Genomic DNA, 65150 nt, shown 5'->3' with positions numbered 1-65150 from the left:
ATAATGTCATGTAGTATATAATGCGTTACCTTACATTAACATATATCTTTTGGTAATTAAACCATATATGCATCAAACATTCTCGTATGTTCGTTTACTTGAACTACATGAGAAAATTACAGGCAACAATTGTATTGAGATTTTGACCATGATCCAATTAAAAATGTATTGACTAAGTAATATTAGTCACAAAAACTTGGGAATAAACGGATTTCTAATCATTTAGACTATTAACCGAAGCTTTATGCTTCTTTATTTTCTTTTAATACCGCAATGTATTATTGCTATTGTAATATGTAATTTTGAGAAGAAATTCTCATGTTCTTCCATATAATGAGTGTCTTATTTCAAGAACTTCTCATATCTAGCTCTTGTACATTTTGACCATAATGTTTCTTTCTTTCAATGAAATGATGTTGCACCAAAAGAAATTAATCTAGACTAGGTGCATAAACACATCAAAAATGAATAGGTCAAATTTCAGGCCCATGTTGCGGTCAACAAGAATGAAGATTCATTAGTATCAATATCCGATACAACTTCTAAATACTGAATTATAGGTCAAGTCTCAAAGTATGGTAACTCATTTCAATAAACCATGACAAATTTTGTCACAATGGTATAAGTGACAATTTCCGTCACAAACCAATGGTATAAGCGACAATTTCCGTCGCAAACCGATGTTTGTCTTTTTTTTTTTTTCAAACATGTAGCTATAAACAACGACTATGGATGGTAACAACGAAACTCCAAGCTGCTCCTGAAATTCACCACCAGGGGAGTCATATCCATGTATACCACCTGAGAAGCGAAAGAATCGGGTTGAAAATGAAAGAGAGGTTGAGAGTCCCCGATTAAAGACAAAATTCATAAGAATTTAAATTGCATGAAAGCAGCAGTGTTAATTAAAACATACTTGTTTGTTTGCCAAATAAATAGTGTAATAGTTACTCTTGCTTAATTCTTTGGTCATACATGAGTCCACAAATATACGTCGCGAGGTAACTCTCGTCTTTGATTTTATATCGTCGTATAATTAATTTCATGAAAATGAAAAACATATGGTTAGTTTATAAACCATATAGATAAAAACAATAAAAGAAATATACAATTATTGTAGTAAATGAACATTTAACCTGAATGCAAAATTACCATGCCCTTTTTACCAAATTACCCGAGAGGTAAAAATTCCTAAGACCAGTCGGATCATGGCTGCATGGGTCGGGTCCGACAAACTTGTTCGAGTCGACTCCTCTTTCAACAGTAAAGGAAACGGCGACGTGGCGCATGCTTACTGCGTCGAAATCCGGCTTGAGCGTCGACGCTGGGTCTGCCACCGAGTTGGCTCGTCAGTTCCGCATCGGAAAAAGACCATTTTGGGGTGTCCATGATTTTCGGTTCTATTCCGTTGTCGGGTCACATCTGAAATAAAGGGCCGCTGGGTTGGAGAGACGACGCAGATCTTGGCTTCGGGGGCTGCCTCAACAGAAAAAGGCGACGTCGGGTTTGAAGGAGGATGCCAGAGTTCTGAGTTGCCGGCGCCAGGTCGACCTATGGCTGGTCGAAGAAGAATAAGGCGGTGCCCAAATCAAAATTCTAGGTGCCCAGAGGTCAAACCGATTTTTGGTTTTTTTTTCTTTTTATTCGTTTTTTTTTTTTGTAAATTTTTTTCTCAGTTGAAGGATTTCTCATGATTTTTCATCTTTTTTAGCCGAATTATTTTCATGGCAGAAGGAATTTCTTTTCAAGAATTAGAGTTCTAGACCTAGGAACGCATGGGTAGAACTATATATTGATAATGTGTTACAGAACAATGTAATACACATCAGAATAGGGAGAAACATAATATATATTTATTAATAAAGAGACCTTTATATATGCATTACATTGAGTATTTCGTAGATATAGAGATTATATATCATTCCTTATCTATACTAACTTATACTAATTAGAACAAGATACACCGAAAGATTACATAGAGTAATTCCTCTAGAACAAAAAGAGACTATTAAGACTGAATTTGTGATCAATTAAACCAAGTTAAAACGAACACACAATCCAAATAAATAAGCACTCAGTGTACAACTATGTTATATTATGAATTTGTTTGGCAACTACCGGCCAGTAATACTGGTAATGAAATAGAATGAGTAGGTGAAGGTAGATAATGATATTAACAAAATCTACAGATGGTTGTTGCTTGCGTGCGGCTTAGGTACGCAGCAACTGGTAGCAGCTGATTTTTTTTTATTTTTTTTTATTTTGGAGTCAAGACGTCAAGTAATATACAATTGTTACCTTGGAATCAAATTGAAATAATACACTTACATCGTGGTACATAACTTACACAACAAATAAATTTAAGCGTTCCTAAGAGACTTACTATAAAAAATCTAAGAATTACAAAACTCATATTACTAACTCAATTTCTCTATTCTCTTCTGTTGTGAACATGAATACCCCTGATATAGCGTTAATTAAAACGTCTATAATAAACCCTGTAAAACATTATCGTTAGTATAGAATAAGCAGGGATCGTTCAGTCCGGGGAATTGAAGGGAACTATAAACTTTTAGTGTTAACAAATAATGGGGGGTTTGAGATTGATTATTAACTACTAAAATAAAACCTAAATTACTATTTACATGATCGACTTCTCTTTAACAAACTTAAACCAAATTTACCATATTACACCACATACTTACAAGTTCGAACCTATCATGCATTCTAATTTGACCAATTACATACTTTTTAGACACCAATACAATTAGAACCTTAGGGCATCATCTAATTATGCAAGATTTCAATTAACATTTAGATTGACTTAGGGCCTAATCTAAATTTACATGCAATCGAATTCAATAACACTTAGAGTAGAAATCAAACAAGATTACATTTAAGCACCAAATCTTTGTTGGAGACATTTTCATGTGTGGCGTCACCCACCATGGTTTCACATGTAAATTTCCAGAATTTTTACCATTTTTAATCAACACAAACCGAACCTACTTAGGGCATGATTCGATTTGTGTCAATATGGTTGATGAATCTAGCACTCAAACACAATCTTAGGGACTGCATCCAAGCACTAAATTCATATGCTCATATCTGAAAATTATCTAAAAGTATGAGAAAGATGATTAGAACACAACAATAGAAATACAAACTTCAATAATTATAAGAACATAGATTCGACATAGTCTAAAAACATATCAAATACAATCTGAAAATTCTAAAACAAATACAAAACCAATATTTCCACATAAATAACAACTTACAATCTTCATAGACAAAGAATTGTAGATTAACACAAATAGACGAAACCATGGAGATGGGTTGCGAGAATCACACGTTGTAGGAACCTTGGAGGTGTGTCTTCAATGGTGAAACTCGGTAAAGATGATGATATTTTTGGGGTGGACGACTTGGCTAATTTGTGAGGAAAGTTTATGGTGGTGTTTTGGTAGAGTTTTGGCTCTTGAATGCTAATGAGAAGTGATATTATTTGAGAGATGAAACCATGTATTTATAGAGGAAAGAATGAGGGTAGTTGCATCTTTCCTCATATTATAATGCAATGCTTTAATCCCTTAAATCATGCCATGTTTTGTTCCCTAACATGTCATATTTTAATCCCTAAAATATGCCATGTTTTATGCTTTTAATGATCATCTTCTATTTAATTGTTGCATGACTTGGCTCCATCTCTTTTTCTTTAATTATCTCCTCAATCAAATCTGAAAATAAGAAAATAAAATCATAAGTAAGAGATAATTAGTTTCAAAACCTAACAAGGATTCCTAGTCAAACTACGACTCTAGACCAATTATGCGTTTTAACTCATGTAAGCACAAAAATGCATCCAATATCGCCCAAGACTCTTACTACGACTCAATGACTCAATAGTACAACAATAAGGGCTAAGCAAAGTACAAATTGAAGTAAAAACATGTTAAGAACATCGCACAAAGTGCTCCTAACAACCCTCACATGCATATATAAACCCTAGACCATAGATTAGTGCACTGGGTGTAAACAATAAACTTGGTAAGCTTATAAATCTCGTATGAGTAAAGCTGATTCAAGAAACACATGTTTATAATTTTTCAATATAAGAAACATTATTTAACCTTACAAAACACAAACGCATGATAAATATTATTGATTCCTATATAAAAACGTAGTTCAAGAATTCACAAATAAAAGCAAATAAGATGATCATAAGTGTAATTCATGTATATAGTTAGTTCAGAAGACCACACGTATACAAAATGAAAGCACATAAAAAAGAATTTAACAACTTTAAATGAACCCAAGAAAAATATCACAAGTGAATTATCTTTTAAAAATATGCACTCATGAGCAGATAACCCCACTTGGTTACCCCTCATGTCGTGTTATGGCAGACAAACTAGAGCTCTAACTGATCGTAACAATCATTTGTCAAAAGCTTGGATCCTGATTTAATTGTCACTGTCATCACTGCGATCGTCTGAAGATAAAAACATTTTAACATAACATAATATTAAAAACAACACGTACAATACAATCAATCACAAGATATATATATATATATATATATATATATATATATATATATATTGCACCTCAAAATAATTGTCTTTGTCACCACTGTGACCATTCGAAGACAACATCTTAACACAATTTAAATGTCAAAAATGATGGTACAATGTAGTCAATCACTTACATGACGTACATTGTACCTAAACGAGATCCACATCACTCATAAAACATATCCTTCCACATCATATATCAACCAAAACATAATATGACAATTATATTCGAGTAATATCACCCAAAGTCACACTTAAAACATCTCATAATTCCACACAACTCATACATATATATCACGTAATAATATACACACACATGTAGACATGCAAATTCATAAAATTAAAATAAAACTTGTTCTGTAAAATAATTTCACATTTATCAATTCAATAATTATCAAATAACTATGATCAGGATGATCATTGTGGGGATTACTCACCTCAAATCCCGTTGCATTTTCTTTGATATCAATATAAAGAACAATGTCTCCGAGTCAATCATCTAAGTGTCAATATTGCAACTTAGTAACGAATCAAATTAAGAGATGATACAACGTGAACTAAATACTCAACCAATAATCGGAAGAGTTGTCTACACGAGACAATCTTCATCCTAAACCTCCTAAGGTCACCGGAGCATGACAACTCACTTATAACAACTCACACCCATTCAAGGTTACGATTCCCACATAGTAACAATCGGAAACAAGAGGATTTTCACTCTAACCATATGCTTAACCTAGCCTGAAGACTTATCATGCGAGATAACTCTTCCATCTAGACCTCCCAAGGTCTCCTAAGCTCTTGACAATCTAACATGACCACCTATACAACTTAAAGCCTAGACTCCAAGAATAGGCACTTAGGAAATCCAAAGCCCTAACATGCTCAAGCAAAAACTAAATTCAACAAATTAGTTATCAAAATGCTCATATCGACAAACATAAGATACATGAGCCACCTAAAGTTCCAAAATAGGTTGGACTTACTGCTGCAAGTGACCATAAGGCCTAAGGCCTTCCACACACTTCACAAAATTTTGACTTCTCAACAATCCAAGTATCCAACACTAAAAATATGGAAATCAAAGCATGATAACCATCTTAATACCTGGACTTGTGATCAATTCGGTGTAATTGGCCCTAGACTGACATTGTAGGAAAAGCTATAATTCATCAACTCTACAATTCAAACTAGGCTTCAACACTTACAAATCCTCAAACTCAAATAGCGGGGTCATTTGCTCCTTCAACCCCTTCCTCATGCGGATGTCTTGAATCAGCACAGCTGCCTGAGAACCAGCCTCCAGTGGATCAGAAGACATCATCTCCCAATGGTCGCCCCGCAGCCCAAATCGACTACGGACACGCCCTCACGCGCATCACAATGAAGACTCCAGAGAACACCTTTCAGATCTTGTCCCACACCGGAAGATGAGTAAATGATCTACCTCAACTCAACAATAAAATGTCAAACCATTGACCTCATAAAGTAAGTATATTGAGCCCAATACTGTTACTCTGCATAAATTACCATCAACCTAACTTGTGCGTCGGAGAGTTGAAGACCACGTCACCGTGATCTCCACTTTGACGACTTGTGCTACTTGTGACAAGAAATGGACAAGTAGTACGGCCTAGGTTGCACGGACATGCCATTATAGTGGTGTATCGCGTGTCCGACACGGACATGCACACGGATACGCCGGACACGGCCCAATACGCGCCGAACACGCGTGTCCGATTTGGACACGGCCCGGACACGCGAGTGTCCGAATCGGACACGCGGACACGCACCAACTCATAATAAAAGTGAAAGTGCTTATGGTGAGAATCGAACCTTGGTCATCCAAGGCACTCAACAACTCTTCAACCATTCAAACAGATTCAGTTTTTGTTATATTTATGCACACTTTAATATATATATAAGGAGAGAAACTCGTGATAAAAATAAGAATGCTTGTGGTGGGATTCGAACCTTGGTTATACAAGGTACTTATCAAGTCCTTAGCCATTCTAACAAGTTATGTTTTCATCATTTTAATGCACATTTTGACATATATATACATCTAAAATTCTAAATACTTTCAAATTTATAAAATAATTTTTTAATAAATATATATATTAAAAATAATATTTAATTAACGTGTCCACCACGTGTCCGTGTCCAAAAAAATTTCTATATGCCGTGTCTACGTATCGAATCGTGTCCAATACGGACACTCGTGTCCGTGTCCGTTCTACTTAGAGTACGGCATACTGCATCTATAAAGAGTATAGCGTATCACATCAGTATAATTCACTACGTTAACAAGTTGAGAGGGTCAAAAAACATGAGAAATACTTGGGGCTTCCAACTGAGCTTAGTTAATCAGAGGAGGAGGCTTTTGGGTACTTGAGAGAGAAAGTCAGAAACCGTACGAAAGGTTAGTGGGATAAGACGTTGAGTTTGGCTGGTAAGGATGTGCTTATCAAAGCGGTTGCTCAATCTATTATGTCATATGTTATGAGTTGTTTTGAATTGCCGAAATATGTGTGTCATGATTTGCATAGCCTTATGGCGGGTTTTTGGTGGGGTGATGGGGAGGAAAATCGTAAAATTTATTGGTTGGCTTGGGATAAATTATGTTGCCCCAAATCTTAGGGGGGGCTTGGCTTCCGTGACATGCATGTCTTTAACCTTGCACTGTTAGCGAATCAAGGTTGGAGATTAATTCATAATCCAAGTTCCATTTTATCTCGAGGGTTATTTCCCAAAATATTCGTTTTTAGAAGCTGAGGTGAAGAATGGTCAGTCTTACACTTGGAGGATTATTATTGTTCGTAGGGAGGTTCTCAAAACTAGTCTTCGTGTTCAGATTGGGAATGGGCAGGACATCTCAGTATGACACGACCTGTGGCTTCCTTTACCCTCATCATTTCGACCCTACTCGGCAATTATGGAAGGGACTAAGAGATTGATGATTTCTGATTTGGTTGATTATGACAATCATGTGTGGTTGGTGGACTTGCTAGAAGATTTGTTTTCGGCAGGGGAGGTAGAGTTGGTTGCCCAGATTCCCTTGAGTTCTAGAGATACTGAGGATAGATATGTGTGGCATCATGACCGTAATGGCATCTTTTCAGTTAAGAATGGGTACCATGCTTTCTTTCAATAAGTTAATTGTTTTCATAAGGAATCTTCATCAAGTGGGAGCTTTGGTGGCATCTCTAAGGGTCATTGGCAAAGAGTGTGGAGTGCAAATGTCCCACCTAAAGTGAAGATATTTGTTTGGAAATTGATTAGAGCTTGTGTGCCCACTAGGGCTGCCCTCCAGCGTCGACAGGTGGTTTTAAGTTAGGTATGTTGCCTGTTTTGCGGTGGAGATATTGAATATGATGTTCACTTGTTTAAACTTTCCCCAACTCTGTCTTGTTTCTGGCTTTATGGGCCGTTGAAAACTAATGCTAGAGAACATCCATCTTCCACATTGGTTGATTGGGTTATGTGCATGCTTGAGACTCTCTCGGTGGAGCATAGAGATGTTTTTCTCATGAGTTTGTGGGGTATCTAGACCAAACGAAATAATGTTTACTGGAATGGTGCTAGCTGTAGACCCATGAACATGATTCAGTGGGTGGAACATCTAGGGGAGTATCAAAAGTTCCACCCGAAATTGGTACAGAAGAAGAGACCCATGACAAATTGGGAGTGTCCCCTGCGTTGTAGACTAAAAATTAATGTGGATGGAGCTTTCGATAACGAAAGTGGGAATAGAGTTGTAGTTAGAGATGCATCTGGCTTGGGTATCGCCGCATTAGCTAAGCCAATTAGGCATGCACACTCGCTTCTAAATATGGAAACAGAGTCATGCAGGGCATTCGTCAAGGTTGGCCGGATATTAACATTGAGAGCGATTCAGCCATTCTAATTGCTGCTCTTAGCATGGAGACGGTGAACTATTCGGACTTTAAGAGGTAAATCGGGTTATTGATGATTGTAAAAGCTTTCTTCAAGCTTTTCATTCTATTAGGATCAGACATTTACCGTGAAGCAATGTTCAGGTATTATGTCCTCCTATTGCAAAATTTATCTTTTATTTTAATAAAAATAAGCGTGGGATGAGCCTCCGGCTAAGCTGGGTTCCAAACCCCTTTGAAAAAAAAAGTACATATAAGGTAAGATAGTGAAGAAGCTCAAATGAAACATACGCAGTCATGGTAAAAGCTAAAATCAAAATATAATGTACCAACATAACGAAACACAAATTGCAACTATTTCAACAGAATGACTACAACAACAACAACAACAACAGGGTAACTTGAAACATGACGATGAAAAACTGAAACAAAAATAGGCAGTGAGTGCATCGTACTACAGGCAGCAAAGTAACTTTTCTCATCAATGGGAACCAGATAAGAATAAAATGAGTCTCTCAAAGCTTGTCCTCGAAATCGGAAAGCGGGGTCATTTGCTCCTTCAAACCCTTCCTCTTCCGGATGTCTTGAACCAGCACAGCTGCCTGGGAACCACCCTCCAATGGATCAGAAGACATCATCTCCCAATGATCAAACACACACTGCGGGAAAGCCTGTCCTGAAGTGGAAGCCCTCAACTGACCAGAGAACCCAAAAGACTCAACGACAGGCAGGTATGCCTTGATGTTGTACAGTGGGGTACCAGGCCTCTGCATTTCTTCAAATACATGTCCACGCTTCTGATTGAGAACACTGTAGATACCACCGAGAGCACCCTCAGGTGCTTGAATCTCAACAAGATACACCGGTTCAAGGAGCCTTGGCTTGGCTGTCAGCTGGGAAGCATAGATGACCCTCCTGGCGGTTGGAATGACCTGACCACCTCCTCTGTGAATAGCATCAGCATGAAGAACAACATCACAGACTTCAAAGCAGATACCCCTCATGTTTTCTTCAGCCAATGCACCTTCCTTTGAAGCCCACTGGAACCCAGCAACAACAGAATCCTTGATTTCATTGAGGTACTGGACTCCCTTACACATATCAACCACCATGTTAGGACCAGTGGTCTCAGGGCCAAAACACCAGATTTTCTTAGCAAGATCCTTGTCCCAACCAAATTCCTCAGCCAGGATCTTGGATCGAATTTTAGGATCATCTCTTGGACCAATACGACCATCATCAATGGCTTCAGCAAGACCCTCCTCCAATGGGCGTGCTTCCATGTACAGACGGTTGTGCTTGTTGGGAGACTTGCTCATCACGGTACGGCAGGACTTCTCAAGGACTGTCTCACGGAAAGACACAACAGGGTCAGACTTAATAATCTCAGCTCCACCCATGAAATCGTCCTGAAGATCCTTCAAACAGATCTCAAGATGAAGTTCACCAGCACCAGCAATAATGTGCTCTCCGGACTCCTCAATAGAACAGACAACCATAGGATCGGACTTGGCCAGACGTTTAAGCCCTTCAACAAGCTTGGGAAGATCAGAAGCAACCTTGCACTGAACAGCAACACGCACAACAGGTGAGACAGAGAACTTCATGGCACGAATAGGGTGAGCATCGCTTTCCTTCTCATTTGTCAAGGTAGCATTCTTGGTGATGAACTGATCCAAACCGACCAAGGCCACAGTGTTACCACAGGGAACATCCTCAACAGTTTCTTGTTTCTTTCCCATCCAGATAACAGTCCTCTGTACATTCTTGACATACAGATCCTTCTTTTCACCAGGAATATAGTTTGGTCCCATGATTCTAACCTTCAAACCTGTTTGGACCTTCCCAGCAAACACACGGCCAAAGGCAAAGAATCTACCCTTGTCAGATGCGGGAATCATCTTAGATACATAGAGCATAAGAGGACCGTCAGGATCACAGTTTCTGATGGCATTAGCATACTGATCATCCAGGGGACCCTCGTACAAATTCTCCACACGATACCTCTGAGCAGTATGTGGAGAGGGAAGGTGAAAGATCATCATCTCCAATAGGGCACTACTGGCAGGCAGCCAGGTCTGCATAACCCTCTTCATCAATGGTTTTCCCATCAGATCTTTTTCCTCACCCTTCATGGTGATTCCAAGCTTTGTCAACATGGGCCAAAGCTTATCTTTCTGATCATTCATGCAGGTAGCGATAACCTGCTTGATGGGCTCATAACAGAACTGAACGAAACCACGCTTGCAGGTAGGAGAACCAGTGTTCTTGCTGGTCCACTTCTTGGTTGCTGGGTCAAAAAAGTTCTCACCCCAGAGTCTTTCCATCATCTTTGCCTCATCGACCTTAAATTTATCAGCATACATCTTGGCGAAGTTGGTAAGAGTAAAAGCCCAACCGTGCAAACCAGCAGAGAAAGCAACTGTTCCTTTCTCAGGGTAGACCTGGACATCACCAAGAAGAGGGTCTTCGTAGGTAGCCATGATGACATTAGCATTCTCAATAACCCTTTGGAATGTCTGGTAGGCCTCCTCACCATCCACCTGGAGCTCAAGGAAGCACCTGTCCATCTTGTTAACGGTCAAAACGGGCCTGATCCTTTCTCCCAAGGCTTGACGGAGCACGGTCTCAGTTTGGACACAGACGCCCTCAATACAATCCACCACCACAAGTGCACCATCAGTAATACGAAGAGCAGCTGTGACCTCAGATGAAAAGTCAACATGCCCAGGAGAATCAATGAGATTGATAAGGTACTCATTTCCGTTTCTCTCTCCTTTAAACATCTTCAGCGACTCATCGGTCATCTCATAGTAGAGAGAGATTCCAGTAGATTTGATTGTAATACCACGCTCTGCCTCATCTGCACGGGTATCCGTCATACGGACATCACCAGCAACTTCTTGTGCAATGATACCAGCGGCAGCAACAAGGGAGTCGGTAAGGGTTGATTTACCTGAAAAGAACCAAATTCAACATTATTAGCTCACAACAGTCAAGCGAAAAAGAAAAAAAAATCAAAGAAACTCCAATTGTAACACTTGAGATAGGATACTGTTCCCACGCAGAAACAAAATATCAGTCAGCTGCGAAGCTGACTCTAGTCTATACATAATTATAAGAACTACCGCACATTATGACAAAATTATCCGAAAACTTGCAGAAACACCCCATACTTGTTCGTAGATCAACAATTCACGAACGAAATATCTGGCACGCACAAAAAAAAACAGGAACATAACATGTACTTACCATGATCGACATGGGCAATAACGGACATATTACGGATGTTGTGCTTGTAGTCCATAATCCTTCGCAACTCTTCCGCTGTGAACTTCACCTGCTCACACAGAAAAACTCCATCGTTAAAATTACACAAGTCAACACATTACACATATCTCAAAAATCAGAATCCAATTGACTTACCATCTTGACCGACTGTAAATGCCACCTCTCTGTAATTCAAGTTACAACCTGCATAAAACAACCAATACAAAACAGTTAAAAAAACAAACACGTAACCAGTAACAACATCATCCAACTAGTTCAGTAATAATCTTATAATCGCTACAACGAACACCGCCGCAAAGTAAACGAGAGAAAAAAAGTAGGTCAGCAATACATCTTGTTTGATTGAATCTGTGCACAATGGATTCCATAAAAGCAAGCTCAAAAGCTACTACGAAGCTAAATACAAGAATCGACGCATAAACAAATCCAACCCGATCATATCAAAGCAGTAAGAGTAAATCATACTAGTTCAACCATCCAAATCACGGATCTTAAGCAAGAAAAAGCTCAAAGCAAGTACTGGAAATCACAAGAGCAAAGTAAACAAGCAGGTGAAGCAGGAATAGAAAGACTAAGCTCTCTTCAGATCTAGAGAGAGAGAGAGAGACGAACCAGGTGACAAGAGGCAGGAGTGAGGCGGCAGAGTAGAGAGAATGCAGAGTTTGGTGGCTTTTCTATACGAAGCGAGGTGAGGGGCAAGAGGAGAATAAATTAGTGGTATATGCGGCTGTGAAAGTCTTCGTTATCTAGGGTTTTTCCTTTCATTTGGGCCGGGCTTTTCTTTTTTGGTTTTGTTCTAGTTTAAGAAGCTAGCTCGGGTTTATACAAGGGTGGAGTGAGTGAGATCTATAGGTAATTGGTATCAAAGATGATTTCTACAATGTAGGACTTGGATTTAGTAGTTGGGTGAAGTTAGGAGTGTGAACTATTTAAGACTAATTTCCTTGTTTCTGGGCAAATAACTTCAACGAAGCCAGTTCAAGCGAGTTTTGATTCTTGAATGAATTAGTTACAGTCGCATATTAACTTATCTCAAAATTGAAAATATTTTCATTTCGTGCAATATCGATAGTCATTGTGTGTTGTCTTTTAGGTAAAATCTGTTGAATTATTTGCTTCAAAGTGATCCGTATCCAGTGTTCGAGTCCCAACTTTCACCCGTTTGTAGCCAACAAGTTTGTGGTGTCTTTAGATTTGTGCGCTTGTAGCAAGAATTTTGTCCATCTTTGGCTACACTTGGTACAAATGCTCGTCTCTAGATTTGTGCGCCTTAGCAAGTCACTTCTATTACAATAGCAAGCTGTTTTTATATGCCTGCTTTACTTGACCCCAACAAAAGTTTTTATGTATTGGCCATTGGGCAGTTGCCATTGCTGCTTAACCAAGAAAATAAAATAGAAGTGAAAACTTACTGAAAGCAAGTCTTTCTGATAGTCTCGCAACCAAGATTACTACCAAAAGAAAAACAATTCTATGGTATCTCTGAATACAACTGCGATCAGTATCATATAGCAACTGCTTCTTTTTAAGATACATATTAGAAGAAACAAAGGGGGAAACCGCATCCTTTAGCATACATTGACAGAGCCAAGGGCAAAGTGCACAACCATTAACATGGTGCAAGTGTGTAACAGCTCGAGATAACTCTATTTTGTCTTCTTTGCCAACTTCTTTACTTGTTTCGAGGTTACGAACTCAGCATCGTCTCTGATGAAACTCCACCAAATGTAAGTTAGGGGGATGGTGGTGGCATGCCAGACCGCATGAGCATCCAGAAAACCTTCATACGGTGGGAAATCATAGATTTCTAGTAGCATTGCAAGTCCACCTCCAACTACTACCAACCACAATTTCCAACGAGATGGATGGTGACTAACACCAGCCCAAACCGCCCAAATAAGAAGTTGGGCCACAGCCATGACAACACAAACTTTCATGTTCCAACCTGCAGGGTAAAGCAAGTCATCAGAATGGTGACCTGATTATGATGTTGTGTAAACTTCTTCCTTTTTTCAAAGCCAAAATGGATCAAGGAGTATATTTAATCAGTTGCCAAACTGAAACAAATCAGAAATAGTTGAATTTTAGGATTATCACATAGAGGCTAAAACCCAGGAAACATAGGTCAGAGAAAACAATAAGCTTCCATAGAGAGACTTTCCACCATAGAAAGGTAGAAAGGATATATTCATGTTTATGGTCCACTTGTGTGACTTCACAAGCCTACAAGTGAGCACTGTTGAAATAGATATTATTCAGCATTCCCCACAAGCTTACTGCTATGGTTAAAGAAATTAGAAACTACATAAATTAGAAGATCAAAGGGAGAACAATTTATAAATATGTTTGTGTGTGCCAAAGTGCCTGAGTAACCTTTTAGAATATAGCTTCATTGGTTACTGAGAAAAATAAAATAAGAAGGATAGAAAGGGGGAAGATAATATACCATAATCCAGTTTATAGAAGTTGAGATACAATATGTGCGTAGTTACAAAAGCAATCAGTGGAGCAGCAACCATAACTCTGACAGCATCATGCCTTACTTCGAAACTTCTGAGTATGGAAAGAATGAGCGAGTACCCAAGTAATGCCACTGCAGCTGAGTAGTCTAATTTCTCTGTCAAATCCACGTCTCTGTGGTTCAATAAAAAAAAGTGATGATCAGGAGAAGTGTGACTGTGTGAGTGACTCAGCTCCCCCAACAAAAAAAATATATCACTTTCCATTCTTCCTATTCTATTGGTAGACTGTGGTATGGGTGGAAGTGTCAAGGAGGAAGGTATCTGATCCCAGTTGATTAGTATGACTAATACGAGTTTGCTTCATAAATGAATCTTTTTTTCTAGTTAATTTAACTGTTCTGCCACGATGTGTATGAGTCTACTGTGCTCTCAGACTCATTCTAGTCACCAATTTAGCTGTCTCATAAAAGGTGAATATTTGAGTGGTGTGTAACCGAAAATTTTCTGCTATAATAGTAACAACGTTGTAGAACATTAATTTAGTCTAAACTAACTTGTGCCAGCCATGTCAAAGGGTCTTAAAATGTCTATTTCTTTATTTTCATTGATGAATGTAAAAATAATTGATTTTCCAAATATATATATATATATATAGCAACTGTTAGATATGAGTCCTATGACACTTTACTTTTTGTAACTAACTAACTATGCTATCTGAAAGACTATAACTTCATTGTAAATTGAAAGAAACGTTATGGATGAAGGACCAATATTGAATGTATTGAGCTTATACATGAGAACTTATCAAGAATGGAAAACGCATGCATATATTCCGCACATCATGAGCAGCGTGACAACAAAAAGGAGAAGCTTACCTACTATGGAAAACAGCACTCCAGAACCAGCTGTTCAAGGCCAAGAAACCATATATGTGCCACAAACAGGCATAGTCATAGTACGCCTTCTTATCTCGTCTCAATGGTAATTTATAGAATAATACGATGATTAATGATACCCAACCATGAAAATGCAGAGCAAGGTTGAGTGCAGAGAAAGCTACAGAGGCAGGCTCCTAAAGAAATCGGTGACATGTTAGATTCAACGAAATACAAAACCATCATGAGCAAAAGAAAATTTTGCCAAGGCATATATAGCCTGTAAACAAGCAAACCTGGATTCCATAAACACGCTTGAAGGGCCATTTACCATGATATTTGACCGGGCCATAACCAGCTGCTTCTCTTTCCTTTTCTCTGTCAACCATACAATAATAACGGCAATCACCCTGACAGTCCCATTGTTTCCACTGCAAATAAAGAGGTTCTTGCAGGAACCATGGTCCATCAACGGAGGCCCCGCCTGAAGAAAAATTGCAAGGTGGGAAGCATCTCTGCGCTACACATCCAGTTTCTTCACATTGTTGTAAGCAAGCCCTACAGTTCCAAGTCAAATGTCACACTGTCAATTCCAAGCCCTAAACAGTAAATTGATATGACAGCTTACAAGTGTATGCAATATAAGCCAGACTTATTAGTTGTGCAACATGGACGGAATTTTTTTTCCCGTCAAATAAAGTAATAAACAACAAACAAACAAAAATACTCAAGGAACCTTTTACAAGTCAATACTGAACCAATAATTACATATTTAGAGGAAGTAGATATCAAAATCATTTTCAAGTGATTCTAAGAACATTTATAGTTCTTTACAGATAGGAATTGAAAGAAGGCATTACTGAAAAAAAAAAACTAGAAAAAAAAAAGAAGGAACAAGAAACATGGAAGAAGCCTCTGTTATATTAGTCCAAAAAAGCGCTGAAAGTTACTGCTTTTTTGAGTACCAATTATGGCTGAGAGATGAGAGAAATGAAAGAAAGCTTGTTGACACAACAACATTTATTCTTGTAGAATGAGCACTTATCATCTATCCAGCTGACAGGGACACAGATTCTTATCACACAAGTAACAAACAACAATGCTCCATGCCTCCTTGCTATAGTTCTGAATGACCAGATTCAATCTATATTTCCAAACAATAAGCACAGAACCGAACTCATATAAGTTGTAGCCAGATCCAACCAGAGTTAAGCAAGCCCCCATGACCTATTTAGTCTGGTGGTATGCACTTGTTCCTAAGGACACAGTTAACATCCCAAGTTAAAGCCTCAGTCCCTCAACTATTGGAAATAGAAATAGAAGTGCAAGTGCAAGAACGGTAACCAATCCACTAAATTTCGGATCAGTGTATTACCATACGAAATGCAAACCCAAAGATCAATGAAAATACTACTCTTCTCCTTCTAAAGTTCTATCAATACTCCTTCAGCTGAAACCTCCAGTCATTCAGAGATAAATAGCTAATATAATGCTGCGAACGCCTCATTTATCTACATTGTGCTCTAAACATGATCAATTAGGACATCACAATGCACATTCTTTAAAGCTAACTCGATGATCACTTAACACGAAAACCTCAGAACAAATATACATAGCTATGGATATACTGACATTAAAAATTGATGTACCTGTAGTGAGGATCAGCATCACCAGCACTGGCATCTATAGCTTTGAATCTGAAACCCCATAAAACCACCACAAAGAAAGCTACCCAGTTGTGCTTCAACATCTGAAACAATCAAATCACCAAAATCAATACTGCAAGATTTGACTTAATGATTACTTATAGCCTCCTATGAACTAAAATATTCACAAGCCAGAATCAATTTAGGTTCTTTATGAAGCTTCAATCCTAGTGAGTTCAATTAGCTCCATTTTAATCCAAATTGAAACCGATCTTATGGTTTTACAAAAACAAATCAGTAAACGACGTGGCTTAGATCTGAGATGGGAAACTCACCGGAGCACCGGAGTCTCTGTCTCTTCTTTCTTCCTTGGCAACAGTGACAGAATGACCCTTTCAAAAAGCTCAGAAGCTGCTTCTATTTGCTCCAGATTGAATTCGGGTTTGGGCTCGGATGTTTAAACGTCTGGGCCTGAAACTGGTTCAACTGACCCAAAGATCATATTCTAGATACTTTTGACTTTCTATTCTGAAAGGTTTTGGTCAGAAATTTGACTTTTATTCTAGCCTCGTTTCCTTAATTCTTATGCTGATTTTGTCATGTGTTGAAGGGGTAAGATTTCTGAATTTTTGACCAGAGAATGTAGATAGTATTATTAATCCGATCTCAATGTTATGAAGTTAGTAACTCTTAGATCTAAGTATGGTGTTGTAGCACTCATCATAAATTCATATAAAATTAATTGGAGGTGAGAAATTTCAATAACCTTTCAGACAATTAGTGACTTCGAAGAAAATTTGTTAGTTAATATAGCAATACCTTGCTCATCGTCTGATTTTCCTATCATAGTCAGTAGCTTGTGTGAAGGCATAGTCAACAAGCGAAACATGATTGTATGAAATTTCATCTAAGAAATTAGTGTGTGATACCTACATTAAGAGACATGACAACAAGTTTATTGTTATTTTGGTAAAAACAAAAAAAAAGTTGCTTTCTGTTGTGAAATTTAAGTTCTACTAGGCTCACTTAATTACAACACATTTTTTTACAAGTTAAGAACAAAGTAATGGTTGAATTGGTGTCAATATAGTAACTTTCTTCAATTATATGTAAAGGTGTAAAACCTATGTGATTACTTTTTGGTTAAGATCATATCGTAATTTTAGTGGTCGTATACATCCTACTGTCCTACATGATGACCCATTAGGGCGCATTAGATATATATCTCAAAATATATAAGAAAGAGATCGAGTAGTGTTTAATAATTCAATTTCCACTTTTGTAGAGTTCAATCATATATCTAATTAAGTAGTAAACGATCCAACTATAAACTTATATTGAGCAGCCTCTCCCAATTTGTAATTTTGTAGAGTTCAGTCATGCTTCAGGCACGACGACGTCCTTAGATTAATAGAGTATAGTTTTGCTCAAAAGGTTGAACAAAAACAAAAGATTCTTGTAATCGAAAAGTTTGAACCGATTTAATTACTCAAGCGCTTATGATTGAGCCTTGGATTAGTGAGGAAGATAAACAATTACAAACCAGCACTCGTCAGTCTGGTATTACTTGTTTCAAGCAACATGAAAACAACCTGGTCGGCTAGCTAGGTATTCTGATTTGCAGCAGCCCCCTTATGACCCTGACTTTTTCTATCGAGCCATCAGAATTCATTGGATTAATATAGTTTCTAATGGAAATAATATATAGATATGGAAACAGGAATACAAGCTACAATAGCGCAAGTCGCAATCATACAAGTTCTCCTACTTGACTAGTTAGGATAAAGAAAAAACGAATTTCCTTGCCTCTAACTTACTAACTAGCTAAGCTACTATATATATCACTGATTGACTAGTTACAGTGCTATTGCGCATCATTATTGAAATTTCATAAGTACGTATCAGTTTACATAAACGATGGATCAAGAGCAAACTGTATAACTGATCTGAACTCCTCCCAGTTGTCGTTAAAAAAGTCAGGATTCTCAATATCTGCATATGAATTACTCGATGTGAAAGAATCCAAGTTGTATGGATGCGGAACAGTAGTCGTTCCGCAGCTGAACATGTCTGCATTCTGCAGTGTCTGGTCATCATTGCTTCCAATATTGTTATATTTAGTGTGGTTGAGGATAGTGGGTTTCTTCTCTTCGTAGCAAATGGTTGAATCACCAAAATTGATATAAGCTTCTCCATCAATGTTCGTGGACTCTTGATTACGATCTTCATTAGTAATCATATTGCATTTCTTTGAGCTGGATTGTTTGGCAGACAAGTCTCTCCAGTCTGGTGTATACTTTTTATGCGACACATTTCTCTTGAATATGCGACACAATGTCCAAATTTCCTGCATATACAATTCGCCATGTACGAGAGTCAATACGTAATCAGACCTTTACAAATGGAAATTTTGGAAAATTATCAAAATCATGCTTCTGGGTCTAGTTCAATTTGATGCTAGCCGTTTAGGAATTATTTCTGAGTCATGCATGCCTTGTAGTTCAATTTTAAATCTGAATTGATGCCGGGTATTATGTATAGAACAAAATATTGACGACATTGGCAAGTAATTGCTAGCTAGCTAGAATGCATGCCATGCATGGACTAACATGAACTAATTAACTTGAGTGTTGAGTCCTAAATTAAATACAATTAGACATTAATTGCTCCGTGTTCATGTATTATTGTATTTAATTTATCCAGTTTAGTAGTGCTTATATATGTACATACGTATAATTTAGATGCCCCCAATATATACGAATTATTACTTGCATGATAATTACACCAGTTACTTTGTTCCTCTTAGAGTACGACGTACTCGTTTAATTATATATGCTCTCAAACTGACAATTTTAAGTATTTATTGATTATATGAAGTTATGAACATGTCAGTACGTACTTGTTCAAATGTGTGTGTGTGTGTTTGTTGTTCTGTTGTGCAAACGTTCCACACACTTATAACATACCATGTCAAACTAGGTTACGATACTCGCGCATTGCCGCATGTTTTAATTATTTTCTTACAGTAGTTTATTAGTTTAGGGTCTGATTGTAAGTGATTTAGAGTTTTTATAATTGGTTTAAGTAGAGAGAATAACGAAGAAAACGAAATACAGAAATAGAGAGAGCAAACGAATGAGAAGAAGAGGAGAGAATAAGGCAAAAACAATTATATCCAGTGGAAATCAAGTAAATAAGCAAAAAAAACATGATATAAGTTGAGCCGAGCCGCAGATTGTATTATTTCTTGACAATAGTCTATTATTTTAGAGCCTGATTGTAAGCGAATTAGAGTTTTTAAAATTTGTTTAAGCGGAGAAAATAGCTAAGAATTGAAAGTGAGATACAAAGAGAGAGAGAGCTCATCGAATGAGAATAAATGGAAAGAATGAGGCAGAAAAAAATTATACTCGGTAGCAGTCGAGTAAATAAGCAAAAAAATAGAACATGAGCCGAACGAACAATGTTCATAAGTCGTTAAACAACATCACGAATTTTAGAATTTGATTGTAAGCGAATTAGAGTTTTAAAAAATAGTTTAAGTGGAGAAAATAACGAAGAAAACAAGAGAGATAGAGCAATTAAAGGAGAAGATGATGAGAAAATGAGACAGAAAAAAATTTGTACCCGATAACAGTCGAGTAAATAAGCGAAAAAAATACATAAGCCAAGCTGAATTGAGCCAACCGCTGGAGCCGGTGTTCATAAGTCTTGTGATGAACAGTTGATCAACAAATAATATATAGTAAAATATCTAGTGAGTAAATGTTACTGCCCCATAAGACATATATGTACATAAACAAACACAAATTGCAAAGGGATGTGTGACTATATATGTGTGTGAGTTTATATATATATATGTGTGTGTGTGTTTTTCATTACTTACAGCTTCTTGAAGATTAGTAGCACTCTGTGATATAGCGGTGCATGAGGTGTGGTTAGCCTGAACGTTGTTGTTGTCATTGGCGGAGGGACGGCGAAATTCGTGCATCATCCAATCAGTTTTGGTGCCTTTTCCGGCACTCCCCCGGTAGTAAACCAGAGTTTTCTTCAGTCCAATACAGTTGATGTTGGAATCATAAATTGGCTTATCTATCCCAGTTGCTTTCCAAAACCCAGATCCGGTCACTCTATTAGGTCTGATACTATTCTTGTACTTTCTCCCTCTTTTGCAGAAGAAGTACCACTCTTTGTCTCCTGCATTAGTTGTGGCTTCTGCAAAATATTTCACAAACTCGTTAGATACTATAAATTGGAGCTATACTAATTAGCTAGATACAACACCACAGCAGTTTCAGGTTTAATTAGATATGAACTGCTCATGATTATATAAGAGTGTCAGGCCGGGAACCTGTGACTGAGTGGCCGGTGAAGTAAGAACTCATTGAACTATTGAAGAGTTTGTTGCATTAAGAAAAGACTTACGGGTCTCAAGAAAAAAAAAACAGATAAATGGATTACTGCGCGCAATCAACTAATCCACCTTTGATTTGTTGCACTAAAAAAAATTTAGACTGAATTGGGGGAAACTAATGAGTAACCTAGCTAGTTAGAATAGAAATATAAGAGCTAGGCTTGATGCATACTTGGAAGATCCCAGGGATCGTGCTTGTAGATATCAATTGATTTGATGAGCTCTAAGCTGATGGGTTTCTTCTGAATCTTCCGGCGGAGATAAAACCCAACAAGTTCTTCATCTGTTGGGTGAAACCTAAATCCCGGAAGTGGACCATCCTCTTCATCATGATCCAGAACACCATCATGATCATCCTTGCAGCTAGTAATTTTCGCATCCATCTTCAAACAATCGATTGATGACCAATATAGCTTTGATATTTCCTTGAGTTGATTAGTGATTACGTACGTACTTATATATATATATATATATATATATATATATATATATCTGCCCAGGTCAGTGATACTGAAGGAATTTATGAAGATAAACAGTTTGGAAAAATGGAAGTAGCAGAAGCTTCGATGGTTAAGGTGGAGTCATAAGCTGGAATACTAGTAGTATTTATAATGGGAAGAAGTCGTCTAAAGAGCTTAATATATATCAGGTCAGAGTCATGAGATTTGACCCCAGGCTATCTTACACCAATTAACCAATATTTAGTTTTAGAGAGAGGGAACCAATGAAGATTTTTACCCGATCAATTAGTATATCAAATAAGAGAATGTTTTGGTCAATTCGATCTGTAAGCGATTTCAGTTCAATTTGCGGGAAATATAATTCATGGCAATGATGATACTGCCGGCCGGAAGAGATCGAGATCGAGTTGCTAGAAGAGAATTTGTACCAGAGACCAATGTACTAAGACCTGATCAACTCCTTAAATCTTCAAAGGTGGTCATGGTTAAAAAAGGAGAGTAGACCATCCCGGTTTAGGATTTATCAAGTTTTACTTAATAAAATTTAGAGGGGGTGTATTCAATCTAGATTTCAAATGATTTTGTTTGAATTCTTATAATCCGTGTAGTCTTACTGAATTGCATAATCTATGGATTATTTAAACTCTGTATGGATTTGAGAAGAATCTATTGTATTGTATTTGGAAGATTTTAATAGATTTTACGATGGTATGTTGGCAAAATTTAATTTTATATTACTTATCCCTATGTATTATTAAGGATTAATATCTCATTTTTACATAATCCTAAAGTCACATGAGTTTGATTCAATTCTATAAACTTCCATAAGTATCGATAAAACAAAGGTACAAGATCAATATCACAAAGGTGCAACTATCTTGAATGAGGATCAAAGATATAATAACAATTTTATAAACTTTCACCCAATTAACATTCAATAGTATTCCAAAATCTGAATTTTGATTGTTATACAATTGATTTTTTAGCAAAACAACTATTAGTACAATTATAAAAACAGCCATAATTTCTTTTTTGCCTACAACAATTATACCAAATCATAAGAAAAATCCAGAAAATTGATTTGAGCAATTAAAATAAAACACATGATTAAGAACATACAAATTTTTGACGGGAGAGAGAGAGAGAGAGAGTACATCAAAATCTCATGTCTAAATTCTTGATTTCTAACAAGCCTGATATGGTGTAAAAATACTTCAAAATCCAACAAAATCAACTAATAAATGAAATCATTCAAAATCAATCTATTTTTGAATACCACCAGAATTCATAAGAGTTTTTGAAATTTTAATTGAATACCTTGAGATTTTAATGGATTGTTTAAAATCGTAATTGAATACCAGAAGATTTCAGAAGATTCTTAAAATACAAGAAAATCTTATAGAATCCTAATTGAATACACCCGGAGAGGCGGCTCCCCAACCAAGTCCTCCATGAAAACCTCCACCGGCCGGAGGTCTGTGATGAAAGAGACAGCTTCCAATCCAATATCGTAACGTGAGGAGGCTCTCCAACTATAGTTAAGTATCATTTAGACAAGAATGTTAATTATAGTCTCATGACATCATTCACGGGTTACTTTTAGTTTAACTATGAATAGATTACTAAATTGATAAACGTTCGGAGTACCCATGTGTGTTAAGCCGGACACAGCCACAGCTTCCCACCTTGAAGAACCGACTTATATCCATCGATGGTTGTATAAGGATTGTTTAGGCTTGAATTTGGACAGGGATTCCACTCAAACCTAATAGGCTTGCGGATCTTGCCGATCCCCGTTCGGCCCCTCACCAATTTCTAACAAAATGAAGTAGAATACTAACCGGAGGATGGGTCGATCACGGATTAAACTTGAGCAGTGGCGGAGCGCCGGAGCCAGGAAAAGAAGACTCAGGGGGCCAGTCGCAAAAGCCTTAATATAAGTTGTCGTGTATATATTTTCAGTATAAAAGCTACATTATAGATATAAATTTTCTTACGATTTAAGAACAAAAACTTAACTTTGAAACTTCTTTTGATAAAGTCAGTTTAAAAACAAATTAAAAAAGTCACTAAAATACACTTTTTATTGAAATTTGAAAGTATGAGTAGTCATTTAACACCTACGTTATCAAAAATTTCTATTAATTTAGCATGGTTGAAGTGTTTGTACTGTAAATTATGTCAGTTAACACCAGTGGTATGTTATCAAACCAACAAATAGGGCCGGCGCCTAGGGGTGTTATATAGGAAGCACGTTTGCCAATTACCTAAACTTTACCCACCCCATGCTCACATTTAAAATCTATGTCATGTGTTTTCTTATTTGACTTACTTAACTATGGTTAAGATAAAATATATAATATATTGTAATAAAATTTAAATCCTAAAAGAAAAACTTAATTAACACTATTTTTTAGATTAATCAATTCTTTTGATTTTTTTAGAACAAAATCAATTGCTGTGTCTCCAAGACTTTTCAGATTCTCAAAAATTAAACTCTAAAAAGGATGATATTAGCGTCTCTGCAGTTCCACAACATGGTGAGATCACTACAGTACAAAAGAGAAGAAGAGCTTCATCCAAGACCAAAGGTTAGTTCATAATTCTTATATTCGTGTATTGCTCTCCTTATAGGTTTGGCTATTAAATTCGCTCTGATTAATTTCAAACTATAGATAACAACTCAAACAGACATGAGATAGGGCTGATAGGTGGCCCTTCAAATCCACATCCATATATTCAGGTAATTTTTAATCATCATGTAAATATTAATCATTGAAAATAAGAATGATAAGTTATTGATATAAGTTTGTGAATATGGATGTCTAGGAATCATTTGGGGTTGTAAATCAAGTCCAATATAATGTGCCATTCTTGTGTCAAAGATTTCCTACAACATAGCAACTATTGTACGTATGCACGGTGTGATCATAAGATAAATTTGTTAAAGTGAAAATAAAAAGAAATTATAATTTACTGATATAAATTTATATTAATAATTATGGTTAAATACTAGTTAAATAAGATGACACATGATGTAAATTTAGAATGTGAATATGAAGTGGTCAAAATTTGAGTGGTCAATAAATTTGCTTGGCACAGTTTCTTTGTTCTCCATCAAAGTTATATAATTAATACTAGTGGTGGGCAAGGATATGTTGACACATTAGGGGGTGCGATGGCACCTATTTCCCCCAACGTAGCTCCGCCTCCGAACTTGAGCTAGTAACTCATCAACACATGTTAGGATTGGTCATAGTATAGCTAGGACAGTAATTTTCTAATAGAATTCAAAACACTGTCGATAAACCTTGCAACAAGATTTGCATTGTGTTTCTGAACAAGATATAATTTCTAGTTTCCTTCAATTATCAAATGTCAACATGTATAATTGACGGTGATGAAATCATGAAATCCCAGTTGAAGAAGGCAGGCTGAGCCATTTACGCACCCTCAAAAGTTCATAATTAGAGGGGCGGCGCGTAGTTAGGGTACTCTGATTGTCAGATTAATACACATCATCTTATGGAGAACAAAATATCGCAGTTGACAATTTGACATGACAAGGAAGGAGTACATGCATGGCATGTGTATCGCAATCATAGCTCACAATTTTTCCACCTGAAACATCATCCAAAATTTCACACCAGTCGCGCTCAATTTTTCATGATCATGATCATGGTCATCACCACTTCACTTGTTTCCATTTTGGATACTCTCTCTCTCTCTCTCTCTCTCTGTGCATATATAGCCTTACACAAATTTGATGCTCATGGAATTGTTTGAAAACAGAATGAAGTTTTCCAAATAAATTAAAAAATGTTTGCGTATTGAAGAGAGGAGAGGCACTGCGTGGTGACAAGGATGAGAAGAGCATGGAGGTGATTGAATCAGTGCTGCCTTTAAATTTTGGTGTGGAGAGAGAATTCACAAGCTTATTCATAAGCTCATCAGGTCTGGAGTAAAGGTAGGTATTAGTTTCGGTTTGGATAGAGAGAGAGAGGCCTCAAAGCTATAGTCAGACGTTTGTACCAAATAAAAAGCTATAGCCAGACGAATTAGTCCAAGGATAATTTAGTAAAGTCAGTTTTAAGGTGTACAACTTGTAAAAAAGTGTGTTAAAATCAGTTTATTTAAAAAATTACTAAACAAAATAGAATATGTAATGACAAATAAAATTTGTTTTTGTTATCTTTGCACAATAACTCGTGCGATGAATTAACACGTGCATCACATGAATACGAGTCTAGTATTAATTAAAATTAAGATATATATATATATATATATATATACACGGTTAAGACTTAAGACCTCTATAAATTAATAATATTAGGGCTAAGGAAATCTTATTAACTAAAAAGTAGGGTTAGGATCCCGTCATCGCAATTAGAGTTAAATTTGAGATTTGTTCTTCATTCCCCTGGCTGGTTAATGAAGCGTTTTGATGAGATGACCCGTCAGTCCATGCGGATATATATACCATCATTGATTGATTCTATAGCAAAAAAAAAGGATCTTTACCTCCAATTAAGGGTTTATATAATTTAATTCTTCAAAACTTGCCAATTACTATAAGATCCCATAATGCAGATATTTGACCTAAATACCAGAAAACTTGGTACGATCAAGTGATGTTGTACTCTGATGCATGCGTGCTATGCTGCTTTGGTCCACTGATGGTTTGTATTGTACCGAGCCCTTTCCAATGAGGACTAACTTAATAAGGACTTTTAATCTTAACCATTAGATTAAACGAATGGCTCCTAATTTAAAGAGCAAACAAAGCAGAACTCCACCGAATCAGCCCACCCCTCTTTTCCACTCCTCGCCTTTCATCTCTCTGTTCTTCCTAAAAACCCAGAGAGCAATTTCCATTTAAAGGTCGAAGTTGTCGAACTTGGTGATTCATATTTGCCGGGATAAGCATTTATCAGCTCAGAAAGAAATTCACTACCAAGTAATCAGATTAATAAAATAAAATTTAAATTCCAACTCAATTAACAAAATCGTACTCAAGACCTCAACATCCAACAACCAACAACAAATTGATTTAACCAAAACCCAGAAACAGAATCGCTCAAATTCAAAAAGGTTTAGTCAAAGATAATGAAAACGGGTAAATTCCTCATATGGTACTTGATGTTTGGCTACTTGGACAATTTGGTACCTGATGTATGAAAACGGACAATTTGATACTTAAAGTTCTCAACTTTAGGCCATTTTGATACTTATGTCAATTTTAACCATATTTTCAGGGTTATTTCCGTCATCTTATCTCTATTTTATTTCATTTTTTCATAATACCTTCAAATTGCCTCTAAATTATCACTAAAAATTTGATAACTCATCCATTTAGTATCTGTGATGATTTACGTATATACTTTTTCATAATGTAGCTATCAATCTAAATTAATTTTAATTATAAGTATTTAAAACAATATTTTAATAAAAAATTATAATTGCATAAAGGAAATTTATTTCCTTTGTAAAAAATAATTAGGATACAATAAGTATATTAAGAAAAAAAAATTATTTTTGATATAAGTAAAGTAGATGCTAAGTGGAGTATATATATTAATTTAATTATCTCCAAAGAGACCATAATTATAGGAAGAAATAAAGAAAAATGTGAATTTAATGAGTTTAGGGTTAGAATGACGAAAATAACCCTAAAATATGATTAAAATTGATAGAGGTACCAAAATGGCTTACAAATGAGAATTTTAGGTACCAAATTGTCCGTTTTCATACATCAGGTACTAAATTGTCCAAGTAGCCATACTTTAGGTACCATAAGAGGAATTAACCCTAATGAAAACCCACTTCAATTGTAATCAACTAAACTAAGCTAATAAGCAAAAATAGAGAGGGTTATGATTTCTTGGCTTGCTCTCAGGCAAACGGGCATGACTGAAGTAAACCATACATCAAATTCCCATATGTATAAAAACTCTCACAGATCATCGTCCTCACTAGTCTTGATTTGGGTTAACAAGAGATGAGATGCGCAGACGGGAGAAGGAGTGGAATGATTCGGTGGAGTTCTGCTTTGGTTGCTCTTTAAATTAGGAGTCATTCGTTTAATCTAATGGTTAAAATTAAAAGTCCTCAACAAGTCCTTATTAAGTTAGTCCATATTAGAAATGGCTCCTGTATTGTACTACATTTTGTTTGTTTAATCGTTCACTGTAATGGTTTTTGGAGTACGTAAAGCAAGCAGCCCCATAACAAGAACGTGATATGCATGCATAGAGTATCTATAGATTCATGGTTTGTTAATTTTGAGCCCTCAAATTTTCAAGACTGGCTCACAAAGATGCTTTGTTAATTCACCTAAAGATGTGTGTCCTTTTTAGGTAATACACCTTAATTAAGATGTGTGTCATACATACGATTGATACGAACTAGCGATCCATAAATTTATGGTGAAAGTGAAACACGAGTTTTGAAATATCGATTGGTAGTAGTTATTTCACTCTGCAATGCAAGCTAGAGAAATAGTGCAAAATATTCGAGAGTAATCAATTATAGACTATGACTGTTGAGCTTAACCAATTTACTTGTTAGATTTTAGTTATAAAAAATTTTGGTACTATTTTTCGGTGTTGGGGGACTTATTGTGGAGCACAGCCTCGTGAAAGCCAATGTGCTCGTGCGTTCGCGCCGAAACAAGCCTTTCCATAAGCCGCACGGCCCGGACTGCACGTGGACACACATAAACGTTTGAAAGAGAAGTACATGACAGAACCCTCAATGTGACATTTGAAAACGCTTAGGAACCTCCGAGCTGAGGTAGCTGGCTCATTCGCTAAACTACTTACTCCACATTACGCTATGAGTGACTTAAGTCGTAAAATGTAAGACAGAGCCCCATAATTCCAGCCGTCCGATACCTCGAACAAGAGACCAAATGACCAATGCTTCAAAATATCTCACACAACCAATCAGAATTTTCTGATGGCAACAATTATGTTTGAAGAATGATCTACATAAATAATATGTTTATCAACAACAAGCGTGGGCCGTGCATTGTATGAAAGCTTTCACCGATCCACGTTAAGATGAGTTTTAATCATGAAATACCTAGATACAATTGGGTTTTAATCCTTGTGGAGAAGTGACTACTAAGGCTAAATACACTGAATAATTAAGGATTATATATAATATTATTACTAAAGCTGGAATTGTTAACTTCAATATATAATATGTCATTATGCATCACAGTTAAACTTGATTAACGACAAAAACTTATTTGATCTTCTTTGGCAATTTGTCAAAGAGCAGACAAATAAGGAGACCATGACAAATATAAAGAACAGACTTGCTCAACATAGCCACGTGATTTTGAAATTTTGACATAAATGATGACAGTCATACTGCATTTTTATATCGGTACCTAAAGTCTACGGCAACAAAGAGGATATTTTCTCTTCTATTATTTCTGAGAACAAATCCTCCGGCAGCTAGCAGAGGCTGCAGAGTTAATTTCCATGACCTGATTCATAAGCTGATTAAGGAGCAAATTAAGCCTGCCAAAATTGAACACTTCACTAATAAAAAATGTTGTATTCAGTATTTTATTGTCGTCAATGTAACAAGCAGTTTCTCTCAAAATGATAAAGATTTGCACAGTATGTTCTTAGATATGTTGGTAGTTTTAAGTCTCTTGTTATGACATGTGCTGTTTTAATTTCAATTTTCTTTTACATGAGCATATACCATGAAATTATTTTATGAAAATAACCTAAGCCTCCACAACATATGACGTCTATTAAAAATAACAGGGTTTTGGGTCTTATGACTTTGCCATAATGCCATTGGCAATAAAGAGTGACTGAGCTTCATATATCATTGACTTCATAGTTGAGTAACCTAGAGACTTGACGTGTTGATATAGACTTGCATTTTATTTCTCAAAGGAAGAACAAATCTAGAAGCATAGCTTAATTAATTAACAGCCACCAGCTATGGTAAATTAAATGATGAAGCTTATACAGGGACTTGGATCATCCACGACCATGAATGGATCCAACATATATATATATATATATATAGTCTTTATCCAGAGTGAATCTTCATTCTGAAATTACAGAGTGAACTTCCAATTTTTGTATACTTTTCGGTCAAATGTTTTCACCATAAATGATTCAATATTTAGGTATGTTATTCAATATCATCTCTACAAAGTTTCATCAAATTTGACAATTGTTTGAGCTTTCAAAATTGAAATTTACACGAACGGTTCACGTTAAACAGTTTTAATTCATTCATTGATTTAATCTAATTTCAATACCTTAATGATGGCTGAATTAGATGAAATTTTATAAAGATAATATTGAATATCATACCTAAATATTGAATCACTTATGGTGAAAATAATTGACCGAAAAGTGTGCCAAAATTGGAACTTCACTATGTAATTTCAAAGTGAAGCTTTACTCTGGATATGTACTGTATATATATATATATATATCAATCAGATTTTTTATTCTCATTTTGTTATAGCTTATATGTAATTATAATGTACTTCATAATATATATATATATATATATATATGCATCTACTATATATACATTCACACAACAATTTTATAATCATCTGTCAATTCCCATTATTGAATCATAATTGGAATGAATGATAATTTCACATCGATCTATATATGACAACGGCGTATATAAATGTCTTGTCCCTTACCGACCTTTAAAAATTGTCCCTAAGATGAGCATGTATAAGTTTGGAACTATGTCTCTCAATCTAAGATAATCTATGTCAATCAAGAGGTCTTATTCCTGAATTTCTATGTCACTAAAGTTGGGGACGTGACACGGCCTTAATCAAGATCAGACACGAAACCGTAGATATGGTAACATGGGCGGCAACACTTCTACTCAAAATGCTTTTATGATCATCATCCCAACTTGATATACTCTCATGATATACACATGATCAATAGGGACTTGACAACCTGGCTCCCCCACTTGTGGTCCGAGAACAATACGAACAAGTCCGATGGTCCTTTGGGGTTGTAGACAAATTACTGAGAGTCACAGAGAAGGAAAACCCAGTTGGTTGGAGTATGACTATCATTGTGGAGACTTACCCTACTTGATTGATAGCGGTGTTAACCAGACAGAGACGGATATTATTGATCTTGATCGATCCTAGTTTGAATATTGCACGGGATTGCATATAGATTGGGACAACTTATAAAGGCTAGTCTAAGTATGCATGGACTTCTGTGCTTATAGATCAATTATGGTGAGAATTATTTCACTTTAGGTCCTCCTTGTAGTTGTGTTGAATCTTAAAGAGCCACTGTGGCTATGTCAGAATTATAAGGACGACCAAGCAGAATTATTGCACCAGCTGAGGCCTGAGGGTATGGTCACTTTGAGGGGTCAAAGTCTTCAACCCCTTCATTTTGGTCAAGTCTTCGGCTGCTTTGATGTGTGCAGTGTTACAGCAAGTTTATAGTTAGGTTCTGGATGTAATTCTCCTATTTATGTAGGAGCATGCAGAGGAGTCATACATACCAATGATACCATAAGAGATGCATGAAAACTAGAACCAAAATTTTCGGGCCGACTGGAAACACAACGGAAAATATTGAGAACAAAAACTACAGTATCTAATTAAGAACCAACGGAAAATATTGATATTTAGGCATTCTCCAACTCAAATGGCTATTTGTAACTCATGTGCAACATTATGGTAAACTAAACAGTGACAGATCTAGTGTCTTAAAGCTAGGTGAGCAGAAAAATATTCATAATGAAGAGGCAAAAAATTTGCTAAGTCAAAATATGATTCTTATATGCTATACATCAAGAATCCAAAAGAAATTTACTTGACACTTATAATAATACATAATTCCATTACAAATACAATATGCTCTACCGAAATTGCGCTCTACGATCTCCAATAGACTCAAAATGATCAATGACTTCATCTGAGTCAATAGTGTCAACATATTGTTTTTCAATATGGAGCATCATACAACCTGAAAGATATCCATCTTCCATCTTGTTTCTAAGCCTAGTCTTTATAATTTTCATCGCTGAAAATGCACGTTCAGTAGTTGCAGTGGAAACAGGAAGTGTCAAGACTAAACGAATCAATCTATCAACCAAGGGAAAAAGTTGTGCTAAGTCTGTTTCAACTAATCGTCTACACAATTGTGCAAGGGAAGATAGTTTATGAAAATCTTTATCAAAAACTACTTGATACTTGTAATGTTCTAATTGTAATCTCAAAGCTATTACTTCAGATGTATCAAAGTCTTCAGGATAAAACTGCTCAGCAAGCTTGTAAATCTTTTCCATGTCGAACTTTTTGAACTGATTTTTAGGATCCAACGCAGAGCTCCAAATAAGTAGCTCTATAGTTTCTTCGGTGAACCTGTCATTCAACTCCATCATTTGAACATTTATAATCATATTAAACATGTCAAAATGACAATAATGTTCATTTGTAACATTATGTTGTTGACAGCCACGACCAGTACCCATTGAATAAGCTGCATCCATATTAGGCATTTCAAGACCATGATTTTCACCAAATCGTAGGACACTTTGGAAAAAACTATCCCAACCATCATCTCTCAAAGCTTGAAGAAGTGCTTTTGTACTTGAAACCATATTCATGGCATTAACAATGTCTTGTGATTGCTTCTGTAAGCCTTGAGAAAGTAAATCAGTAATTCTCATAACTTTGTTAGTGAGCAACAAACAAAATACAAAGTCAAATGCCCTCAATGCCTTAAGGTAACCTTTTACATCACCTCTTACACTTCCTAGGAGATCTTTATCATTCATCATGCTTTGAAGAAGTTGAGTAATTTCTTCAAATACATGGACTAATGTACTAATGGAAGCAAAGTGAGATCCCCATCTAGTCATACTTGCTTTCTTCAAATTACGGATTTGGTTAAGCCCTCTTCCTGTTTCAAGATTTCCATATGCTAAACTTTCTGCAATTTCTGCCTCTTGAATATCTTTTAACTAATTTGTACGCTTTGATGAAGAGCCAACAAACCCAACAATGGAACTTAGCATTTGAAAAAACAATTGCATGTAATCGATGAGCAAAGCAGTGAACATAATAGGCATATGTGCAATCTTCAAGGAATAATGTTTTCAATCCATGAAATTGACCACGCATATTGCTAGCCCCATCGTAACCTTGACCACGGATATTTTGCACTTGGAGATTGTTTCTTGAAAGCACAATACATATATGCTTCTTGAGATTAGCTGAAGTAGTGTCTTCAACTGTTACAATTTCAAAAAACCTTTCTTGAAGAAACCCATCTTCATCAACAAATCTTATAATAATGGCCATTTGCTTCTTATGAGATACATCAAGTGATTCATCAACTAAGATACAAAATTTAGCATCTCCAATTTCTGCATGAATTCTACTTCGAATTTTGGTAGCAATTATATCTAGGATCTCTTTCTGAATCGATGGTGCAATGTACATAGCATACTTGGGAGCATTATCAAGAACAACTTTTACAATGTCTTCATTCAAAACTGCATAACACTTTATCAACTCAATGAAATGTCCTATACTAGTAGAGTCAGCAGATTCATCGTGGCCTCTAAAAGGCAAACCTTCCTTTCCAAGATATTTCACAGCTGTTATTGTTGTCTTTAAACGTAACCTATTATGCCTTATAATTTCTGGTGGTAGTTTTTCAATCACTCTATCAATGTGTTGAGAAGTTCTCCTTAAGTTGCTCCAATTTTGAACATTATATTGATGAGCAGAATTTACATGCCCCACATGTTGTACACAAATTCCTTTATTCCCAGCCAACATTCTACCCCAATTTCAACACCCTTCAACAGTGAATAAAGGATGTCTTGGTGGATTTTTTTTCAAAAAGAAGCAAGGAAAACAGAATACTTTGTCTTTGGCTTCTGAATACTCCATCCAAGGAAATAGTGTAAACCATCTATATTGAAAACGACGATTATTACGTCCATCAAAGGTTTGTGGATAATTTTGTAACTTGGGTTGACAAGGTCCCATAAGGATATACTGCCTTTGGATATGATCTTGTTGATTCACTGGTAATAAATAAATCATTTCACGTAATCCAGGATCAGCTTGAATAAGGGATTCTATTGGAACATTAGTTACAGTTGGAGGCACATTAGTATCATGTTCTAATGGAGTTTCAACTTCATTAATTGGTAAGGAAGAAGGACAATTAGAACAAGGCATTAGAGTCTTTGATGCAACTGGTGTTGAAGTTTGATTATCAACATCTTTTTTATAGAAAGAAAACATATTCTTGAATCGTTTGGGTTTTGGATGATCAGACATCCTATTGAATCAAAAGTTACAAACATTTTAATATATAAAAGTAACAGATTATACATAAATACTAGATAAAACAATAGACAATCGAACAAAACAATAGATTATATAAAGTATAACCTATAGATTGTATAAAACACTAATCCCAATTTAGAATTTCATATTAATTATTAAGCAATATCACAGAACATATAAAATACAATTGGGATTTGAGAATTTAGTTATTTAGATTATATAAAGACAACTCTTCATTAAACAAGTAATACAACTCAACACCCAAATCCCCAATCCCTACAAATTCTCAAACAATTCCAAACCCTAATTTGGAACTTTAGGAATTTAATAAAGTTAGAACAAAATGCTAAGAAAAGAGTCAAGAGATACATACGTGAAGATGATGAAGTGCATACGATCGGTTTGATTGAGAGGCTGCAATTGAAATTGAAAGATTATGAAAATAGAGATTTTCTGGGAAAAGAGATTGAGAGGCAGAACAGTTCTTGTTTGATCAATTGATCAATGAGATTCGTAAGTCTCCTTTTTGGATATGTATACTAAAGACTAATAGGTAGACTGCTAGTAATTTTACAATTTTACCCCAGCAAAGTTTTTTTGAACGTGGCCCATTTTTTTATTCTCAGCAGAAGCTGGGCTTGCCACCTGCTAGGTCCGCCTCTGAAACTAAATCGACATTATTTATCGATTTGATATCAACTGTCTTCAATCCAAGTGTGCTACAATGTAGACTTTTAATAATTTTTAATGTGTTCTGTACCTTTTAATTTCTATACTATCATTTAATTACAATTTTACTTTAATAAAATATAAATTTAATACATGTATTATGAAAATTTAAAACTTGAAATTTTATTCAATAAAAATTAAAATTTCATGAAATTTAACTAATTTAAGTTACATAATTATAATTAAATAGTTAAAAAATACTAGTATTCATGATCATTTGGTGTATCGGTCGATATATCTGGATCATCGGATGGTGGGAATAACTCATGTTGCCTAAATTTTTGCATTTTTTTTATTCTCTGTCAAATTACTCCTTACTTGTTATAGTATATTATTTAAACAAAAAAAATTTAATTTTTCTTTTTCAAGTAATAAAATATATATACACTATACAAATGTTGATATGCATTTATGAAATTATTTACCAAAACAACAATAAAAAATAAGTTTTGAGGAAATAGCCATTCGGACTACTTTTAGCACACTTTTGTAGCACACCAGCACACTAACCCATGGGTTAGAGATGGAGTGTGCCACAAAGTGAAAATTGTGTCACAATAGCCAATGGGTTAGAGAATGCCTTAGAAGCTAGATTTGATTGTTTCTTATTTAGATATCATTTTGGATATTGGTAAGGGTGTTGCTAAATGTACCCAACAAATTTCTATACATACCCAGCATTTATTTTCTTACCAATTTTACTCCTCTTTGAATAAAAAGATGAATAATAAGTGCACTGCAAAACTTGCCTTTGTGGAACCTCTCCTCTGTCCCAAGATGACCGGATTGTTATTCTGTTATCAAAATTCATTGTATATATGGCATCATAAGTCATAACATAATGATGGGTAATATGAAAATAGTTGAGCTAAGGAGGAACACGTTTCTGATGGGTAGTTGCACAGGGCGATGAGTACATTATCATTTATCAACCCTGCTGAGGTGAAGAAAGTTTGAAATCCCACAGAGGGTCTGGTGACTTCAAATTGCATGTTCATGTCCGTACAATTCTACAACATAATTATTTGAATGACCGATTGGCACCAAGTTCTGGGTTTTCTCTATATGAACATTCTACAACTATAGTAATGGAAAAAACCATTCTACAGTCTAGTTTTTTAGTGTTTTGGGGGCTGGCTTTCAATATAGGACCAAAACTTAATTGATGTCAATCTGTATTGCTCATGAATCAAAATCTGGTCATGGAAGAGAGCTCGGGTTGCTTGGTTTGGTTTGGTTTTATGAAATCTGTGCTGGGTATGAAGAGTATAGGGGGAAAACGGGTAAACTTGTGACTGCAATTGATGTGCTGGGTATACTTAGACATTTGTTGGGTACATTTAGCAGCACCCTATTGGTAAAGGTCGAGTTGATATCAACCCCTCAGAGTACAACTAGTACGAGTATGACCGAATAACTGTGGTGCTGAGCGATCTTCAACCTTCAACAGTTGGATTCCGAAATGAGGGGCAAATTGGAATCCACACAAGGCCAGCGAGCATTAAAGTTATGGAGCACTGTAGAACATAGCAGTAAGTCAAAATTTTTAAAGAGGATTGGCACGCTAGTGATACAAAATCTCATCGCATAGTATTCAGTTCAACCTACATTATTGAATGATAATGGGTTAGATAACTCCAAACTACAAGATAATACACTAAAGCAATACAATGCAATGTATATAGACATTGAGTAGGAACATGGAGATGTATCATTTAAACTATCACGTAGAGACTGATTGGGAATTGAAATCTTTGCATAAATCCAAATCCTTCTGTACGCACCTGTGATGATGGAATGTGTTTTAGATTGGTTGCTCGATTTGCATGCTATAACGCTAAACTGTATTTGGAAGTACATCCTGTCCTACTTGAAGCCACAAATCATCCCCATCTTTCTCGTTGCCATCCCACCCTACAATGCTTTTTTCGTACTTAAGCAGTAACCCAAACAGGATTTTTCCCTGCATTTCTCAGAAAGTTAGTTTAAATGGCTTCTTGCTGACAATATTGAAATTAATTAGCATAACACCAGCGTTATATTAGTTCCATGGCAGACCTTGTCTCTCCTATAAGATGCAAGGGTCGCCAAAGGTTCATGTGACTTCTTTACTTGTCCAGCTTCATGAACAATGTTGATCATCTGACAACGGTTGCATCCACCCAAAGACTAGGAAAAATAAATAAAGAATTACATCTGAAATCAGGAAAAGTACAACACATGTGCCCACAACACACGGATCATATAGAAGATAAAATTCCGTTTAAATTTTATATTGGCTATAAAGGTTCAAGAACTTATTCAGGCACTTCCATTAAGCCATGTATGCCAAATAACTTCAAACACTATCATCTACCAACATCACTGATAGAGTTGGCAATAAGTAAAAGTAGGTAGTCACTGGTAGAAGTAATCATTGTTTTTATTTCATTTCATGAACTTACTGTGAAACACATATTCCCAATCTTTAGGCTTCTCCATCCATCTTCAGCATATGGTTCACCACCAGATATGACGAGGTTGGGCCGAAATCTCATTAAATCGATTTGACCTCCTGTTCCTTGAGCACCCTTTTGTGCATCTGCTATCAATTATTGGGTTATATAAACTTTCAATCCATAAATATCAGGTAAAAATATTCTCTCACAGAAACTTACAACTCACTTGAAAGGAGCACAGGCATCAATTGTTCCTCACAAATTAATAGAAGCATAGACATCAATTATTTTTGTTAGAAAACTTGGATATATGTAGGTGATTTGGGACTTGTTTATATAAAAATGTGTCTTCAGCTAGCTATCGCTTGCTGGGATTACGGTTTTAACCACATAAAAGTGCTGTTGACACATATTCACAATGTATTGGATGGGCTTAACAAAGACCATGAGGTTTGTTTATAATCAGGGAGGAAAAGAAACAAAAAAGGAAACGACAACTCGTCTAGGACTTCAAGGGGCACTTGTATGGTATTTGCATGACAACATATCATCAACTCAAATGTACCAAATCAAAAGTGCTATACTTGACTCGTTATATGACTGACAGTACAACTAAAAGCATACTTCTTTTTAGTCTGTTGTTGAGGTCAGATACACTTTCCTCCGATATTAATAAGAACTGAGCTTCATTAGAAAAATTCAACATGCTCTCCATCCTTCTGCACGTCTCCTTACTTTTTCTCTTGCTCATGCCAAGGTTGTATTTTGAACTAAAACAATGTAATAACGTGCATGGACGCCCAATGGCATTGCTAAACCATATGTTGATTTCCTTTTCATAAACCTGTACATCATATCTAAGCCAAAAAGGAAAATAAGATATAACCGTGACACCTAGGTAATTGTTGCACATAGTACATGGTAAAACAATTGATGTTTTCTATATGTGTAATACTAGTCAATATCTGCCTCAATAAATTTGGAGAACTTCAAACAGAAGTAACCGAGTTATTTCAAGCCACAAATACACATATATCTACATCATCTGTCAAACATCCAGTAACATGTTGTTATATTTCATATCTTCTATTTCATTATCATAGTTGATGCTATCTATCTCTGGAAAATGAATTTTCTATGTAACTGTGAGTCTCTGACTCAAACCTTGGCAGACCAGGGAATTTGAGATAACCATTCTATATCCCTCTTCCTAGTCTTTAGGCCCACATAAAATATCATAAACAAAGCCACATTCTAGAAGTAAAGAGAAATTATAGATAACTGTATAACAACCAATTAAGGAAATGAAGTTTCCATTATTTACCTCTGGCCATTTAAAGTAATCTCTTTTCTCCCAGCATTACATGAATCTGACATAAAGTTGATGGACTGTCTCACTTGGCATTGGGGTGACTCTACAAACAATATTCCCTTATTGAGATCAATAAAAGTACTTATGAAGCACATTTCAGGGACCTACAAAAGGAAACTAAGAAGATTTAAAAACTTCAATAATGATCACTTCACACCATGATGATGATAATTGACTATCCCATTAGAATCATCTCCAATGCAGTTTTCCCTACAATGGTACAAAATAAGTGAACATGGTAGCTTTATAACTAGCATACAATTAAAAAAACTAGTTCTGCATTAGAAAACTACTAAATTGGTGGTTCACCTTCTTTTGTGTAAGGATTTCACCACTTCGGCTTGTAAGAACCAATTCTCGATCATGACGCAAACCTGTTCAAATAAAGGAAAAGATGGAATTCAAGATCCTGTTTTCAGAACACATTCCAAAAAATTAACTGACTAGCAAGGTTTTTTCCTTGCAACCTTGCTTAGTTGCTTTATTTCAAGAAGCATCTCCAAATGCAGTAGGCAAGTCAAAAGTTTTTTTTTTTTAAAGAAAGGTATATAATGCTATGTATCAAAGTAAAAAAAAAAGGAAAAAAAAGAAAGAAGGCATGCCAAATGAGACAGCAAAAGACTACCAAAACTGCTAGAGGCCAACATTCCACATTGAATCCTGCACATGATTTTATTGGGTAGATAGTAACAGACTTCAAAGAGAAACTTCTTACTGCTGATCTGCCTTCAGGACCTACATATTTTTAGAATAGAAGGTCATAAGATTTCCTGGAAGGCGTCTGGGATGCAATCCATGTTAGGAAAATAAAAGTTCAGAGCAAAAGCAACCTATTCCCTCTCTTTTTTTTTTTCTCTTTTTTTTTTCCACGTATTCGTATGGTAAAACAAACTACAATCGATGCAAACAAACGGAGAGAAAGCCCAAAAATTTGACTTTACAAGACATGTCGTTTAACCATATTACACCAAAGTATAAAGCAGCATATACATCAACCTTATTCAGAAAGGGGTTGAACCTTGCTTTATTTGATACCCATTGATCCCATGTGACAATGCTACAAAGGAACTTGTCACAAAATCAATAAATTTCTGCACATCATCAAAACAAGAAAAGAAATTAGAAGACTAGCACCAAAGGGCTAGTTCAGTTATAATTTTCTTTTCTTCTCTTTTTTGTTATGTTTATGACAATAGTATTTCTTCATCTAAAATGAATGTGAAAGAAAGTGGAATTTTACCGAAAAGAAACAAATTTCTGTGAGGTTTTTACAGTGGCTTATTCTTAAACTAGTAAAGACATGCAGCATCACGATATACTAAAATTTTACAGTAGCTTGTTCAGTTGGCTTAGAAGTTAGAACAAACCTCTGCCTCTTCAAATGTTGACATATAACCAAAGGATACCCTCACAGCTCCTGTAGGTTTTCCATGAATAATGTCATTGTCATCCCAGCAACTATGGCCAGCCTGATAACAATATTTCATAATCTCAGCAGAATTCTGACAGATACATTCCATCTAGTGGACTAAACAAATTGTATAGATGCCATCGAAGAATTGAACAGTGAGAAGGACCTCAATGTTTGACAGAAGTTCCAAGTGAGACAAGCCCAGATATTTAGCACATGCACCGGGATTGCAAAAGCATCCTGTCTACAATGAAATCAAGTTAACAAAAGAAGAGTTCCATTAGTACCTTCTCTCCTTTAATCAGAATCCATATCAGACAAATTGACGAGATGCATGCAAAAAATGTGAAACAACAATAATCAATGCAGGTATAGAACAGAAAAATTCTGAATAGAATTCAAGATACAAGTCTGTTTTAGTGAGATTGATACAAAAAGAAAAATTATAAAATTCACGAACTTCCGAAACCATGGAACTTGGTACGGTCAGTAGCAGATGATGAAAATTTATAGGAGACATGAACAAAGAACAACACCACATTATAAAACTTCCGATGAAGTCTAGATATCTGCTATACTAAAATAAAACACTGAATCACTCCTGTGGTTAAACCACCACTCCACCAGACTTCAAGTCTCAAGGTATCCAGGGGAGGATACTTCACGATGGCTATATCGCACTTTCCGCTAATGCCTTGAACAACATAATAAGCGTAACCACCCCCCACAACTAAGTTCATTAATGCACCATTTTTCACCTTTTGTCTAATGCAAGTATACAAAATAATATGAAGAGGTCGTAGCCACTGTTAGCCAATCATCAACTAGTGAACTCTGAATTGATTAAAAATTAATGTCATCTTGTAAGTTGTAATGACTTTTGCTGCTTAGGTTCCCATCTCATTACCGTAGGCCATATATCATTGGCAATTTGGCATTGACATGCAATGATAAAATAATGAAACAGAAATTCAACTATACTTATATATAAAACAAATAATGCCTACAGAACATCACTTGGATCTTACCCGTACCTGAATTCCAGATAAAGATGCCAGTTTTTCAACTTCACGGTATCCATACCAAGTGCCATTCGACCTTTTCAAGTTGAATGAGACTGTTGGACCAAATCCATGACATAATGCCTGATACAGAGAAGTTGCAAGTGTATCAGATCAACCAAACCGAGAAACATAATATAAAGAATTTATGTAGGTCTAATCAGCATTAATAAGTTATGAATGTTCAACTTCCCAAATAAAGTTATTTTTGCAGAGTCTCAGATACAACATGTATACTACAGAAGAATTGATACAGGATTAGATGGAAATTGGGAAGCTTCTGAAAGGGGACTCTACCCTTGGTCAACTGGCATAACTAAGAGAAATGAATTTAATCACTCAAAAAATGTTGCAGATTTACTGAATGAAAAAAAAAATTAAATAACATGCATTAAATTAGAAAGGTAACCTTTGACATGCCATAAAGCGTGCTGACCTTGACTCCATTTTCATGCCTCAAAGCCAGAAGCTTCTTCCTTACATACAAGGCAAGTGATGCTGTATGCCTAAGATGTCACAAGGTCATGCATTATTATAAGTTATCTCTAGGCAATTATGGTTTAAGAAAATCATGGACATGAAGAAGTATGCAAGAGGGCTTTCTTTTTCACACAAATTATTTTCTTGACCTTGGATGAAAATTATGAGCAAGAATGAAAGTCCACGTATCCACGAGTAATTGTAGAAGCAGCAAAATATTACCTACCGAGATATGGCAGATATAGTCAGTGAATTCAAAATTTTGAACCCGTGTTGAATAGATGCTATGCTCAGGTATGAAATGCTGCCATCCTCAAACAGCTCTTCCACACTATCTCTTCTTTTGACAAAGCCGATGTCAGCAATTGAGGCAGAAACTGTACCTGTTTTTTTTTTTAAAGGAAAACTGTATCTGTTATCACATCTGCAATTATCAACTGGATAACTATACTGACCACTATTAGCTAATTAGATAGGTGCAAACCTCCACTGAAGTAAGTTTTCTTCAGTGCTCTAGCAGCATCTGTGGAATTGAAAAGAGATATATAATATTAGAGAATCATAACCAATATTTTGATATCCTTTTCTTGGACGATACATGCAGAAACTTTGAGTAAGTAACTCTCTGATTAAGAAACCATTTGTAATGACGTAAGACTCGTGGAGTTTCCAGATAACTTCAAAATAACAAAAGTGAAAGTAGCTTTACACAATCTTCAATTTTACCGTATCACCTCCATTTAAGACAATCTAACGATATTGACGATGTTTAATGATGGGTCATATTATCAGCAAGTAGCAAGAGTCTAGACCAATGGGAATTACAAAGACTCAACACTAACGGAAAAAAAGAAGAAGAAGAAGCAAAACGTCAAGAGAAGGCAACTTAGTGATGAAGACAATGCCATGTCAAAGTGAATAAATAAAACTAAAGAGAACTTCTAACACTACTGTCATATATTATGATCACTTAATTGTTTACCATTTCAAGCTATAAGTGCGCCAAGTCCAGTTGGATAGCCAAATAGCTTAACAAGAAACATACAGAGAACAAGCATCAGCGCAAAAGGTATATACATCTAAAGACAAACTTCAGAACAAAACATCCAACCCACAATATATACCTTATAAAAAGATATAACAACAACGTCTGCCGGATACAATGATAAATCTGGAGGTTCTACAGCACATCCTTTTGCCGCATCAATCAAGACCATCCAGCGGCTACTTGGATAAGAAGAAATAACAGAACATATCAAATTCATATTCAAATAAATCAAGAGTTATTAAAATGTAATCACTATTACCCCTTTAAAAAAATGTAATTACTATTTACTATCCTACATCAATATAAACCATAGAGCACACTGAATTAGATATACCCTGATGTGTCTCTAACACACCCATTCATAGATTTCATCAGCAAAGATGAGGGATTTAACAGACAGGTTGCTACAAAATTGCAGAAATATTGGACTACAGTAGAATGACTATCATACTTGCAAAATGGAGAGCCTTCCATAATTTTATTTGGATCTTCTTTAATTATCTTCACCAAATCCAGGCTGAATCGCAGTCCTGAGAAATTGCACTCTGAGGAGAAAGGGAATAAGTTATATGCCCCACCTGCAAAAGGTAAAATCTCAGTGCAACTTTCAGCTAGATGTTCGTGTATCACAAAATTTAACAAGCATGGGTATAATTTAAATATACATCAACTTCTTTTCAAGCCCAACAAGTTCTGGAGCAGCCTGCAGCCATAAAGACGTTAGCAACAATAATGCAATAATACTAGATAAAGACAATAAAATACCATAAGCTTTATTCATTGTATATATATTTGATCCTAAATTGTTTAACTCTTAATAAATGAAGTCTTACAGAATCAGACAAATGTAAGTAAAACAATAACCTACCAAGGCATCAAATAAAGGTAATTCATTGTAATTTAAATTTAATCTTAAACAATAGGACAACTAAATCCAGAGTTTAACCACGCATTCCCGATCCCTTCATATCAGAAACCCAAAAGAACCCCATCATATACAAATATCGCTGCATAAACATTCATGAAATCCTTTGACTTTATACCGATAGTCATGAAATGTATCATGGGGAAACCAGTGGAACCAAGAGAATATTGTTCATTAGAATAAATTAATAACTCAGAATAAATCCGTAGCTCAACCAAATAATACGAACCTTCCTACCTTCACTGAACTCATGAATATTAGTTTGCACAAAAATACATGACACAATTTTGAAAAAATGCCAAGAAATGCAGTGTACATGACTTCTTGATTCTTCATCAAACATAAGATGTATCCACTCAGAAGTACCTGTTGGTTCCTCCTCCATACATCTAGCTTTATTTCTTCGCTGTACTTCGTGCTGCAAGACCCTCATGGATGGTACAGTACCACCTGATTCTCCATGATGCACATGCTCTTCAATGTCTACTGCAGAGACTGCAGCACCTTGACCAAGAGCATATCTAATTATAATTAAGGGTTACTGTTACACAATATGGAATCATGAAACACAGTACTTGAGTTGCTCATCAACAATGGTAAACAACGAGACAAGAACTTAGTTAATATTGTTTTTAGTCTGACCAGTGTCTATAGGTGTTGTTCAATGCGAGAGGTTCATATTAATAAAATAACATAAAAACAACGAATACAAAATTTGAAAGGCAGCTTGAGTAGTGTGCACAAATAAGAGGCATTAACTTGGAAAAACGAAACAAAATCCCTCTTATGATTACTATCTGATGAAGATGATGATGGAGTGAAACATAATAGGATACTCTCTAATCCCAAGGACACTGTTGTGATTCTCTGTCGTGTATGTAAAACAGCTCTGAGAGCTCCAAGGAAAGGCCTCCCCTACTAGCTTCAGGGCAGCTGTTGCCCCAGAAGTGAATATGCAGCTGTATTCTTTTGGGGAGGCTTTACAATAGTCGAGAACGTATACAGGTGTGACATCGGGGGCCAATTAGCATACTACCTAACATATTTCAAATATATTCAAATTAAACCAAGAATAATCATCACAATTAAGGATTACTAGCAAATACCAATTCAGACAAAGTCTATAGATCAATAAGTTTCCACTACTTATCCGAATACTCGCAATATTTTGAAGTCCTAGCATTAAAAGCAGAGACAGATAACATATCATACCTGTTGGCGAGCTTCCCTCACAATGTCACCTGTGGCAGAACTGGTATCACTTTGACTATCTAATTTTAAATTAAGGAACTTGATGACAGCAATCATGAGTCAAGGTCAATAATACAACACCACCCATAAGCATACAAATTCCAAATTCTATTCCACAATCCCAATAAGAATCTAACAGAACAAAACCAAATACTAACATGCAATAGGATACGTGGGTTTCCATACACATTGGCATTTAAATCCTTAAAGATTGCTTCCAGCTGCAACTCAGAGTACAAAGTAAGCCCCAGCATGATCCAAGTACACATTCCCTGCATTTCCAAGTGAGCCAAATCCAACAAGATCAATAACCAAAACCCAGTTCTCCCCAAACTCAATACAAAACCAATTCGAATCCAAAGACTGATCTTTTCCAGCTCAAATTTTCTGGGGAAGCAATAACAGAAGAAAAGGTGTGATTTTTAAGAGAGGCAAAGGTGTGATTTTTACCATCTAATCGCTTGAACTCGGTAGCTCGGATTTCGTCGATGGACTTGGGTCCGTTTGGGTATCCATAGTCCTCCCCGAACTCTCTGAGGAACTCTTCCTTGGATGCATCCATGTTCGACAGAGAGACAAGAGTAAAGCATAAGATGAAGCTGTTCAGTTGGAAAGCGGTCTAGTTTAATTAGCTTTTTCACCGCCTCAAAACTGGTCCAAGGAACGAACCTGGTCAAACTATCTTACCATAGTGAAAAGGTTTGGTGATGGATGCTAATCATGCTATGCATTTGCGTTGAGGCACGAAACGACGGCAGGTTTATTCCAATCAACAACCAAGTCCTTACATCAGTTACATCACTTACATGTATGAAGCCATAGAATACAATGAATGTATTTTGAGTTTCGTCATTTATAATTTCCTTGCTTTTATAAAACTATATTGAATGTCAAAACACGATTACTTTCGGATTCATGTGACTTTAAAGAAAAAAATAACATAAAACCTTGTTAGGTGGAACAAACCAAATCTCTTATTAAAGGAACACAGCAATCTTTGTGTTGCAATGTTGCATTATTGTCAATTAGTCATCATAGCATTAGAAGCTTACACGACATTTTGACTGGAAACTTCAAAATAAGCACAAAGCCAAAAGACATTCGATATGATTTAATACTAGTCAGCAACTCAGCATGGATACGATGGAGAGACGTGGAGATTACTCCACTCGATCCGTACAAGCATGCACCAAACTAGTTAATTTGCGCATAATCAAGAGACTTCTTGCCCTCATGTGCATTGCCAAAAAAGTTGTTCATATAATCTCCGAACACCATGTCACGGTAACGAGCAACTCCATCACGCGCCACCAACTCCGGCAGCGGCCCAATCATTTCTGTTGGATTTGGAGTACAAAATATTGGAATAGACACTCTTGATTGACCGCTTGTGGTTCGGACTCTGTGTTCCGCACTCTTGTACTTCCCATTACTAATTATCTAAGCAAAATAAAAACACAACAAAATCACATAACAGAGGGTTAGATTAGCTCTGTAAGTTAAATAAAGAACTGTGTTGTAATAGTAATAAACACCAAAATATGAAATGTACTATAACCTGTAATGTATCACCAACGTTTATGACCAGAGCTCCAGGGACAGGAGGGATCTCAATCCACTCTCCTTTCTTTCCAGCATTCATGTAATCTTCAACTTTGACATACAAACCACCAATTCCATCTTGCAGTAAAACGGTTAAAGTGCCCATGTCCGAGTGACGCCCAACTCCAACAGTGAGCTCCGGATTAGGGCATGTTGGATAATAGTTCATGTTCACAATCTTTAACCCAATGAGTGCATCTAGTTTCGAGTCTTCGATTGTCACTCCTAGCTTCTCAATCAAAATATTCACAATTTTCTTTACCATGTGAATTGATGTTTTTAGGTACTCAAGTGCAACTTCCCTGAAAAAGTTCAATGATAAAACATTAAGGTATCAATTAATATATAGTAAAATTTATTCCAAAAGGGGTACATGCATGATATCACATACTAACTTTGAGTTTAACTAGAGTTTCTATTAAGTATTCATGGAACTTACTTGCACTCATTAGGCCAGTAACTGAGAGCTTCAACATCATTAGAGTACACCATGCTAACATAGTCCTTCCACTCTAATGCCGTCTCTTTCTCCGGCACAAAGCTCGTTCCGTACTTCACATACGGGCTCGGGCTCACACCTTTCCGGTAAGCAGCTTTCTTTTCCGGAGCTTGCGCAAAAAACTTGTTTGCAGCATCTTTCAGAGACTCCAGCAACTCCAGGGGCAGGCCATGGTTCACAACTTGAAAGAACCCAAGAACCTCGGCAGCATTAACGATCTCATTAGCCACTTGTTCATGATCAACCCCATCAAGCTTTGACAGATCAATTGGCGTGTGCTCATTTTGTGAGTTTGCATTAAGCTTCACTATACGCTCATGTGGTGGTTGTATGTATTGTTCAGGTACTTTGGATAGGCCTAAGTCTACCATTCCCTTCACGCCATTGCCATCCCTGACAACAAAGTTGAATAGTGAGTTTTCATCACTAACAAAACTTGGAGCCATGATGATCTGCTTGGAGATTTCGGTGTTGGTGGAATTCGATGGGATTACGATTGCTTTGCGAAACCATGACAATAAATACTTGTACTACTACCACTTGATAAGAGACGAGACGTAGTCACAGATGATCGATTCCAGTACGTCAACACTTTAATATTAATTGCACAAGGCAAGATTCAGGGCGTCTGGCTTGATGAGCAGGCTAGCTTCCGGCTTTCTTTAAATGTTATGTTCCATCCTTTGTGCCACTAGCAATATATGACTGGAAAAACAAAAACTGGAAGTTGAAACATGAATAACCCTAAAACGGATATCAGTTCTAAAATTTCCTTGTCTTTATTCTGTCATGAACCAAATAATTAAGTAATTAACAACCTCTCCCTAGCTTTCTACTCGCGCATAGTCGAAGAAACTGTCAAACACAAGCCAGCTAGGTACTACCGTACTAGTAGTAGTATAAGGCTTTAAGCCAATGACATAAACGAACTGATATACGATTTATTATTCGATTCAAACATCAAGTTGAGGCATGTTAATTAGCCATCGATCTGGCCTTTATATTTGAACTACTAGATCATTATCCAAACTCCTGATGATTTTGAAGTCAGCAGAAAAAAGGCAAGGTTCAGGGCCTTTTGAATTATATTATAGATATACATATCAGAAGCGAACAAAATACCTCATTCTATACGTACGTACTTGCTTAAAGTTCGGTACGTACTCTGAGAACTGGCATGGTAGGCATACGCATTAGATTAAAGAAAATGGAAAATTCATTCATTCAATACGTACTATATGTCACTTCATTTTCAAACGAATCAAATCATTTAATACCCTAACTAATACCCAACTCCCTAATTAATCCTCATACTTTGCTAGCCGGGTGTTAGCTTCAGGCCAAACTTGTACTGTAGAGTTGAGGAGGTATTTGCGTACGGGGAGTTTCAGCTCAATGGCTCCTACTGCTATCATGTTTCACAACTCGGATCAATACACCCCCACGGCCCCACACTACGTGGACATGGTGAACGTGCCACCGTAAAGGACGACGTGTTTAAACAACAACTCGCCGCTACAATTTGACCTCAACAGATGGACATTGTAGGTAGCTTGTTAGGACCTAGCTTCATGGTTCAGAGATCAATCATCCTCTGAAAATAATTCATCTCTGAATGTCATCAGTGGACTTTCATCACAAGCGGGACGACATGTACTACTCAACTCAGCTGTCATCACGCGTCAGTAACTACGGCATCGCAGCCAAGTTCTTGGCCGCAGGAGCAGTTTGCAGCACGCTCTGCCTTATCCGGGTTAACTTTAATCACAGTAATTATTCTATATAACTGGAAGAATACGTGTCACTGTCATGTGATATACTCAACTAATTATATTACTTCATAGTGTAATAAACATGCGCGCATTGAAAGGGAAAAATTTATTTAAATATGAGTAACCAATCAGAAATAAACACGGTAAAAAATAGACCAATCACATTAAAAAGTACGTCACGTAAACTATATACCGGGTACATATAATGTTCTAAACGATAAGATATGTTACATATCGGGGATATATATCGGTCAACTGATATTTTGGGTCAACAAACGATATATCGGTGATCAAACCGATTTTGACCGATATTTTGGTGGGTTTTTTTTTTTTTTTAAAAGTAAAACATTGTCGTTTGGATTTAGGTGGAAAATAGAAGGCGAAAAATGGGAAGACCATTGCGCACAGTCCACATCTATTCGACGAAGAACTTAAGCAAAGAGAACTGCAGATCCTTCAAATTCTCTTGATCGAACCTTGTTTGAGAACTAAATAACCCGACCGACGCCAGTGACGTCTGTGGAGCTGGAGGTCTAAAAACCTCGATCGGCCTGAGAAGAAGGTGACTGGTTTATGTGGATCAAGAGGAGGAGGCCTGAAGCGATCGGCGATTGTAGTGTAAATTCTGAACTTTGAACATGTAAATACTCTTTTGTGCTTCTGGGTTTTGTAATGGATTGTTAGATGGCTGTTATTATTGAAATAATATGCTTAGTTATTATTTGAGTGCAGTTTTGATTCGGGTTTATGCATTTAGTTATAGTTTATGTTGTAAATGATTTTTGATTTAAGTATAATTGCTTCTTGGGGACTATTGTACTGATAACCCGAGAACTGAGCCTCTGAAAGTTTAGTTTCTCAGTCGATGTTGCCATCTTTCCATGTTTTAGCTAATTTCAATCGTTTAGAAATTGAAGGAGTAGGAAAGTATGATTTGTATGATTCGTATAGTTTCACTAGTATGGACAAATTTTGGAATGACCAGTATGATTCGTGATGTGGTAATTGAAAACACTCTAGTCTCTAGAGATTGAAGAAACTTGGTAGTTAATAACATTATGAATAAACCTGAAAAATATTACAGCAATAGAGTTAGTGAACTGTAAGAAAGTTCATGTACTGAGCTTCAATAAGTGAAAGGCACTATGACCTCTTCTGAAAGTTAAGTTTTTCAGTAGCAAATGCAAACGCAAATGCAAAAACTAGGGGATATGCAAGAAGAACAATTGAGATGTATTTACAATGAATTATATAGACTGTGTTTTGTGTTTAAGACATTGGTTATGCACTTATGCTTACTGAGTTATTGAGTTACTGTGTGATATTCTAAATATTGTGTTCCTTAAGTGGATCCCGAGAGATAATAGAGCTTCATGAGGATGATTTTGTCGAGGATGATTTTGTCTCGGATGATGAGGATTAAGATATTGGAGGTAATGAGTTTGAGTTTGAGTTTGAGTCCGATGATGAGAGAGTTTATGATGAATCCCCACCTCATTCAATCATTTAGACACTTATTTTCATTAGTTGGTATCATTTGTGTATTGCTATGGACATTTTGAACCAATTGTTTTTCTTTTGTCAAGTTTATATGATACATTTTAATGTGTAAGTTTTATTTTATTAAGTTTATTTAGTAAATTTTGAAGTATATGTTTTTAAATATAATATTTTTGATTAAACAATAGCAAATCTGATAAATCCGATATATTCTAATATATTTCTGATATATCATTTATCCCCTTGACCAATATGATTCCGATAAGCGATACATATAACAATTTTTCCCACGGTGAAAGCCTTCATATTGGAGAAATTATTACATATATCCACCACATATCCCACATGGCGTACCCCCTTAATGTTATTGGTACATTTTTTATTGTGATTGTTTATGATTGGTTCCACTACCAGAAAAAAAACACTTAGGCTAGGAAAAGGAAAACTCTTCGTTGCCTAAGACTTTGTTAGACGAAGAAATTATTCTCGCCTCTTAAGAAATAATTTTCATTGTCTAGGTAGGTGATTAAACGACGCAATAACTTTTGTCGTCTAAGTAGTATGTTAGACGGCGAAAGAGTATTTCTTCCCCTAAGTAGTAAGTTAGGCAATGAAAGTAACATCTCTCGTTTAAGTATATGATTTTTAGACGATAAACAAAATTTTGTGTCGTGTACTTACGTCTTAAACGATGAATATGTTTTTTGTTTCTTAAGGTATTTCTTAGGCGACTGTAACAACCCTAAAATTTCGAGCTTAAAAACTCAAAATTTTGAAATCATTAAACACAAAAATAATTTCAATGAAATCGAAATTATTTTAATGTCGCAGCGGATCACATCTGAGTTTAAAATATAACTCAGTCAAGCCGATTATTACAAACCCAAATGATAATTCAACATATAACAAATGGAATTGTATAATCCTCACAACAACCTCACAATACAATTACACCAAATCTCACACACAATCCATGCTAGAGCCTCACCACTACTGGATGCGAACGACGTCAAGTCTTCGGAGTCGTCACTCAATCACCACTACTCAGCACCTGCGGAAGTATTCCCTACACCATTGATATTGGTGCACCGGGATTGCAACACAAACCCGGTAAGCTTTACAGCTCGTATGAGTAAAATATTAATATAACTCTCGTCTCATAAAAGACACAACTCCACATCAACACAGTATAATGAAAATCATGAGAAAACGAGCAACCCATCTGGTTACTCTAATACTTTCACAAAATGGTAACTAATGAGCGCTGGTACACATCTGTTACCCCTCACTTAGTATACCGCTGATGTTGGGTAACCACCCGCCACCCAACATCCAAAACAAGCTGAGTACTCATGAGCAGATAACCACCCGTTACCTCCCATGCAGTACTATGGGAGACAGACTAGAGCTCTAACTGTATCGTAACTTTCGCCCGGCCAAAGGCTAGGTTTCGACTTGCCGCACATGTACAATAATCTCACATCATATTGTACCACACATCACGTCCGAAGACCAATCACAATATTTCACATTCTCCGTGATAAAATCATGTACAATAATCACTCATCATATTGTACGTTTTAAAACTTTCACAATATCACCACAATAAAAATCATAACAGTATATTATATAGCGAACTATATATATTCGTATTTGTTTACCATTTATACTATATATACATAGTCCTCTATATCCTATACATGTCATATTTCATAAACACCTGAAAATTTTGTACAATAATCTCACATCATATTGTACCATTTAAATCACATTTTCATGCACAATTTTCTGTCATCGAAATGACTATTTTTTTAATGAATTAATAACAGTATGTAATTTAATGAACTATATATATTTATGTACTTATTACCATTATACTGTATATATGTAGTCCACTAAATTATATACATGTTGTAATTCATTTAATACACACACTTGCAAAAATGTTGAATCACCACGAGGGTAGATTCGTAATTCAGTAAGATTTTACTCACCTTATTGACTTGAGCGTGAATCCCACAATTTCCGAAGATAATTTCCTTTCCTCGCTTTATAGATCACCTTGAAAAGATAAGAAAGGAATTTAGGATCGTTTCGTAAACCTTTAAATGCCGAAACAGTAATAATCGGTTACTGTTCAGCAATTTTCGGTTTTTACGAAGTTACTGTTCACTGTTCACTATTCATTGTTACTGTACAATACTCAATTAATACGTATTTCTGTACGTATAAGTACTATATACGTATTTCTGTACGTATAATTATTACATACATATTCTATACGTATACATACTATATACGTATTTATATACATATACGTACTGTTTAAAGGTAAATACAATCTCAGTAAATAAAATTTACTAATTTACCCTTTTACAAATTACTTTTTACATTTACTGAAAGTAATTTATAAATTACATTTACCGTAGGTAACATTTAATTACATTTACCATACGTAAATAAAATTTACATTTACATTTACCGTACACAGTAAATTACCAAAATACCCTTCCGTCGAAATTGCTCACACCGCCTCACACGGCGGCGCGTGTGGCACACGCGCCACCTCCGGCCGGCCGCGCGTGGGGCCCACGCGCCGAGCCCAAAACCGGCGCGTGTGATGTCACCACCACTCCAAAACCCTCCTCCTTTCTCCCCTCTTCCTCTCTCCGGTCCTAGGCCGCCTCCTACTCCTCCCACGCTCCTCCACGCGCCGCCTCTAGGCGGCGGTAACCCTCCTTCCACCTCTCCCTCCGATCTCCACCAACAACCTCCCATTTCATCCAAAAAACATCACACAACATCACAACCATGAATTAAAAGCCTCCTTACCTAGATCGGAGTTCAAAACCGTCGGAAACGCTTGAAAGGAGCTTCCTCTTCGTTGTGGCTCCTTGGCGGCAGGAGGAGGCTCGGCGTGCTCGAGGTGGTGGTAGGGGTCTCGCGATTCCCAGGGACGGTGGTGAGGTGCAGCTGCTCGGTGAGGAGAGGGAGAGGGAGAGGGAGAAAGCCGAGATAGGGAGAGGGAGAAAGAGAGAACCGAGAGAGTGAAGAGAGAATGAGAGAAAAGAGAGAGAAAAGAGAGAAAAGAGAGAGAGAGGCGGCGGAAGAGAGAGGGGAGAGAGAAGAGGGTTTCTGAAAATAGAAACCCTACTTCACAAAATGTCCTTTTATACTCCCCCCTTAAAATCGGAAACTATCTTCCGTCAATAATAACTTTTACACACAACGTCCGATTCGAACGCGTCACATATCCACGAACTTGTATCGACGAGCTCTACAACTTTCGTGAAGAAAGTTTTCGCAACCGAGCGACGGAATAAAAGTCGATAATTTCGTTCGGAAACGTAACGTTTTTCTTAATAAACGTTCCGAAAACGTTTCCGTTTTTTTTCGTTTCAAAACATCGCAAACAATCACATTCGGTTTAAATCAAACTTCACGACTTAATAGAATTTAAATTATACCAAATATTGTTTTGGAATTTAGGGTTATTACAGCGACGAATTAAGGTCTTAGGGGAGGAAAATGTTCCTAACCTAAGTCAAATTATGACTATAAGTGCAGGTTTTGTTTCCAGATCGTGAAAAAAGGGAAAGAACTTGAAAATGTTCTCTCACACAAATTTCACGCGATTTTTAGTGATAGATGTTCAATTCTTCAAATCAGGTTTTTCCTCAGCTTAGTCCATCATTACCCATCGAATTCTAGCTTAGTATCTTCTTTTTCTCATTCTTTCTTACCATATCATCCATTTTTTCTATTAGTATTACGATGAACAATACCAATCATATATTGGTTGCACTTTTGTGTGATTATGTTATTTGTGTGTATTATACATACTCTTTCTTGATTGTTGTGAAGTTATATTGATTTGTGTACAATTTTTGAAATATTTGTTATTTAATTATGAATTAAGTTAAATTAGTTAATATAAAGAATTATTTTTGTATTATGAAATTTATGTTATTTAATTTATGATTATATATATATATATATACTCCTTAGATAACTCATTTAAGAACATATATAATTCTTTTTTGGACAATTCAAGAGCACAAGACTTTGATTCACATTTCGTATAATTCTTGAGTATTCAATTTCGATCATGGGTATATATTTTGATAGGGTCTCCCAATACTGTACCTTATGTGCATCTAGTTAGGTATAGATATTTGTGCACTTGGAAACTGTAGGGAGATGTTGTCGAATTTTCCGAGGACTGAAATCGAATATTCAAGAATTATACGAAAAGTGATAAAATGTGTCGTGCTCTTGACTGAGATTAGGACCCTAACTGGAGGCATAAGGTGATGAACAAGATCAAAGAAAATACAATATTTTATATTTGTGACACTTGATTTGTGATTATTTGTTGTATCTCTCATATGTAATTAACAGAACATGGACAAAGACAAGAGTTGGATACATTTACCAAATGAGAGCATTGAGTACCAACAAGGAGTGCTTGATTTTCTACAGTTTGTACATGAACATGGTGATGGAAAGAAACAACATAGGTGTCCGTGCTTAAAATGTCTCAATACCAAGTGGAAGACGATAAAAGAAAGTATGACTAAGTAAGTAACAATGGTATAATGCCTAGTTATACAATATAAAGTAAGCACGGCGAAGTAGCCGATCATGAACCTACTTATGACCGAACATCTCGTGGTAGTTTCGAGCCTAATCATGTGGACCCAAATATAAATATTTTACATGACAATTTTCCTACATTTGCTCCAACGCATGAAGAGGAGGCAGTTTATGATACAACTACTGGCACAGTTCATGTGCTTCCATACACCAACACTCATGATTATGATAAGTATACTAGATTTCTTGCACGAGATCAGATTCCACTATACGATAGTAGTCCTCAGACTGTTTTGGGGACCATTTTGTCACAAATGCATCTTAAAGTGAAGAACATGTTGTCAAATGAGCTATGAAGCACGGACACGTGCTATGGGCACCGTATTGCGTGTACGATATAGACACGGACACGGACACGAACACGCTCGGACACGCGAACTGACTTTGGACACGGCCCGGACACGCGGACAATCACTAACTCATAATAAAAGTGAAAGTGTTTATGGTGAGAATCGAACTTTGGTCATCCAAGGCACTCAACAACTCCTCAACCATTCCAACAGATTCAGTTTTTGTTATATTTATGCACACTTTAATATATATATATATATATATATATAAAGAGAGAAACTCGTGATAAAAATAAGAATAGTTGTGGTGGGAGTCGAATCATGGTTATCCAAGGTATTTATCAAGTCCTTAGTCATTCTAACAAGTTATGTTTTCGTCATTTTAATGCACACTTTGACATATATATACATCTAGAATTCTAAATACTTTCAAATTTATTTTTTAAATAAATATATATATATATATTAAAAATAATATTTAATTAACGTGTCCACCACGTGTCCGTGTCCAAAAAAATTTCTATATGCCGTGTCTACGTATCGAATCGTGTCCAATACGGACACTCGTGTCCGTGTCCGTGCTACTTAGAAAATGAGGCTTTTGACAATATGTTGAAGAATGTTAAGGATATGCTTCCTCAACCAAACAATCTCCCTGATAGTTATTACAAGGTGCAAAATATTTTGGGTGACCTTGGCCTAGGCTATGATAAAATCCATGCGTGCAAAAAATGACTGTGTTTTGTTTTACAAAACGAGAGCCGAACTTGATGAATGTCCAATATACTTCGAGTCGAGGTGGAAGGAATGTATAGTTAAGGATAACAGTGTTCTGGTAAAGGTGCTTCGTCATTTCCCTTTAATTCCAAAGGTTAAAATGTCTATATATGTCTAGACACACTTCAAGTGAAATGAGATGGCACGAGGAAAGAATGGTAGATGATGATACTTTAAGACACCCTGCAGATGGAAAGGCTTGAAACCTTTGATAGATCATTCCCTGATTTTGCAGCATATGTTCGAAATGTAAGACTCGGGCTTGCAACAGATGGATTCAATCCCTTGGGAAGTATGAGTTTGGCTCATAGTACATGGCATGTTATTCTTGTGCCGTACAACCTGCCTCCTTGGATGTGTATGAAGAATGAATTTAGTATGAGGTCTTTGTTACTTCCTGGTCATAAGTCTCATGGAAAGTGTTTAGATGTGTATATGGAACCATTTATCGATGAGTTGTTAAAATTATGGGAAAATGGAGTCCTTACTTTTGACAGGCACATTGGAAGTTCATTCATTATGAGAGCAGCAATTATGTAGACTATAAGTGATTTTCCTGGTTATGGGATGTTGTCGTCTCAAGCTGTGCATGGGTACAAGCATGTCTGGTATGATTGAATGAAGTTCATTCTGATTGGCTTGCTAGGAATGTGTGTTACTTGGGTCACCGAAGATGGCTTCCAACTAACCACCCGTGGCGGCAAGATGCATAAGGATTTGATGGCACATGTGAGTTTCGGACTAAACCCCAAGTGTGGTCTGGTGATGAAATTTTAGGGATGTTGAACTCATTTGATTTTGGAGTGTTGAGTGGTGATCCAGTTATAACGGGAACAACTCGCCCTGATGATATGACGTGTTTTACACACAAAAATGGATTATATGATTTACCTTACTGGTCAAAATCGATACTGAGACATGCCCTAGATGTCATGCACATAGAGGGGATTGTAGCTAATATCATTATGGGAACAACTCTCAGACTTAAATACGGTAATAAGGATATTGTGAAAGTGCACGAGGATCTAAAAAAGCTACAGATACGAGAACATTTGTGGCCAGTAAAAAAAAGGCTGATGATGAAATTACCTCTTGCTCCTTACATTGTGCATCCAACTTTAAAGAGACATGTATTCATGTGGTTTAAAGGAGTAAATTATCCTCATGGGTATGCAAGTAATATATCTCGGTGCATTAGAGAGCGAGAAAAAGTTTTGCGGATTGAAGACTCATGACTGTCATGTTTTGTTGCAACGTCTTCTTCCAGTTATAATTTGATCTTATTTGCATCCAGATGTGATAGAACCTATAATAGCACTGTGTCGGTTTCTTTCAAAAGCTATGCGCTAAAGAGCTCAAGAAGTCAGAATTTCTTATATTGAAAAAAGACATTGTCTACATCTTGTGCAAATTAGAGCGGGGTTTTCCCCCCGCTTTCTTTGTCATTATGATCCACCTGATGGTCCATCTTCCTGAACAAATCTTGCTTTATGGTCCAGTGCACTGCACCTGGATGTACCCCCAAGAAAGGTGCAAATCCTTACCTCATTTTTATACCCTTAATTACACTTCACAACACTATACTAATTGTGTAATTTCAGATAACTGGGGCAGTACAAAACATTATGTAAAAGCAAGAGTAACCCAAAATGATCGATATCGGAGTCATACATTGCAGATAAATGTGTAATCTATTGTAACTTATATCTCCAGAATAGTGACGGGGTGAAATCTTCAACCATGGCTAGTACCAGACAACACTTCAATCTTTCAATTGTTTCAAGATAGGTATGACACTTTGGTACTTTACCAAATTTTGAGAGATTAAGTGATCCTAAGCTAGCTGAAGCTCATTGGTGTGTACTACAACACTGTAAAGAAGCTCAATACTTCCTTGATGAGCATTTGAAGCTCATTAAAGCCAATCCAAGAGATCGGAGGCCTAACGTGACACATAAAGGAAAGTTTCCTGATTACTTTCTAACATGGGTACATTTATTCACAAGCTTGTAAAATAATTTTTCATTTTAATAATTTAATAATTTCACTTTTAATGTATTTATGACACCATTTTGTAGATGAGAAACCTGTGACAACATAATAGTGAATGGTGTTCACTGGAATTGTACCATTTGGCATGCAAGCCAAAACACCACAGTGTGCATGCGAGATGTTTTGTCAATGGCATGAAGTTTGTGACACTTCAACGAGATATAAACCATAAAACCCAAACCTATGGGGTCATGGTACATGGGGACAACTTCCCTACTACGGAGTGCTACTTGCCGTTGTCGAGTTAATGTATGGAAATATGAGCGTTGTGTTGTTCAAGTGTAAAATGGTTCAATACTAATCCGAATGTACCAAGGAGTACGGAGATGGATTACTCAACAAGGATAGACGGGGTGGTTAATTACTAGAATCTGATTGAATGCTTCATTTCGGGTTTATGGAAGTCGCTTTGACAAACTAATGCAGTACTATTTGACCTCTGTTATTGGAACTATTCAATTCAGCTATAATAGGTTTGAGCATATATATATATATATATATATATATATATATTAAGTTCTTGCATTTGTAACATGTGTGTAGTTTCCTCTTGTTTTCTATATGAGGGTTGTCATATTGCTTTATTAATTGTTTGAAATTTGAAACTTTAGAGGGAGTTGAAGGTTCGATTGTTATTATTGAAATGAACAGCTAGTTTGATGTAGGAAATGTGTGTTTATGTGTTAATGTGTTAATGATATCCTTGACAGAACTGAATTGTTATGCTTTTTTCAAACTCATTCCAACAGTTGTATATATGCTTGTTTCTTTATTTTCCTTCTAAACATTTACTTCTGTGGGATGACTGGTTTCTTTTGGTGATTGTGATTCTGTAAATTGAAAGTACATGAATTATGCTGCCAACGAATGAGAAGAGAAAACAACAACATGAGGCATTTGAGCACTTCTTCAAGATGGCCAGCTCAATAAATGGCCATTCACAACCAATAAGGACACCGCTGGCCTCTGGTTCGAGACCATATATCCCTTCCCCGCTCCCTGTTGACACTTAGACCTGATGCAACAGATTCGGATTCTGAAAGTAATGACGAAGGCACCTACAATATTCAACGCTTACCTCATCCTCGTTAAGATGGAGGTAATCATATACTATATTCATCTTTAAATAATATGCGATTAAGTGTATACAAAATCTTTTTAATCCTATTTTTGAATTCCCTTTAAGTGTATATAATATGCAATTAATTGTTTGCCTTTTTTTTTTGCAGCACCACCCCTAAAACGCATTCGGGGGTTGGTGAAAGGCTTAAAAGCCTATGACCATTGGAAAGTGCATGGTGAGAAGGTTAAAATTGTCTTCGACAACGAGTTCTTGTACGGACCAAACACCAGAGGTAAAAATAGCTGGTTTACTCATGATGTAGGCCGCATTGTGAGAGACATTATTCCCATGACAAAACCTTTTTGGTGGGAGCACAAGGAAGAAGAGAGGGAGAAGCTGCTAGATGAACTCAAGATTAGTTAAAACCAAGTCTTCAATGTGTTTTGTATTAAAGAAACTGTTTTTGGCTTAAAACTCATGAATTGGGCTGAAATATTTATATATGACTTGTAGTTATATTATGACATTGATTGGAATGATAAGATGATGGTCAAGTGGATCCACAACCATGTTACCTCCATCTACTGTAAATAGAAGAGCTGGATCAAAACAAACCGCAATAAGGAAACCCCTAATGTAATACCAAAAGAGTTTAAACATAGGAAGGAGGAGTGGAACTGGATGTTATGACACTTTGAATCTCTTGAGTTCAAGGTATATTAATTTCCTTCATTTGCTAATTTACTTTCATGATCAAGTTTGGTGCCTTTTGCTATTTTCAGCTAATGAAAGCTACCATTGTTGTCATTGTTTGATGATTATTTCTTGAATTAGCAAATTGGAAATCCATTCAAGTATTTGATATTGTTCTTCGTCGTCCCACATTTGCTATTGTTACTGTTTGCTATTGTCATTTGCTTTCATATGCTATTGTTACTTCTTATATTTGCAACTGTCATTTGCTTTCATATGCTACTATTTTAGTTTGATTAGCAAATGTGTGCACTAAATACCATTTTCTACTATTAATTTCTCAATAGTATGTTTAACAGTTATAATTTTGAGATAACCACTAAGTGCATTGTATATCTTCTATAAATTATGCAGAGGTGATCGGAAGCCAACACCAAGAACCGGGGTGAGAAGAAATTGCACCATACAACAGGCCTGACACCTTTCATCTATGGGGCGCTTGAGTTGAAGAAAAAGAGGGCAATGGCCCTACTTAAGAATTACAAGCTTGTGTATCCTGCATATCACCCGAAAGCAATTAAAAATATAGTAAGTTAACACTTATTTGCTTGAAATATGTGAATAATTATATGCATTTGCTAGTTCATATGAATGTATTCAGTTTTTGTAATTTAATTATGTCTCACATCAAGAAAATATCACTGTGATTTGGAAAAATAAAGAGTAAACTAGGTTTGACATTGGTAACTTTAATATAAAAAAGTCTTTCTGCTTTTGTCTTTTAGATAGGATGGTGGCTTCATCTTGACATAAGTACAAATGTGTGTGCTTTAAGATTCTATCATATGTGTGTGCAATAATCAACTAGTGGTAGATGTGATGATATGTCTGTGCAGCAATATATAAGTGGTGGTGATGAATGTGATTATATACATGTGTCCCAATATATGCAAGCGGAGTCATTGAACTACATTTTTCAAATTAAATACAGCAAAAGATCATAGAGGAGGTTGATAGGGTGACATCTAAAGTGAGGGATCAGTCTGAGGTTCCTGATGACCAAATTGTACACTATTTTGATGAGCCGACACAAGTTGAAGTTCTTATAAATGCATTAGGACCACGAAACAAAAATGAGGTTCGAGGTGTGGGAAGAGGAACTTTTGGTGTCACCTCTCAATCATCAAATGCTTCTACTGCATGTGGTCAGTCTTCAATATCAACCAATGTGATTGTTCAAGAGGCTTTAAGTAGGGCTGTACATTTGGAAGAGGAAGGCCGAGAGACCAAAGAGCGACTCACACGAGCGGAGCAGGAGGCCCGAGAGGCCAAGGAGGACGCCCGAAAGGCTAAGGAGAAGAACCTAGAGGTCATGGAGCATATCAAGAGTTCGGAAGAGATGTGGACTGCAAGCAATCCATCTCAGCCAATTACAAACTCATTCTAAAGATGACCTCAGTGGTGGTGGTAGCTAGCTAGTGTCATAGACTCTGTCCTTGGCATTTTTGTTTATAGTTGATTAGGGAAGCTGCATCATATCTGTGAAGAGTAAGTGTTTCAATTCATACATTGTAATCAAATGTTAGCAGTTTCCTTCTTTTTGTATATGACCTAGGGTAAAACTTGTTAACTACTTATTACCTACTTTGTATGAACAAATATATTTATAAATATTAAGTAATTTTTTTGTGCTCTTTATCTATACAAAAAATTTAGTATTTAAAAAATTTGTGATATATCAGGTTTATAAATAAATTTATCTAATTTTTTATAAATAAATTCCACTAAGGAGACGAAACAATTTTTTTGTCGCCTAAACAAACAATCTTACCTCACGAAATGCAAAATTCCGTCGTCTAAAAACTAGTATCTTAAAATTTTGCATCACGAACAATTTTGTCGACTTATATTCAAAATGACTACTATATTCATCACCTAAGTGTAGAACTGCTCGTCATAATAGAACTTAGACGAAAAACTTATTCGTCAAGTATATATAAAAAGGACGAAAGAGTTTTCGTCGGCTAACTGACTACTTAGGAGACGAATTTGATATAGTTTCCTCGTCTAAGATGTTACACGATCCACCTAAAGCGATGATTCTAAGGCGAGGAAACTTTCGTCACCCAAGTTCTTTTGTGACGCATGTGTGTTCTTAGGCGACAAAATCATTTGCTTCCATAAGTCTTATATTCTGGTATATGTAAATAATTTTTTACCATTTTCACCGTGTATATGTTAATTATAGCGGGTACACAGAATAATTACTCCTCATAATGACCACTTCAATTGTAGTCATGTTTACCCGGCCCCTATCCTAGTCCCAGCAACTGGTTTGGTTTTCTCCGGCGCGGCAACTGCTGCGTGGAGGCGGTAACGGCGTTTGTTAGGTTATATAAGTACATATCTGGCTATGCAGCGGGTAAGAAAACGAATTACTGGTACGGCCAAGACTTACCACCCAATTAAGTGATTTATCATGCATGCGAATCAGTTGGAAGTTCTGTAAATTGGCCTTATGCGCGCCATTAATTTTTGTAATTGTGTTCCTTCTGGTGTTTGCTATGTTATTTCTTTGGTGTGATGGTTGATATATATATATATAGAGTGAAGCTTCACTATGAAATTACAGAGTGAAGTTCCAATTTTGACACACTTTTCAGTTAAATTTTTTCACCATAAGCGATTCAATATTTAAGTATGTTATTTAAGATCATTTCTACAAAATTTCATCTAATTCAGACATCGTTAAGGTATTGAAATTACATTAAATAAATGAATGAATTAAAACTGTTCAACGTGAACCGTTCGTATAAATCTCAATTTTGAAAGCTCAAACAATGTCCGAATTAGATAAAATTTTGTAAATATAATCTTGAATAACATATTTAAATATTGAATCGTTTATGGTGAAAAAATTTGACCGAAAAGTGTGCTAAAATTGGAACTTCACTCTGTAATTTCAGAATAAAATTTAACTCTGTATAGAAACTATATATATATATATATATATATATATATATATATATATTTGGCCGGATCCAGTGTATATGTAGGACGAGCTCATGACTTGTCAGAATGATCAATATGTTATCGGTGCCAGACATGTAATCTATATTGTCCAGGAAAAAAGTGTCGGTTTTGACAAAAATAGGCCAAAACCATTACAGATTCTGAACCATCGATCGATCCCTCTATATCTATAAATATCAAAGACATCATGGCTGCAGGAACTAAATAATTATGATTTTGTTTTTGTTCTTTTTCACTGTTAATTATTTAGTACTGGTTGAAATATGCATGACAGCAAACAATGAAAAATCTGTTCCTTAGGAAATGATAACGGAATGACATATATGTCAATTCATATATAAGAATATCCTCAATTAGTCATCGCAATTTGATTAGTAAACTGTGGTTGGCTGGGACTCCAGGGAGTTATGCCTTGAATAATTGGACATGCATCAAAGTCTTTCAATGATGTTACTTGTCTATAATTCCTGTAAATTAAGTGAAGTTTCTCTATTTCCTGACTTGAATTCTAACTAATTAAAAGGTATCATAATGCCACATATTAACACAGATATATAACATGAACTATGAATGTTAATCACTTTGGAACGCATGCTGCTGTTTAGGGTTCAACAACAAACAGTTACAAATATTGTATTGTAGGTACCGACCGTGCAGCCAATGTTGAAAGTAAAGTCCCCGGTATTCTCCAATTTCCATATTTTATAATTTCATCTGACCTCTGTAATGTATAATCTACTTCAGTTAAGATTGATCTGCACGCACAAGTAATCTGGATGCAATTGAGATATATTATCTTGACCGTACGTTCGTGTGCTAGAAATTGAACTAACCCCTAAATTAAGCAGTTATATACACACGAGTTATGCTTGAATAGTAAATCCATTGAATATTGGATCTTGTACTTGAAAGTCAAGTGCACGAGATAATAGCTAAAATGCTAAATGTAAACTTGCAAAGACAGGAATTGCCATGTTTAGAGTATCTATTCATCGTAGACAAGCTAACGACGTTTCTTACAGCTAGCAACTTCCGATTAAATAATTATATATATCAACAATTATGTGCTTAATGCATGTCATAAAATTTTCCCTTACAAATAGCTAACGATCAATGTAATTACATGAATCAACAATTATGTGTTTATGCATGTCATAAGTTTTTAAATTACAAGGGAGAATGAAGTACGGCGTCTTGTTTGAGTTACCGAAAGCATACGTAGCCTCATACGCTCACATACAGCCTCACAACATGTATGTGTATGTACTTTTTATCATTAGTTTTTCATTCAAACTTGCGTTTGTAGGTTTTGTGATTGGGTTCATCATGTGATCATTCGATTCCCTGATAATCAATTTTAGCATATATGTATATATGTCCCCTGAGTAGAAAAACAACTTCACCAATCGTTTCAGGGGTCTTGTGGGATCGTACTTAGATTTTTACGTACTTTCTTTACTTTTAATGAGCTAGCTCTCTGATTTCACAAACATCTAATCCATAGACTTTAAGAATAGTCTCATTAATTTGAGCTCATAAGCGTTGCTTAATTAAGACTTTGGCACTAATTATTTGACCAATGCAATTTAAATTTAAGCACACGCAAATTTTAACTAGATAATTAAAACCACTATGACTCAAAAGTACTCGCTCTCAAGTCTCACTGATGTTACTTGCCCGCAACAAAAATCATTTCATATGGACCATACTGATCACATCACCAAGCATACGATAACCTTTGGCAAAGAAATTTCCACTAATCAAAGTGTTAATTAGTTCTTGTATTGCGTTTACAAAATTTGATTCCCCATCTTGTCATCCATATCTTATCGTTTTGGAATTTAGTATTACGGTTTTTCTAGCTTTCTGTTTCACCACATAAAATCACTGTCTATGTGTATGTAAAGCTCCTGGCAGGATCTTACAATGGATCACCAAGAAATTTAAATATAAGGAAAAATTAATATATTAATTTCAATAATATAGTAATAAGTTATAATTTGATTGTATGATGATACGTCATACGTACGTACCTAGCTAGCTTGTGATGTAGGAAGCTTATGAATCAAGTTATGATGGCTCATCAATTTAACATGCATGATAAATAGTTTAAGATCTCATCACGACGTGAATTTACATATTTGATTATATATTAATTAATCCATGCATGCTGGCCTATGCACTCCTCAATGTTTCCTCCTCGTCTAACCAAGTAACCATGAAGTATATGTCCTCTCAATTCTCAAATACTCTAACTATAATCTTTTAAGATCAAATGACTACCGTCGTTTTAATTTAGATGACTCAGGATTAATTTGTGTATAGAAATGAACTTTTACACTACGTGCGGGAATGGACGTTGGAACTTGGGTATGATACATAATATCCTCATCCCTAAATACATTTTCCCGTTTTGTTCTATATCCTCGCTGCTACTTGGTATTTTAATCATGATTAGAATAGTGCATGTATTAGTGTTAGCCGGGCTAGAGAAAACGATCATAGATAGCAATGATATCATTATTATCTCGTCTCT

General features: G+C 36.0%; 6 protein-coding genes across 6 annotated transcripts; all 6 read right to left on the bottom strand.

Annotated features, from left to right (window-relative positions):
• Positions 1–8765: 8765 nt before the first annotated feature.
• LOC126788466 (elongation factor 2) lies at positions 8766–12439 on the bottom strand. Its single transcript, XM_050514463.1, has 4 exons — positions 12374–12439; positions 11897–11944; positions 11723–11810; positions 8766–11426 (listed from the first exon to the last, which is right to left on the bottom strand). The coding sequence occupies exons 2-4, from the start codon at positions 11897–11899 to the stop codon at positions 8986–8988; spliced, it is 2532 nt and encodes an 843-aa protein (XP_050370420.1). The 5' UTR covers positions 11900–11944; positions 12374–12439; the 3' UTR covers positions 8766–8985.
• Positions 12440–13001: 562 nt separating this feature from the next.
• LOC126788468 (uncharacterized) lies at positions 13002–17133 on the bottom strand. The gene is made up of 6 exons (XM_050514465.1): positions 17080–17133; positions 16748–16848; positions 15395–15656; positions 15099–15295; positions 14208–14395; positions 13002–13706 (listed from the first exon to the last, which is right to left on the bottom strand). The coding sequence occupies exons 2-6, from the start codon at positions 16846–16848 to the stop codon at positions 13408–13410; spliced, it is 1047 nt and encodes a 348-aa protein (XP_050370422.1). The 5' UTR covers positions 17080–17133; the 3' UTR covers positions 13002–13407.
• Positions 17134–18623: 1490 nt separating this feature from the next.
• On the bottom strand, positions 18624–21592 carry LOC126788471 (transcription factor JUNGBRUNNEN 1). Its single transcript, XM_050514467.1, has 3 exons — positions 21331–21592; positions 20631–20959; positions 18624–19091 (listed from the first exon to the last, which is right to left on the bottom strand). Exons 1-3 carry the CDS (start codon positions 21539–21541, stop codon positions 18651–18653), a joined length of 981 nt encoding a protein of 326 aa, XP_050370424.1. The 5' UTR covers positions 21542–21592; the 3' UTR covers positions 18624–18650.
• Positions 21593–31513: 9921 nt separating this feature from the next.
• On the bottom strand, positions 31514–33443 carry LOC126786974 (uncharacterized). Its single transcript, XM_050512926.1, has 2 exons — positions 32718–33443; positions 31514–32620 (listed from the first exon to the last, which is right to left on the bottom strand). Exons 1-2 carry the CDS (start codon positions 33441–33443, stop codon positions 31514–31516), a joined length of 1833 nt encoding a protein of 610 aa, XP_050368883.1.
• A 2077-nt stretch (positions 33444–35520) lies between these two features.
• LOC126788473 (molybdenum cofactor sulfurase) lies at positions 35521–45310 on the bottom strand. Its single transcript, XM_050514469.1, is given in 24 exon segments — positions 35521–36295; positions 36476–36654; positions 36750–36860; positions 37136–37272; positions 37754–37986; positions 38454–38605; positions 38811–38878; positions 39129–39236; positions 39520–39592; positions 39869–39970; positions 40079–40156; positions 40941–41057; positions 41383–41479; positions 41680–41836; positions 41938–41976; positions 42436–42481; positions 42578–42680; positions 42953–43079; positions 43793–43947; positions 44263–44423; positions 44639–44697; positions 44850–44919; positions 44921–44949; positions 45128–45310. Coding segments are annotated over 23 exon segments (2460 nt in total). The 5' UTR covers positions 45240–45310; the 3' UTR covers positions 35521–36295; positions 36476–36528.
• A 561-nt stretch (positions 45311–45871) lies between these two features.
• On the bottom strand, positions 45872–47224 carry LOC126788467 (scopoletin 8-hydroxylase). Its single transcript, XM_050514464.1, has 3 exons — positions 46719–47224; positions 46236–46581; positions 45872–46117 (listed from the first exon to the last, which is right to left on the bottom strand). Exons 1-3 carry the CDS (start codon positions 47222–47224, stop codon positions 45872–45874), a joined length of 1098 nt encoding a protein of 365 aa, XP_050370421.1.
• Positions 47225–65150: the final 17926 nt, after the last annotated feature.

Source organism: Argentina anserina, chromosome 3 (assembly GCF_933775445.1).
Source record: "Argentina anserina chromosome 3, drPotAnse1.1, whole genome shotgun sequence".
In the NCBI taxonomy this organism is placed as follows: Eukaryota; Viridiplantae; Streptophyta; class Magnoliopsida; order Rosales; family Rosaceae; genus Argentina; species Argentina anserina.
The sequence above is the reverse complement of the archived record's forward strand: the minus strand, read 5'-3'. Positions and strand labels throughout refer to the sequence as shown.

What these genes read in the sequence shown, in the direction of transcription:
- LOC126788466 (XM_050514463.1), bottom strand. An exon ending in TATTGCCCATGTCGATCATG is followed by an intron (nt 11,427 to 11,722) that starts GTAAGTACATGT and finishes GGTTCTTTTCAG; the next exon opens with GTAAATCAACCCTTACCGAC.
- LOC126788471 (XM_050514467.1), bottom strand. Translation starts at nt 21,541, where the DNA reads ATGGATGCGAAAATTACTAGCTGCAAGGATGATCATGATGGTGTTCTG. An exon ending in CGATCCCTGGGATCTTCCAA is followed by an intron (nt 20,960 to 21,330) that starts GTATGCATCAAG and finishes AATATTTTGCAG; the next exon opens with AAGCCACAACTAATGCAGGA. An exon ending in CTACTAATCTTCAAGAAGCT is followed by an intron (nt 19,092 to 20,630) that starts GTAAGTAATGAA and finishes TTGTATATGCAG; the next exon opens with GAAATTTGGACATTGTGTCG.
- LOC126786974 (XM_050512926.1), bottom strand. Translation starts at nt 33,443, where the DNA reads ATGTTGGCTGGGAATAAAGGAATTTGTGTACAACATGTGGGGCATGTA. An exon ending in ATTGCACATATGCCTATTAT is followed by an intron (nt 32,621 to 32,717) that starts GTTCACTGCTTT and finishes CGTACAAATTAG; the next exon opens with TTAAAAGATATTCAAGAGGC.
- LOC126788468 (XM_050514465.1), bottom strand. Translation starts at nt 16,848, where the DNA reads ATGTTGAAGCACAACTGGGTAGCTTTCTTTGTGGTGGTTTTATGGGGT. An exon ending in AGTGCTGTTTTCCATAGTAG is followed by an intron (nt 14,396 to 15,098) that starts GTAAGCTTCTCC and finishes ATTGAACCACAG; the next exon opens with AGACGTGGATTTGACAGAGA. An exon ending in CTTCTATAAACTGGATTATG is followed by an intron (nt 13,707 to 14,207) that starts GTATATTATCTT and finishes TTTACCCTGCAG; the next exon opens with GTTGGAACATGAAAGTTTGT.
- LOC126788467 (XM_050514464.1), bottom strand. Translation starts at nt 47,224, where the DNA reads ATGGCTCCAAGTTTTGTTAGTGATGAAAACTCACTATTCAACTTTGTT. An exon ending in TACTGGCCTAATGAGTGCAA is followed by an intron (nt 46,582 to 46,718) that starts GTAAGTTCCATG and finishes GAACTTTTTCAG; the next exon opens with GGAAGTTGCACTTGAGTACC. An exon ending in ACGTTGGTGATACATTACAG is followed by an intron (nt 46,118 to 46,235) that starts GTTATAGTACAT and finishes TATTTTGCTTAG; the next exon opens with ATAATTAGTAATGGGAAGTA.